We start from the raw sequence: 68,633 nt of genomic DNA, 5'->3' as shown, positions 1-68,633 counted from the left end.
CCTCACTGCAGATTATTTTGTATTTCATATGAGGCAGAATGGGAGTGTCATTCCTCTTCTTCCCTACCTTTTTCCCTCCTTGCCCTATTCTACCCTTTCCCACACTTCTTACAGGGAAGGTTTTTTTGGTTTTTGTCTTTTGTGCTTTTCTTTCTTTAAGAGTGAGGATATAGAGATTTTGCCAATGAAGTATACTGTTTTGACTAAATACTGCCATGTTTCTTTCCTTACATCTTTGCCAGCACTTGGTATTATCTGTTTTATTTATTTTTAATTATTTTATCTATTTTATTTTTTGAGAGAGAGAGGGAGAGAGAGAGTGTGCGTGTGCGTGTGTGTGCAAGCAAGGGAAAAGGAGCAGAGGGAGAGAGAGAGAGAGAGAGACAGAGAGAGAGAGAGAGTCTTAAGCAGGCACCATGCTCAGTGTGGAGCCTGACATAGGGCTCAATTCCATGACCTGAGCTGAAATCAAGAGTTGGATGTTCAACCAACTGAGCCACCCAGGCACCTCTGGTTTTTAATTTTATTTTTAATTTTGCTAATCTGGATGGTGTAAAGGGATATCTCATAGTTTTATTTTTGAATTATCTAATTGCTAGGGAGTTTAAGATTTCTCTATATACTTATTAAACATTTAGATTTCCCTTATATGGATTGCCTATTATGGCTATCTCCATTTCTCTATAAATTCTCTATTTTTCTTCTTGATTTGCAAAATTTCCTTGTATATGCTGAATTAGGATTTTTAAAAAAATTTTTTTAACGTTTATTTATTTTTGAGACAGGGAGAGACAGAGCATGAACAGGGGAGGGTCAGAGAGAGAGGGAGACACAGAATCCTAAACAGGCTCCAGGCTATGAGCTGTCAGCACAGAGCCCGACATGGGGCTCGAACTCATGGACCGTGAGATCATGACCTGAGCCGAGGTCAGATGCTTAACCGACTGAGCCACCCAGGCACCCCACAAACATTTTCTTCCAATTTATCACTCATCTAGTACTGTCTTTGATGTTGTTTATTGAGCTGAGATCTTTACTTTTTATGTAGTCAAACCCACTTTTTCAACTATAATCTGTGCTTTTAAAATCTTTATTCCCTCAAGGTAAAAAAGATGCCCTCCCACATGCTTATCGCTCAGCTTTATAGTTTAACTTTGTATATTTAGATATCTACTCCATTATGTAGGTGGTGTGAGGTAGGGATCAAACCTTGCTTGGTCCATCTGGTTTACCAGTTTTATGTTCTAAGCATAGCTAGCACAGAAGCTAGGCTGCCAAGGAGTGGGAGAGGGGCACAAGGATCAGGGGACCCACGAGTGGGAGAGAGGAGCAGAGAAGGACCCATTATGGTGGTTTTCTCCAGCAGCAGTTAGCTACCAAAGCTGAGAGCTGGACTGAGCCATTAGGTTTTTTTCCCAGGCATCAGGTTTGGAAGGACAAAAAAGGAAGGGAGTTCAGGACTTGGCAGGGGGCAGGAAGAGTAGATACAGTAAGCCAGGAAGTGCTGTGGACAGAAGCAAGTGTCTTTGGTTCTTGTGGGTAGGTGCTTAAGACATGGGGACATGCTTAGGTTATAATAAATGAAAAAACGACCAGGAAGCCAAATGTGTGGTCAGTAACAGTGCCCAAATGTGATAGGAGGGGTTTCCTCCACCCCCTCCACTCTTGTTGGAGTTTGCACAGACCAGGGTAGACTGATGGCGGCAGTCAGAGTTAGGGCCGGTGACAGCTGCCCTTCCATGTGGGGCTGTTTCCAAGGTGCTGGCCCTCAGGCCAGATAGGAGAGAACCCCTCACTGTCGAGGATCCCCAGGAGGAGGGTGAACAGGATGTACATGACTAATCGTCTGAAGGCTAAGGAGAAGCTCAGGCCCCAGACGGTGGTGGGTGACAGGAAGCAGAGGGGTTTAATAGATGCGACATGGGAGCTGGGGGGCGGAGGGGCAGGGCCGCAGAGAGTGGGTTTGTCCCAGCAGAAACAAACGTGGGGCTTTCCAGCCAAGGCAGACTGCCGCGCGAAGCCGGAGAGCTGGGTTACGGTACACTGCTGCCCTACCATGCCTACCACTGGACACGTTAACAAAGGTTCGGGGCTGGCTCACAGACCTCCCTCGTGTTGTTGCACTGCCCGCAGAACAGGACGCCCTCCCCGTCGGAAAGCCGGAGGGAGAGCGCAAGACTGGAAAAGCCCACAGGCCTTTTCAGCGCCCCAGGCCGGAAGTGACATTTCATTGGCTGGAGTGGGTCACGTGGCTCTGCCCTGCTGCCGGATGGCTGAGAAGGGCGGGACTCCGTGCATCGGGTAGGGGAGGTCTGGAGACCAGCCACCACCGGTCGGTCGTGTCCACCATAGGGTGTGTGATGCTGTGTTCCCGGTCAGGACTGGCCTCCTCCTCCGCCTGCCTGGCTTCCAGCCCCACTGCTGGACTTGCCCCGGAAGGGGAGATGTTGATGAAAGGGGAGGCTACAGGGGTCCTTGGAGGGCTGCCCGGCTGGTGGGACCAGTGGGTGAGGAGGATGGGGGCGGGGGGTGAGGGGCAGGGTCTCTCTGTGCTGCCAGAGGAGGGGCAGTCTGTCTGGGGCTCCCTGCCAGGCCTTGTGGGGCTAACGGCCTTGCTTTCAGTAATGAACTTCCCTCCCTGCCCTTTCTCACCAAGTGCAAAGGTCTCACACCTAGGGAGCCAGTGACTCCAAAAATGAACCAAGGTGGGTTATGGCCAATGCTTCACGGTCTTCTCCTTTCTTTTCCGTTTGTTCTCAGTTTTCTATAGTGGGGTAGATTTCTGGGACAACTAGGGAACATAGCAACTGTTGTGTGGTAACTGAGTGCAGGGTGGGGTGTGGCAGATGAGGCGCCTGTCCTGGGGGAGGTAGGACTTGGGGTCTCAATGGCATGCGGTGGGTGTCTTTGTTGCTGGCTTTCACCGGTGAGGCCACCCGCTTTGGATTCCCATTTGGTAGCCAAGGAAACTGAGGCTCAGGTCATTTAAGGATCTCGCCCAAGGTTATGTAGTGTGTTGGTGAGAGAAACAGGCTTGGAGCCCAGCTTCCTGACCCTGCCTGACCTGACCTGACCTGACCTGACCCTTGCTCCTTCCCCTCCACCTTGGTGCTGTTCTAAGCTGAGCCTGCCCCATGAGACATTTGACACGTTAAGACTGTTCCTTCAGGAGGGCGAAATCAAGTGCAAATTCCTTCAAGCCCCCAGGTGTTGAAAGCAAGAGGCTTGTGCTCCTAGAACACCCAGGAAAGGCCGTGTGAAAACCCAGCAGGCGGGGGTGGGGGCCCAAGGCTTGGGGCCCAGGGTGTCAGAGGGGTGGAAACAGGATGTGAGCAGAGAGGGGCTGGGCCGTGAGAAGCAAGGTGGCTCCCAGCAAAGGCAGCCACCTGGTGCGCTGTGTTCTGAGCCACGGAAAAAGACCCTGGGCTGCGTGGGAGTCGTCACATCCTGCTCCCTGACAGGCCCTCCCCCCCCCCCCCCCCCCCCCGCCTGGCTCCCAGCCAGGGCAGAAGCGGACCCCTGGGTGAGAGTTCAGGAACAGTGCCTTCTGGAGAGATGGGGATTAAATCTCCCCAGCTACCCCAGGGAGGCCTGGTATCCAAGGGCGAAACCAAACCTGAAGGAAGAACAGGGCAAAAATGTCACTTGTCCATCCTGTAGACCCCGATGGAGGACCTGCTCAGGCCAGGCCTGAGCTAAGAGCGGGCAACGTGAAACTGCCAAGGCCCATTCCCTGACATCAGGGAGGCCTGAGTATTGGGAGGGGTGGAGTGCAGTGGTGAGCCTGGGCTCTGGGAGACCCTCGGAGAGGCCCTTGGTTCAGCCTGAGGATCTGGGAAGGCTTCCTGGAGGAAGTGAGGCGTAAGGGAACTCTTGAAGGAGAGGCCTGTGAGGGGTGGGTAAAGGCATCCCAGACGGGGTCAGCCAGCACAGGGTGCTGGGGCACACCTGGCCTAAGGTGTGTGCGTCAGTGTCACGGGGGGCCTCTCTTTGCGCATCCGGCCAGAGCCGACCCACTTGGCCTGCTCAGGGCCTTCAGTCTCCCCTCCGGCCTGGCCTCCCACCAACACTAACACTGGCACTCTCTTTCCTTGTCAGAGCAACCCCTGCCACACGCCCCCGCAGCGGACCTCAGGGCCCCTTCCCCTGACAGTTCACTTGTGGGAGAATCCTAGACATTCGCTTCCTGGCCTGGCCCAGCCACGGTGTGGCCCCTGCAGCTCTTGCCACACCAGCAGCCACCTCTGGGTGCTTCAGTGCTTGTCCTTGGTTTGTAACCAGACTTTTTCTCCTAAAGCGTCTTCAAAAAACTTTCTTTGTTTTAATGTTCTAATTTATTTTTGAGAGAGAGAGAGGCAGAGCATGGCAGGGGAGGGGCAGAGAGAGAGGGAGACACAGAATCAGAAACAGGCTTTAAGCTCTGAGCTGTCCGCACAGAGCCCCATGTGGGGCTCGAACCCATGAACTGCGAGATCATGACCTGAGCGGAAGTTGACGCTTAACGACTCAGCCACCCAGGTGCCCCCCTCCTAGAGTATCTTGATACATATTTACGTTTATATAGAATACAGAGCTTTCTCTTTTTTATAAAAATAGTATCATACCATACGACCTTATGGGCAGCTCCCCTTTTTCATATTCTCTTGCAGCTTGTTCTAGATCAGTGCGTGTAGATTTGCGTCATGATTCTTTTACAGGTGTTTGGTAGAACTGTAAAAATTGTGTATTCCATTTCCCCCCGATACAGACAATGCTGCATCAGAAATCTTTGTACAATTCTCTTTCCAGAGTGATACCCACAAGAGGGGTTGTGGGGTCAAAGGGCATGTGCTTTCAACATTTGGATAGGCCTTGCTGAATTGCACGTACCACCCCCGCCAATGATACCAATTTATACTTCCACCAAAGGGGCGTGGGGTTACTCATTTACCTGACCCTCCCAGTACTGAGCAAATAACCCCATCACATTGTTCCTGGGGGCAGAGTATGTTTGTTGGACATTTGCATTTAAAACAAAATTTTTTTAAACGTTTATTCATTTTTTGAGCGACAGAGAGAGACAGGGCATGAGCAGGAAAGGGGCAGAGAGAGGGAGACACAGAATCTGAAGCAGGCTCCAGGCTCCGAGCTGTCCGCACAGAGCCCAACGTGGGGCTTGAACTCACGAACCGCAAGATCATGACCTGAGCCGAAGTCGGACGCTCCACCGACTGAGCCACCCAGGCGCCCCGGACATTTGCATGTCTTGACCTGTGAATTCTACGTTGCTCTTCTTTGCCCCTTTTTCTGTTGTGTTCTTTGACTTTTTTTTTTATTCTTGCTTTCCTTCCCCACACTCCCTTTCTCCTCCCTGTTTATTTTTTTCTCTGACCGCCACCTGACACCCAATTTACAGGAGTTCAAATGTATCAATTCTTCCACATGTGGCTTTGTGTTGTGCATTTTGCTTATGGCTTTTTAACCCCAAAGCTTCCAACGTATTCTGGTGGATATTTTCTCTAATACTTGCATATTTTGGTCTTATTTTAAGTGATTTATTCTCCATGCAACATGTTTTTGTGAATTTGAGATATGGATCAAAAATTTTGAAGGAGTGGATAGCCAGCTGTCCTATTGCTGTATGTGGAAGGGTCCAATCTTTGCTCTGTTGGTTTGAAATAACGCCTGTGTCACTAAGTGGGCTTTTGGACCTTCTAAATCAGTTCCATTGTTCCATCTGCCTATTTCTGGGACAGAGCCACACTTGAAAAATGACCAGACTTTTGGGGCACCTGGGTGGCTCAGTTGGTTAAGCGTCTGACTTTGGCTCAGGTCATGATCTCAGTCCGTGAGTTCAAGCCCCGCACGGGGCTCTGTGCTGACAGCTCAGAGCCTGAGCCTGCTTCCGATTCTGTGTCTCCTTCTCTCTCTGCCCCTCCCCGGCTCGTGCTCTCTCTCTCTCAAAAATAAATAATCATTAAAAACATTTTTTGAATGGTTTATAAAAAAAATCACTAGAGTTTTGTGGCTTATTCTTTTAAAGTTCATTTATTTTGAGAGAGAGAGAGAGAGAGAGAGAGAGAGAGAACATGAACAGGAGAGGGGCAGAGAAAGAGAGGGAGAAAGAGAGAATACCAAGCAGGTTTCCACGCCGTCCACACAGAGCCCGACTCAGAGCTCGAATTCACGAACTGTGAGATCAGGACCTGAGCTAAAATCAGCAGTCGGACACTTAACTGACGGAGCCAGCAGTTTATTTTTAGTTTATATTTAAGTGGGACAAGTCCTCCCTGTGTGTTCTTAATTTTCAAAAATTCCTTTGCTGTTTTTGTAATATTTTCTCTTTTCACATGAATGTAAAAAAAGTTTTGTCAGATCTCATTAGAACATCTCACTGTTTGGGGCGCCCGGGTGGCTCAGTTGGTTGAGTGTCCGAGTTCGGCTCAGGTCATGATCTCGCGGTCTGTGAGTTCGAGCCCCTCATCGGGCTCTGTGCTGACAGCTCAGAGCCTGGAGCCTGCTTTGGGTTCTGTGTCTCCCTCTCTCTCTGGCCCTCCCCCACTCATGCTCTGTCTCTCTCTCTCTCTCTCTCTCTCTCTCTCTGTCAAAAATAAATAAACATTTAAAAAAAAAAGAACATCTCACGATTGGGTTGTAATGCATTTATAGATCAAGCCAGGTAGGACCGCACATCTTCATGTGAAATATTCTTATTATGGGGCCTGATATAGTTCTCTGTATACTTAGCTTTACCACGTCCTTTCAACCAAATTTTACAGCTGTCTTCACACGGGTCTTGCACCTTCCTGTTAGGCTTGTTTCTTGGTTATCTTATAGTTTTTGTTAATATTTTGAACGGCAACATTTTATTATAATTTCCCATTGGGGTGTGTGTATGTGTGTGTGTGTGTGTGTGTGTGTGTGTGTGTGTAGGGAAGCAAGGATTATTGTATGATGATCTTGTATCTGGTTACCTTGCTGATTTCCCTTCATAGTGCTAATATTTGTCAGATGATTCTCTTAGATTCTTCTGACAGGGAGTCATATTTCCTACAAATAACAATGGTTTATGTTCTCCTCCTACATCTCTTTCTTGTCCCGTTGAAAGACCAGGACCCACAGGCCTCTGTCCGGCAGCTGTTCTAGTGGGCTAGCTTGTCTTGTTCTTCCTCCTAGGAGAATGATCCGGAAGCTTCGCTATTAAGTATGATGTTCGCTGGACTTAAGAAGGCTTCTATTTTTTTCTATTCCTCGTCTGCTAAGAATGCCGCTTTTTCGTTATCTTGAATGAGCGTTAAACGGGATCTGTTTTTTGACAAGCTTGCTTGGCGTGGCGGAGCCTGGGATTTTAGCTGGGGACGTGGCTGCCGAGGATAATGGGTCTTCCTTGCAGTTAGGTGTGGGCCCAGGCCTGGCCCCTGGGTCACGAGCCTATTGTTCCATAATCCTTTACATTATTTACACATGCACAGCCCTTCATAGTTTCCAAAATGCCTTTCCGGAAGGCGGCTGATTCAGTTCCCACAACAAGCCAGGCAGGCAGGCAAGGTGGCGCTGCTCTGGGCCCTTCCTCGGGAGGCGTCTGAGGCTGACTCACCAGCCACAGCACAGCACGAGGGGGCTGCCCAGCAGGGCTCACTGGGAAGGGGAAGGTGCCTCCTTGTTGGTATGCAAGCAGTTTCTGTTTCCCTTATTTGACTGGGGCTGTGGGGTCTCTTCCCCCGCGCCCCCGTCGAGATCGGTCACGGCATAGCACCAGTCTGGGGGAGCTGCCCTGGCCACCTGCGGGGTGGGGGCATGGGGGAGCCCAGCCTGGCCTCGCCTCAAAGATTTCAGGCTGCTGGACACTGCCTTGCCCCCTGTCCCCCAGACCCACGTGGCCACCCCACGGCTCCAGAGTCTCCAGCAACTTATTCCCTCCCTGGCCAGGATGCAGTGAACTTCTCTTCCAGCCCTGAGGCTCTGGATGGGGAAATGGGAGACCACCGAGGACAAGCCCAGTGGCTCCTCTGTGACCTGCCCCTGACCCTTCCCCCACAGGAACCGCGGCTGTCAGCTGCCCACGGCCTCCTTGCTCAGCGTGGCTCTGGCACAGGGCCTCTTGTGACAGTCGGGCAACTGCGGTTGGCCCAGGGGCAGGAGAGTTCTGTAAAGGGGTGGAAGGAAGGGGGTGCGTCTCTAGGAGCTTAGACGGGACAGGTCCTCCCCTCCACCAGCCCCCTGCTCTGGACCTGGCCTCGCAGGTCTCACTTCCAGGTCCTCTCTGGACCTCTTTTGTCACCTGTAGATTAGGGCTAATGAAATTCCCCGGGGTGAGGCCTGGGTGAGGCAAAGCAGGGAAAGGAAGAAAGGATGCACGAGAGCGCTCTGCACCCACCTCCTTGACTCCAGTCCTTTGCTTGGCACCGAGGACAGAGAGACAGAGTGGCATCTGAGAGGGGCAGGCGGCAGCTGAGTGCACAGAGGCTCCGGTACAGCCGCAAGCTCCTGAGGGCTCAACAGTGCTGTGGTGCTCCCGAGAGAGAGTCGAGAGACAGTCGACGCTCCATCAGGGCCGCCAGGGAGGCTTCCTGGAGGTGGAGGCAAAGCGAGCTTATCTCTCAGTCAAGGTGGTGAGGTTCCCTAGCCCCTGGAAGATGGGATCCAGTCCCTCTAATTTGTAGCTACTGTGGGTGGGTGGGGGGTTTGGGGCCCAGGTCCACCTTAGACTTGCTTCCTGTCGTTGGAGAGGCAGGAGCAATGCACCAAGCACAGGGACCTCACGGGGAACGGAAGGGTTGACATCACAGCTCAACCTTGAACACACTAGGGAAAATCTCTGAACCTCAGTTTTTTCATCTGCAAAGTGGGGAGAAAAAGTAATTCCTGTCAAAGTTAAGGGAATTCCTATCTTTTTTTTTTTTTTAAAGAGAGAGAGAGGGTGCAAGTGAGCAAGGGGCAGAGAGAGAGAGAGAGAATCCCACAAGGGGCTGAGAGAGAGAGAAGTGGGGCTCACCCAGGACTTGTGCTCAGCCGAAGCAGGGCTCCAGCTCACGAACTGTGAGATCATTACCTAAGGTGAAGTCAGATGCGTAACGACTAAGCCACCCAGGCACCCCAGTAATTCCTATCTCTTCAAGTGACATAAAGCGAAGAATGAGAAATGCCATAGAGTGTACCTAACATCTGGTAGGTCCACAAAAAGTGTGAGTTTGAAAACATTGCTGAGTGTTTCTTGCTCTCAGCCAGTGTGAGGCACCACCCAGATGCCTGGGGCTCCTGGAACAGAGCTGAGCAAGCCCGCAGGGTCTGGGGTCTCCAGTGGGGCAGCAGAAGGCAGGCCCCGGCCCCCAGGAGCTGGGGAAGGTTGGCGGCATGTGGGGAGACCCATGCCCAGGCCCCTTAGCCATAGACTTTCTGGGCTAGAGTCTGCGGCCTGGGCAGAGGGGCCTGGTGGGGGAAGGGTGCAGGGAACTGAAATTCTGGTGTGTGGGGAAGCAACCAAAAATCTTGTTCTACCTGGTGAGCATCCTGTGCTGGAAGGAGCTGTCTAGTTCACGTCTGCCACCCCCCTGCCTCGGCAGGGGCTTCAGTCCCCAGATGGGAAGATGTCCCCAGGCTCTGGGGCACCTGCTCTATTGGGGGGGCGGGCAGTTCTGCAATTCTGACCTCAGAGTGCCGGCTTCCTCTCACTCCTTTGGCCTTGATGGACAAGAGCCTCAGGCTGGGGACGGAACTGACCCTCAGGTGGGGACAGTCCACCGCTCTGGCACCGTGCAGGGGAGCTGCTGCACAGGGGAGCAGCAGCTGTGCCGGGCCTGGGATGGTGTGGGGCTTCAGGGCAGGATGGAGGAGACACTGGCCCCTGAGGGGAAATCTGCGGGGCTGCACTAGGGCCCAGGAAGTTTTCCTGGAGACGGTGGCTTCAGCAATGGCGGGGGGCTGGGGGCAGGTGGCCCAGATGTAGGTCTTTCCAGCTGCTGCACCAGACACACCTCCCAGGGCACTGCTCTCCTGCCCTCCCGTGGGTCCTCCTATGGGTTCTGGGCAAGGACAGCACACCCTCTGGCCCTCCTGTGTCTCTGGTGTCCCTTCCTCACCCTTAGTACCCAGACCAGCAGTGGGGAGGTCTAACGGCCTGGATTTCTAGCCTAATGACTCTTGTCTTCGGGGCTGCACCCTGGGGCCCATGGCCTCGTTCCAACCTCCTGCTCTTTTGCGCTCAGGCCAGCGTGATCTTGCAGCCTCAGCCACCCAGCCCCATGATGGCAGGAACACTGGGCATCTGTGCCTACCTGGCCACTGCAGGCTCCAGGAAGGTGGGCCTGCGAAACTACCGGTGGCCCGCCTGGCCTAGCCCCCAGGGCCCTTTCCTGTGTCAGACTAAATCGGAGGCCTGCCCCTGCCCCTGGGGAAACTGAGGCCGGCACTCCTTGCCCAGTCCTTGCTATGCATGAGTCAGGCTGGGGAGATGGGACAGCAGCTTCCCCCCGGGAAGAAGCAGGGCACCTTGGTTGGGATGCTCAAAAAGGACCTGCCGAGAATACAGCCAGGCCTGGCTCCTTGGACATTTCTGCCTGTATCGCCCTCTCCCTGACTTGGGGTAGTGGATGGGCTATAAGGAATTGTGTCACTGGAGATGACAGCAAAGCCCAGCTCATAGTGAAGTGTCCCTGGGGCACCCAGCACAGGGCCGGACACCCAGGGGAGTCTTTGCCAGTGTATTTGCAGAGTCCAACACTAATGCGGGCCATCTTGTTTAGCCTCGCGATCTCCCAGGGTGATCTCCCCTCCAAAGAACATGTGCGCATGTGATTGTGCATGCACGTGTGTGTGGGTGTGTGCACGTGCACGCACGTGCGCCTGGCCCTCTCTAGAGGTCCAGGGGCGACTCCATGAACAGTGAGGGCTTCAGCTTTTCTTCAAGGGCAGCATAATCCGATCTGTGGCCCTGATCCGCCTAATCCTCTCCAGACACTTCCTCTCTCAACCCCCAAGCCATCTGTGCTGCTACAGCCAGCCTCAGAGCCAGGGCACTCCTGGGCACCCTGTGTCCTCCAGCCCCCCAGCTCCTCTCTGGCTGTGGCATAGGTGGCCTCCCTTCTCTGCCCTTCTTCACACGTGCTGAGTAAGCGGCCCTCTTCCAGACTGTAAAACCGAGTCCCGGGACGTGGTGAGCACACACAGCAGCTGGCGTCCCCTGGCTGGCTTCTGGGTCCCCTGGCTGGGGGAGCAGGTGCCCAGGCAGAGCTCGGGGTCGGGAAGGAGGAGAGGAAGGCCTGGCCTCATCCTTCCCTTAGACAGCTGTCCAGCCCTCTGCTCAGCCCAAACCCGGGAGCCCTCCTCCAGTGGCTCTGTCCACAGTCCCTGCTCGTTCTCCCCACACCTGATCTGGACACATTCTCCATCTTCTTTACCACCCCAGGTCCAACCAGTTCCCCTGAGCCACTGCAGCGGCCCCCGACGGCTCCCTGCACGGGTTCCGAGGACTTCTCTACTCATATGCCGGCCTGTTTCCTCTCCGGAACCATTCCCCGCGGTGGGGACCTGAGGGCTCCTCTTCTGCTCTGGAGCCGGGAGAAGGTCAGAGTGAGGGGCCTAGCGGGCCCCATCCTGACACTGACCTCTGTTCAACAGTGTGGATTTTCGACTTCCTATGTAATCAACTTCCCGTTTGAGGGCTAGCACAGAGACATGTTAACATATCTACAGAGGTGCGTTGGGCTGTGGCCGTGAGCTGAGCATCGGGCTGTCCGGGGCCCTGTGCACCCCGCATCCTCAAGGGCTTTGTGGCCGAGCCAGGAGATAGCATTGATGCCCTACAAATAGCAAGGTCCTCCTGGATGGCCGCCTGTGTGCCCAGAGCCCAGCCGAGAGAAGGGCTTTGGGCAAGAGTAGGAGCAGATAAGAGGAGCCTGGGTGGGTGGGGTGGGGATCTGGATTCCGAGGGCTGGAGGGAGGGACACAAAATTGTGAGCTCAAACTCTGGCTCTACGATCTACCAAGCTACGACAGCTTGGGTAACTTAGTTAGCCTCTTGGTGCCTGGGTTCCCCCATTTGTATTTGAAGTACCAGTCGTTCCTACCTCTTAGGCCTGTCTGAGGTTTGAATGTGACCATTCCCGTACAGGTTTTAGGACAGAGCCAGGCTTCCCAGTTTTCGCACTTACGGGCCGTGTGGCCTTGGTTCCACCACCTGACCCCTTTGGGCCTGGGTTTCCCTGCCTGCAAAGCCTGGGTAATGAGGTCGGCCCCCAAGCCCTGAAGCTTAGATGCAGGAATGCCTAGGAGACCCCCAACGCAGTGCTAGTAACTGCTCTTGTTTCATGAGGGCACAGAGAGGTTAAGTGACTTGTCCGAGGCCACACGGCAAGGAAGCAGCCCAGCTGTGTTTGAGCCAAGGCAATGTGGCTCCAGAGCCCCCACGGCTCACTGATACACGCTGGGGCCATTGCCCTGCTGCTGGTGGCATCACTCGTCTTCAGGGGAGTGGACCAGCCTGGTCTTTGGTGGTGGTAAAGGTGTCAGGGGTGACAGGTGGGAAGGAACAGTCTCTGGCTCCTCTGGGCCTCCAAGCCCCCTTGCCACCCCTCACACTGCCCCCAGCCCTGGCCGTGAGGCCGCCCTGGGAGTCCTCTTATCACAGAGCCACGCACCCTGAGACCGCAGTGTGGTCACATTTCTGAGAATCCCTCACCTCTTGCCTAACCGTTCCCACTGGTGACTGAGCTCTTCCTTAGCAACCTCTTCTTCCCTTCTCGGCCACTTCATCCTAAGCCAGGGGCACATCTGGCCGACAGGGTGGGTAGGGACCGTTTCACGGCTGCAAGAGGCAAGTGCTGGGGGCCCAGCCTGTGCTGGGGGTGGGTGCCTGCCAAGGGAAGAGTGCCTCCCCTAGCCTCAAGCCCGGGCACATCCAGGGGTGCAGCCCGGGTCCTTTTGATGGATACGCCCGTGGAGCATGGCTCTCGCCCAGGGGAGCTGGCTCTGGCTTTGGCAATGGGACCGGGTCTCCCAGATGCCCTTCGTCATGGCTGTGGCCTGCTCTCGCCTCCGTCCTCCATGCCTCATGCTCCTCTCTTGATGGGGGACCATGGCAGGAGGGAGAACCAGACCCTGGAACCACACAGAAGCTGGAAGGGGCTGTGGGGATTCTCTCCTGGACAGTGAGTCCTGACTCTCCCACCTGTGTCACACTCTTTAACATCTTTGGGTCCCATCTGTACCATCCAACTATATCATTACTCTAGGTGGATAACTAGTCTCACTTGCCATGAATACGACATAATCACAAAAACAAATATTATTGAAACAATGAGGTCAGCACCCTGAGGGCAGTGGTTTGTGATTTACTGCTGTATTCCCAGCACCCAGAAAAGTACCTGACACATCACAGGTCCTCAAAATACATTTTTTTGAGTGAGGGGCCGGTAAATGAGCAAATGCACAGAGGAAAGAGTGATCTGGATACGGACGCTTGGGGAAGGCGCTAATGTTCGAGAGGTGTCAAAGCCACACCGGCTTCAAGTGGAGACTTTCTTCTCGACATGTCTATTGTGGGGAGGAGAGCTTTCCCAGCAGACCGCCTGACTGTGCTCCTGCCCACGAATACATGTGACAATGTGCGTGGGGACAGACGCCGGCCCCTTCGGCCACAGGAGGACCCTCTTCCGGGTCGGGCTTTCTGACCCCTGGATGCTCCCCGTGGTGCTGGACAGGGCCATCTTCGAAGGGCATGCAGTCACCATGCCCGCCCGGCAGGAGCCTGTGGGGGTGGCCGCCGTGCCTCCTAGGCAGAGGCCTGGCACAGGAAACCTGACGTCACCCTGACTCACTCCTCAGATGAGGCTGAGGGTGCCCATCACTCGTCACTCTCACCTTCGTGCCTCCCTGGCATAGAGGATGGTAACCATGCCATTCATTTCTTCCTTCCTCCCTGGGGCACAGGCTTGGGGTGCAGGTTTGGAAGGAGGAGGAAGGAATACGACACACAAGCCCACATCAGCACAGAGCTTCGAGCTTCGCGATTGTAGAAGGGAAACCACTTGGCGTGGGGGCTGGGTAGATGTGCTGGGGGGGGGGGGGCAGGGAAAGACCAGGAATCCCAAAGGCAGGAGGTGAATGACACTTCACTGTCCGAGCAGGTGGTTACAAAGAATAACACGGCATCATCATTTGTTCCAATTAGATATTTTAATTAAAAAGAAAAAAAATGAAGGTGGGTCCCAAACCTACTTCACAGTGCCCGCTCTGTAACTGAGTATGGCACGCCCCTGCTGTTGTCCCTTACGGTCTAGTGACGAGCGGGGTCCGCCCTCCAGAACCTGCAGCCTGGGGGGCATCCAGTCGAACTGAGACCCCTCCTCACTCTGTCTTCACCCGTGTGTGCCCGGAGCCCTGCCTCCCCTCTGCCAGGGGGGGACGGTGTTCCTTCAGGAGGTGGCAGAGGAGGGAAGACATCCCCTGCCATGACTCACCAAAGGTCTGGGCTCTTTAGTCAGAGCAGAAGTGGGGGTGGGACGTGGGTTTGCGTCTTCTTCTCCCTTTCTTCTTACCCCGGCCTTGGCTTTCACCCTGTTGTTGGGGGTGGGGGTTACCCCAGTTTGGGAAGAAGGGGAAGGAGGCAAAAGAGAAGCTCCTCTTTCAGTGGTAAGTCAGGCCTCCTCGAGTCTGTGTTCCAGAGCTGCAAAAGGGACAGCCCCACAGCAGGTGGCTTCGAGGGGGGTGACAACACGTATGCAGCCACCTCAGGCAGAGCGCTGGGCAGGGCCCCGGGGACTGTGTCACCAGAGCAAACCTTTGATAATGTACTCCCACTCCCGAGTGGAACTTCGAGTCCGTTTTTCCCAAGGAGGGCAACAGCCCAGCATGGGAGTCCGCGATCTGCAGCCCCTACCATCGAGCTGATTTTCACTCCTGAGCCAGGATCTCAGCGGGCCAGTTCTCTCTCCTCCTCCCCAAGGAGCTGGAAGGCCGTGGCTCCCAGCATGGCAGGTGACGCCAGCCCCACGGGTTAGCAAGACTGGACCTGACTATTCTTTTGCATGCTCTGTAATTTGCCCCTGGAATCAGCCATTAAGTCATTTGCCAGGCTGATGCCAAGGATAAGGGCCCCATATCAGCCTCTGGGATCTGTGGCCCAGACACCCCGGCTCTGTTGTGGGCTTTGCCGCCTCAGCCTCCAGACTGGCCTGTAGGGAGGGACAGGACACTGCAGGGGCCCAGGCGGTGGTGTCACCTCATAGCCTTGGAACCGGTGTGGGTGAACAGCTGGTGAACTATGAGCTGCCGTCTTACAGATGGGGACACTGAGGCATGAGAGAGTGACTTGGCCCCAAGAATCTCTGGAGTCCGTGGGGCTTCTGATCCCTGGATCCTCTCTTCCCCACAGCACACATAAGCTACAGACGGTCTCAAACACTGTGCATACAGACCATGCTCCGACATCTATAGACACGTAGACCCACCATCTTGAGGAGTTTAGAGTTTATAAGCCAAGTAGAGGGCTTGGGGGTTGACACGGGTCCTAGCTGCAGCCCTCCAAGACAGTCTGGACACAGGGAACAGCAAGGGAGCTGGAAGGATCTTACACAGGGCACTGAGTAGTGGGGGCCTAAGGGTTGGGATCTGAAATCCCACACAGCTAGGGGCAGGAATGGGGGCAGCTCCTAAACATCTCTGCTTTGGAGTTCAGCGGCCAAAATTTCTTGCCCCCAACCCAGGGGCCCAGATCCTCCCCCCACCACCCCACACCTGGGCCTCACCACATCCGGTCCCTGGGCTTGTGGCTGGGGTGGGGGCGGGCAGAGGGATGTAGGTTGCTGAGCTCCCCATTCTCAATGCTCGCTGTCTTGCTCTGGTGCCAGTCCAAGGTCCCTGCTGTCCAGGGGGCCTGCTACAGCCTAGGAAGGGTTGACAGGGGGCGTGGTAAGGGGGTGGAGGAGGCAGATTCTGGTAGTTCTTCTCCCTCTTCCCCTCGGTGAGGCTCTTGAAATTCCCACAAGGCCCCAGGGAGAGCCCAGCAACGTCAGCCAGAGTTCCCCTTCCGAGTAGGCCTGTGACTTGGGGAAGTGCTTCGCCCTGGGCCCCTGGGGTTTCCCTGGGCCCCAGGGGAAGCCTTGCCCCACTCATAACTGGAAACTCATCATAGGCCCCCTGCCTTTCCCCTGGAAGGTCCAGGGGTCCTTCTCATGCCAATGTCCAGGGTCTTGGGCCCAGAGGATAATGGTCCGGGCTAGCCTGGCCACTAACCGGGCTAGCTGTAAGACCCAGAGTGCTGATCTCAGCCATGCAGTGCGGGAGAGGAGGGAGAAGGGGAAATAAAGGTTCTCCTGTGCGAGATTTCTAACTAGCTCCCCAGTCTGTGTTCCCAGTCTTCAGTGTAAAAATCATCACAGTGTCAATTTTTTTTTGGTAACAAATTCCTAGAGGGAAGATCCTGGAAGAGAAAGGCAGAAGGCAGAGGAAGCTTGGCAAGGGGCACCGCTGGCGCCGAAGTCTCCGGGCACGGGGATGTGCACCTGAGAAGCCAGTCCCCAAGCACTGAGCAGCGTGGAGCAGCTCAAGGGGTGGGAGCGTTCTTCCAGGCTAGGGCGCAGAAGTGGCGGGTGGCATTCGCGCCCCACTGATCCTGGCAAACGCCTTCCCTCCCCAGCTGGTCCCGGCTTCCTCCCCCACCCTCCGCCCGCCCCGTCCCCGGGCCCGCCCAGCTCGCGCCAGCTGCGGGCCGCGGGGGCGGGCGCCGGCGCCTTCCTGCTGCCCTTGTATGGTGACCCGGGAGGCCGGCCCAGGGGTACTTAAGCCGGGGCGCCGCCCAGGGCGCCCAGAACCCTCCTTTCGGGCAGCGCGGAGGCCGTGAGAGTCCGGGAGCGCTCCGGGTTACAAGAAGAGGAAGCGCGGTTAGAGGGGCCCGAAGAGCCACGGCCGTCGCTATGGGGCTGGAGGCGGCGCGCGAGCTGGACTGCGCGGCGCTGGGCGCGCTGCTGCGGGAGCCGCGGGAGGCCGAGCGCACGCTGCTGCTCGACTGCCGCCCCTTCCTGGCCTTCTGTCGGCACCACGTGCGCCACGCGCGGCCCGTGCCCTGGAACGCGCTGCTGCGGCGCCGAGCGCGGGGCCCGCCCGCCGCCGCCCTCGCCTGCCTGCTGCCCGACCGTGCGCTGCGGGCGCGCCTGGCCCGCGGGGAGCTGGCGCGGGCCGTGGTGCTGGACGAGGGCAGCGCCTCGGTGGCCGCGCTCCCGCCCGACGGCCCGGCGCACGCGCTGCTCTCCGCGCTGCTGCCCGAGACCCGCGCGGGGCCCACGGCCGTCTGCTTCCTGCGAGGTGAGCGCCGCCCGCGCCGGCCCCCTCCCGGCCCACGCTCCCAGCCCGCCGCCCCCGCCGGGCCCACCCCGCTAACCGGCCCTCTCCCTCCCTGCAGGCGGCTTCGACGGCTTCCAGGCCTGCTGCCCCGATCTGTGCTCCGAGTCCCCCGCCCCGGCCATGTCGCCTGTTGGGGCCGAGAACAGCCGTCCTGACGCCAGGGCTCCCTTTTACGACCAGGTGAGTTGAGATCAGGGCTCCGTGCACTGCTCTCCCCGCTACCTCCGTATTTGCCCGATAGACACCTCTGGGGAAAGAGGCCGCCACTCGTGGATGCCAGGAGTCTCTCCATGTCCGCATTCGTGTGTGTGTGTGTGTGTGTGTGTGTGTGTGTGTGTGTGTGTGTGTGTATGTGTCCGCAGCAAACGGGAGCACATCTATGTGTGTATGATATGGGTTGCTCACGTGAATCTGTGTGCCTGAAGTGTATTTGGGGCCTTGATGGGGGAGGTGTGTGTTTGTGTGTGTCCCCTTGTGTCCTCGTATTCTTGAGTGTGATCCTGGTCAGGATAGGCTGAGGGCTCCTCTTGTCCAGGCCAGCCTGCCCTGTCTTCCCTCACTGGTGTTCAGGCTCTCCAGGCCTGGGCCGGGAAGACCTCACCATCACCCCCTTCCTCCTCCCCATGCAGGGCGGCCCCGTGGAGATCTTACCCTACCTGTTCCTGGGCAGCTGCAGCCACTCCTCCGACCTGCAGGGGCTGCAGGCTTGTGGCATCACAGCTGTCCTCAACGTCTCCGCCAGCTGCCCCAACCACTTTGAGGGCCTTTTCCGCTACAAGAGCATCCCGGTGGAGGACAACCAGATGGTGGAGATCAGTGCCTGGTTCCAGGAGGCCATAAGCTTCATTGGTAAGAGGGGGGCCCTCGGCCCAGGGATCTGAAGGGGCACCTGTCAGCTCCCCTGCCTGCCTTCTTGTCTGACCCTCCTCCCCTTCCCCACCTCCTTTGCAGACTCGGTGAAGAACGCTGGAGGCCGGGTACTCGTACACTGCCAGGCGGGCATCTCACGCTCCGCCACCATCTGCCTGGCTTACCTGATCCAGAGCCGCCGCGTGAGGCTGGACGAGGCCTTCGACTTTGTTAAGCAACGCCGGGGAGTCATCTCCCCCAACTTCAGTTTCATGGGGCAGCTGCTACAGTTTGAGACGCAGGTGCTGTGTCACTGAGGCAGGGCCGCACCTTGCTGGCTCCCCCAGGGCCACCGGGTCCCTCCGTTCAGGGCAAGCTGCCCCTTCCCTGGAATTCGAAAAGCCCCTAGCTGGTGGTGCTGGGAGTGTGGGAATGCTGGACTTTCTCACCTGGTGCTCTTCTGCTAGGTTTGAGGGCTGGCCCTCATCCCGGGGGACCAGAATGGAGGGCGTGTCTGCTTCCCCTCGCCCCTCTGTCTCCTGGCAGAAACTGACTGGACTCTACACCCATGGGTTCCCACTGGTCCCACCACCGTGTTGAAGCCCTTGGCAGCCCGAGAGCTCTAAGGGAACAAGCTGTGACAATCAGGAGCCCCGCCTGCAGGGGCGGGGAGGGGGGGAGTTCCACTACAGGCCTGGAGTCTGAGCCCTGAGCTCCTGGGGAGCTGGGTGTCAGGGAAGTGACGCGTCTGTGGCGTCGGGACCTCTGTGCTTGCGTGTGCGCACGTGTGTATGTGTGTGAGTGTTTCACGCCTGTGTTGGCCAGGCGCTGGAAAGTTATTTGTGTTCAGCTGACATTTAACACTCCCTCCCCCACTTCCTCCCGGCCCTGTGGGCGGGGGTTGGAAACTTAGCACTTTATATTTATACAGAACATTGAGGATGCGTCAATAAAATATTGTTTTGTTTAAAAAACAACTTCTCAAGCGTCGGTCTCAAGTCAGTGCCTGGGAAAATGCTCGAACGCTGTTTCATCAGACCTCGCCTTTCCTCGTGCCGGCAGTATCCAAGAAGTGGAAGGAAGAAGGTGCTGGTGGGGGGGGCCTCACCTGCAGGAGGAGCCCCTCGGCCCTGCCCCCCCCACCTCCGCCCCCTCCCGTGTGGGTGTCCTGGCCCAGCTCTGTCTGTCTCCAGAGCTGAAGGAGGCAGTTTCAGGGAGGCTGTCTCCAACCTTATTCCTGTTACTGGCTTATGGACCCTGTGGGGAAAAGGCCATGTGTCCATGGCTCGGGCCCCACTTCCTTTTTGGAACGTGGGTGCATATGTACGTGTGCGGGTCTATGTATGTGGCTGCTGCCACGGGTGTGGGTGTCTGTGCTCGGCTCGCACACACCTGCATGCTGTGTGTACTTGAACGTATCTGTGTGTGTGCCCACGCGTGTGGCTCTTCCCGTGGCCGTACGCACGTGTGTGTGCTAGGCCGGGCCCCCTTTTCCCTACAGGAGGGCAGCACAGCCTCTCTCACCTCTTCTCGCACACACCCGGGCCGGGCCCCCAAGCCTCGGAATGCCCGTTTGTGCCGGGGCTCCCGGAAGCCCCTGTTCCAGAGTTCCTTCTTGTCCCCAGGAGTCATGTGGCCCCGGGTCTGATGTGGAGAGCACGTCACCAGGCATGGGCTTGGTTGTTCTTACCACCCACTCAAGTAGCATGCCTTGACCGAATATTGGTTACTTGCCTGGTTTGAGACTACGCTGTCTGGGGAGGCATGAGTCGTGGGCCCAGGCCAAGCCAGAAGTGGAGGGGTGCATGCTGGGGCGGCCGGAAACAGGTACTGTGATTTGCCAGAGGGCAGGGGTGCTGAGGCCCTTGAGGACAGCTCTGGGACAGCTCACCCTGTGTCATTCAGCCTCCGCTCTGATGCTCCTGGCCGCTTGGAGTGTCATCTAACTCTGTCTTTCCAAACTCAGCTCAAGGGTCATCCCCGCGGAGTGCTGGCTCTTCCTTAGGAAATTCTGAGCGCCTGGCAGGGTGCACCTGAGGGGTGTAGTTTGACGGTTAGGGAGCCAGCTTTGCTCGCTGTATGTCAGTTCCCTTATCTGTAAAGTGGGGTTTTATTATGAGCCCCTGGCAGTTGGGGTGGTCTTGAGAATGACACAAGTCAATCCGTTTAAGGGGCTTAGCCCAGCACCTGCACATAGTAGGTGCTCAGGACATGTTAGCGGATGGTCGGTGAAGGTTTTCAGGCGTGCGGGTGTGAAGGTATGCGTCTCCGCTGGGCTGGATACTCATGAGGGCAGGGCCTGTGGTCTGCTCTGCCCTCTGTGCCCGGGGTCTGGCACAGGTGGGCACTCGTTCCACAAGGCCGGGTGAAGGACGAACAGCCCGCCCCCAGCGCCTTGCTCCCTCGGCCGTCTAGGGGTGGGTGAGAGCTGGGCAGAGCCGGGCTTACTATCCGGGCTTCCTTAGGTCCTGAGTGGGGCTTCCGTTTGGACCTGCCACCAGCCGCTCAGCTTGGGGTTGGGGGGCGGGGAGAGGAAGGGGGGCCCTGAGTCACGGGAGCCTTCCCACCACACGGTCACATCTCACAAACAGCAGGACTGGTGGCTGCCCACCCCACCCTCACTGCTACCCCATCCCTTCCATCTACCCTCCCCATCCAGCCTCCCTTGCCTGTGTTTTTGTTTTCCAAACAAACGGCATTTCTGTCTCTCCCCTCCTTCCTTCTTATTTATTTTTTTAAATATATATATTTTTTTTCTTTGAGAGAGAGAGAGAGAGAACATGAGCAGGGGAGATGGGCAGAGGGAGGGAGGCGGGGAGGGGGAAGAGAGAGAGAGAGAGAGAGAGAGAAAGAATCTTAAGCAGGTTTCACGCTCAGCGCATAGCCTGATGCGGGGCGGGGGGGGGGGGAGGGGGGCTCAGTCCCACAAACCTGGAACATGACCTGAGCTGAAATCAAGAGTCGGATGCTTAATCGACAGAACCACCCAGGCACCCCTCCCTTCCTTCCTTCCTTCCTTCCTTCCTTCCTTCCTTCCTTCCTTCTTTCTTTCTTTCTTTCAAACTTTTAAATTGTGGTTAAAAATATACCGGGGGAGGAGGGGGCGCCTTGGCTCTGTTGGTTAAGCACCCAACTTCAGCTCAGGTCATGATCTCACGGCCTGTGGGTTCAAGCCCCGCATCGGACTCCGTGCTGATGCCTCAGATCCAGGAGCCTGCTTCAGATTTTGTGTCTCCTCCCCACCCCTCGACCACCTCTCAAAGATAAGTGTAAAAACAAAACAAAACAAAACACTGCAGATATACAGTCGTCCCTCCTCATCCGAGGTTTTGCTTTCTGTGGTTTTAGTTGCCTCTGGTCAACCGCAATCTGGAAGCAGGCGATCCTCTCCCTGACCTCTCACTGGAAGGTCAATACTACCTAACACTGTGTCACAGCGCCGACACCGTGCGCCTCACCTCATCTCACCACGCAGGCGTTTTATCTCCCATCGGCACAAGGAAGGGCAAATGCAGTGCAGCATGACATTTTGAGAGAGACCAAATTCACATAGCTTTAATTACAGCCTCAATTAGTTGTTGGGGCGCCTGGGCGGCTCAGTCAGTTAGGCGTGCGACTCTTGATTTTGTTGTGATCTCACAGTTCATGAGTTCGAGCCCCATGTCGGGCTTTGCGATCACGGTGTGGAGCCTGCTTGGGATTCTCTCTCTCCCTCTCTCTCTCTGCTCCTTCCTCACTCTCTCTCTCTAAAATAAATAAATAGACTTAAAAAATAATTACAGTGTTTATTAGTTGTTGTTAATCTCTTACTGTGCCTAACTTGTTTCCTTCCTTCCTTCCTTCCTTCCTTCCTTCCTTCCTTTCTCTCTTCCTTCCATCCTTCCTTCCTTCCTTCCTTCCCTCCTTCCTTCCTTCCTTCCTTCCTTCCTTCCTTCCTTCCTAGGCACTATATCCAGCATGGCGCCCAACACAGGGCCTGAAACGACCCTGAGATCAAGACCCGAGCTGAGGTCAAGAGTCGGACGCTTAACCAACTGAGCCACCCAGGTGCCCCTACTATGCCTAATTTGTAATTTAAGTGTTTATCATAGGTATGTTTGTATAGGAAAAAATACTATGTATAGGGGTTTGTATTATCCACAATTTCAGGCACCCACTGGGGGTCTTGGAATGTATCCCCTGCAGAGACATTATACATTCACGTATAACATAAAATGTATCATCTTTACTATTTAAAAAAATTTTTTTTTAACGTTTATTTATTTTTGAGACAGAGAGAGACAGAGCATGAACGAGGGAGGGTCAGAAAGAGGGAGACACAGAATCTGAAACAGGCTCCAGGCTCTGAGCTGTCAGCACAGAGCCCGACGCAGGGCTCGAACTCACGGACCGCGAGATCATGACCCGAGCCGAAGTCGGCCACTTAACCGACTGAGCTACCCAGGCGCCCCTCATCTTTACTATTTTTAAGTGTACGGTAATGTTGAGCATATTCAAGGTCTCCAGAACTTTCCCATCTTGCAAAGCTGAAAGTCTGTACCCATTAAACAACCACTCCCCATTTTCTCTTTTCCCCCAGGCCCTGGCAGCCACCATTCTTTCTGTCTCTGAACCTGACTGTATACTTCATAAGCGGAATCATACCATATTTTCCCTGCGGTGAATGGCTTATTTTGCTTAGCGTAATGTCCTCAAGTCAAACTGTATCTCTCACCTGAGAATCTGTCGCTCTACCCAAGCAGGGCGATTATTATTACGATTATTTTACAAAGCACTCATCCGAAGCGGCCAGCTCATTGCATTTTTACACACATTAATACTGTGTCCGGGCACCAGGGGCAACTGTCTGTTCTCCCTGTGATTCTGACTCCTGTCTTTTGAGAAATGCTGGATTCTAGGCACGGCAGGATGCGGAGAGGCACTTGTGGACGGCAGCTGGTGACCTTGCCTCGTCTCTGTTGCTTCTTTTCACTGGGCACTGGCTGGGGAGGTCCCCAAATCCCTCACCTCCAGGATTTAAATCCAGGTGGGGGGGCGCCTGGGTGGCACAGTCGGTTAAGCGTCCGACTTCAGCCAGGTCACGATCTCACAGTCCGTGAGTTCGAGCCCCGCGTCAGGCTCTGGGCTGATGGCTCAGAGCCTGGAGCCTGTTTCCGATTCTGTGTCTCCCTCTCTCTCTGCCCCTCCCCCGTTCATGCTCTGTCTCTCTCTGTCCCAAAAATAAAAATAAACGTTGAAAAAAAAAAAAAATCCAGGTGGGACCCTTGGCGACCAAGCTCTGAGAATGGGCTTCTTCAGAGGCCAAGGAGCAGAGAGGAGGAGGGAGATGGGTAAGGAGCCTTAGTTTCTGGATCTGTGAAATGGGGATAAATGCCAGTCTTGCAAGGCTGTTGTGGGGGATGACAGGGGTAGTGTCCCTGCGAGGGTCCAGGTATGCAAGAGATCCCCCTTTCCACATGGCAGGCTTCTCTGGGGTGCTGGTTACGCCGGGCGTTCAGCGTCAAACTTTTCCTGATCCCTACGCTTGTGATTGTCCGCTTATAAAAATTAGTGCCCTTTCCCTCCTCCCACAGATAGACTGTGGTGCCTCAGGGTCTCAGGCAGCTTTCCCATGTCTGCGCACAGGGCGGGGGCAGGAACGGGTCTCCACATATTGGAGGATGAGGTCCACGCCAGGGCGCCCACCTCAGCACACTTCTGTGGTGTTCCTCTGCCCCCTGGTGGTGGGAGGGGACCTCAGAAGAGGCACACTCCCAAGTGGGACCCTCCCTCCCTGCAGGGCGCTTTGTGCCTGGATTCTTGCCTTCTTGCCCACTTCAGCCAGGCTGGGAAGGGTTGACTAGGGTCCAGAAGGCTCGGCCTGGGCTGGGGGTGGGGAACACACGTAGGGGTGGGTAGGGCTGGGGGTGGGGAACACAGGTAGGAGTGGGTAAGGCAGCAGGTGGAGTTGGTTGGGGCAAGGCTGCAGGTGGGGGCTGGAGACGCTGCTATTTAAGCGTGGGAGTGGGGGTGGGAGTGGCTGGCTTGTCCCTGCCTGGGAGTCGTGCTCCCGCTTGCCGCAGGGCTCGCGGGGGGCCACCATAGCATGAATATGGGAGGCCTCTGGCCTTGGGTGCTGGGTCTGGTCTCTTTGCCAGGTAAGTGGGCTGCCAGCCCGCAGAGTGCTGAGTAGAGGCGAGAAGGGTGTGGCTGGAGCCTGCAGGGATCTGAACGGCGCAGAAAATGGGCTCTCCAGGGATGTTCCCAGAAATCAGTTCCCAGGGGGCACCAAGGGGAGGCATCCTGAAGATCCTGAAAGCAGAGGGCCTGCCTGGCAGGAGGTAGCAGGTGTGGCCCTCAGGCATCCTTGTTTTGCTGGTCATGCCAGGCTTGCTCGATCTGAGTCTGATTTCCAGAGGCCTGGGCTGAGAAGGGAGGCATGGATGGGGCCGGGGCAGCTAGCCCGGGCTCACCCTCAGTGTTAGAGCCTGAGGTCTGGTCCCGCCTCTCTCTTTTGCTTCCTCCCCTATCTCATATACACAGCTATTCAGAGCCTGGGGCTGCTTTTTGGAACCCAGTGTTGGTCCCCTTAAAGGAGCTTCTTCCTCCAAGTTGTCTAGGCCTTGCCATCGGCTTGGACTGAGGGGAGGCCAGGCAGTCTCCCAGGACTACTTTCTGGGGGTCTGCCTTCGCGAAGGGCCTGGCTGTTGTGGTCTGATACTACCCAGCCCCCACCCCCCGGGCCCTGTTGTCCTCTCTCGCCAATGAGGGCACTTCGGGCATCATGGGTATGTGCCCGTCTGGGCCAGGTTTGATCCTAGGAGCACCCTCAGCCTCCAGCTGCTCAGAAGCCTGTGGAACCAGCTTCTCGGAGGGCCTCAACCCCGAGGGGACCCAGACATCCTGGGACAAGGACATCCCTGCGATTAACCAAGGTGAGGGCGCTGTGTCTTCTTGTGGGGTGGAGGGGCTACGAAATTGTCCACGTAGTGTGGTGAAAACCACGCAGAACATGCGGATAAACAGAACGAGCTGGAACTGTGCCAGATTACTGGGCTCTGGGTGAGTAGCAGTTCCTCAGTCTATGGGCAACTCTTGAAAAGTCTGTATTTCTGTATCTTTTCCATGAGATCGTTGCTTTTATAAGAAGGGAGGAAAGCCTACGTTTTTTTTTGTTTGTTTGTTTTTTATTTTAAAAAAAAAATTTTTTTTAATGTTTATTTATTTTTGAGACAGAGAGAGACAGAGCATGAATGGGGGAGGGTCAGAGAGAGAGGGAGACACAGAATCCGAAACAGGCTCCAGGCTCTGAGCAGTCAGCACAGAGCCTGATGCGGGGCTTGAACTCACGGACCGCGAGATCATGACCTGAGCCGAAGTCGGACGCTTAACCGACTGAGCCACCCAGGCGCTCCAAGCCTACGTTTTTAAAAATGGCCTGATAAAAACATGGGTCTTCAGATGCTCCGGCTGGTGTTAAACTAAGTCATCAGCGGATGTTCGAAAAGATGTCAGCCACCTGGTGCAGGATAGGCTGCAGGTGTGAGGGTATGAGCTGGGCTATAGACACAAAGAGGCATGAGGCCCATGGCCTTCCTGTCTGGGGATCCCCGCTGAAGAAAGGGAACGTCTAGGGGCGCCTGGGTAGCTCAGTTGGTTAAGCATCCGACTTCAGCTCAGGTCATGATCTCGTGGTTCGTGAGTTCGAGCCCCGTGTCAGCACGGAGCCTGCCTCAGGTTCTGTGTCTCCCTCTTTCTCTGACTGTCCCCCACTTGCACTCTGTATGTCTGTGTGTCTCTCTCAAAAACAAATGAACATTTAAAAAAAAAAAAATTAAAGAGAATGTATAGATAACCTGGAATGAAGCTGCGGGGGTGGGGGGAATACTGGAATTCGAGTGTTGGAGCCGAAGTGTCGGGGGGACGGGGGGTGACTTTGGAGGGATGGGGATCGCCCGAACGTGGCGGCTACCCTGTGGTCTGAACCGACTTGGAGCCCCGGAGCTACGGAGCCTCAGGGCAGTGCGCGACCTTTTGGTAACCGTGACCGGTCTGGAGGTAGCCAGAACCCATCTGAGGCTTCCCTGGCATTGATTTTGAGCTGCCATGGATCCTCTCAGCTCGGGCTGCTGGAGCCCAACTGCTATCCGAGAGGCCCTTTACCGGGAAGCACACCCCAGCCCCAGCTGCCGGGAATGTGGGCCGCTAAGGCCTCGCAGCTGAAGGCCCTCTGCCAGGGATGCTTGGGAAGCCGCTCCCTCCCCTGCCCAAGGCGGCCCGCCGTGACTCCTGGGGGCCACGGGTCAGTCCCCTGCCTCAAAGTGGAACAAATCTGTGGTGCCATTTGGGGTCCAGAGCTCCTGGGGGATCAGACTGGGGCTGCAGCCCGGCGGAGTCGGGGTGTTCCCCAGCACCCCTCAGTAAATCGCTTGCAAGGTGCCTCCCCAGCCCAGGCTCTGCTTCTAGGGAACCCCACCTAATGTACCGCCAGGGTGCCAGACCCTCCTCTAAGACTCCTCACGGGGCTGTGGCAGAAACGGAGGCTGGAGACAGAAGCAGAGACTAGCTGAGATGGGGGGGGGCGGGGGGAGACAGACTCAACCGGATCCAGACTTCCCTCCCTCCTGTGGTGGCGTGAGCTGGAATTTCACTTGTCCCCCCAAGGGTCCTGAATATCCTACCAATCGGCGGGCATTAGAGGGGGGACGAGGTAGGACAGGGGGGTCCAGGGCATGTTCCTAGAGTATGGCCTGTGCTGGAGAGGGGGGTGAAGGAGACAGCTGGAGAAAAAGTCTGCTTCTGATTAGCAGAGAGGTTCAAACGCAGAGGGAGGCGTGTGGGTGGCAGGCGCTCTGGGCCGTGTTTGAGCAAGGGAGAGATGTGACTGGGCCGAGGGGCCATATGTATTATGTAGAGGGGAGACTCAGAGGGGCCGTGTGACTAGCCTGAGGCCACACAGCCTCGGGGGCCCAGGGAAGTTCCAGCTTCAGAGTCAGGAAGGACAGACTTTGGGGTTGCTTCTGGGGCCTGTCCTTAGAGTCTGGATTCTGGGGGGCATGGGCTCACACACTCCTTCCCTTCCTTCCCAGGGCTCATCCCAGAGGAAACCCCAGAGAGCAGCTTCCTCCTCGAGGGGGACATCCTCCGGCCGGTGAGCAAGCATACACATTGGTGTAAATAACTTCACGATGTTGTTGGAGGCCTTTGAGCCCAGCCTCTGGTGTCATGGGGGTGTGACGTGTGAAGGACCTGTCTCTGTCGCTCATAGCTTGATAGACCACCCCCTCCCCCCGCCCCCCTTCTTGCTAAAGTCACAGTGAATGTTCCACAATTAGCCAGACTGAAGGGAAAAGGAGGGAGGGTAACTTCTACAGTGGTAACAGCAATCAGCCTTGGAGGGAGGGCTTCCTGAAGGAGGGCATTTGAGCCCTCAAGATCCAGCTTGGTACTGTGCCCAGGGGAGGTGCTCAGAAAGTACCTGAAGGAAGTACCTGAATGAAGGAAGAGATGAGCACAGATCGGCAGAGGGGCTGGTGGGGCTGTAGGGCGGTGGTGGTCGTGCACACCGGGGTGGTGGCCACGGTTTGGGGAGGTAAGGCAGGGACCCCATCCCCGTGGGAGGTGAGGGGTGGAGTCAGAAAGAGAGAAGGCTGGGTGGGAACTGGGATGACTTTGCCAGGGAGCCGAGAATGCACGGTGTTCAGGGGAACAGAGCCATGTTTTAGGAGACTGGGAGGCAGAGTGCCCAGACCAGAACCGCGACCTGGTGACAGCAAGACCGTTCTGGGGTTTGGTGGCCACCCACTGAGGGCACAGCGTGACGCTGGGCTGCAGAGTCAAAGGCTGGGGCTGGGCGGGAGCCCTGGGGGTGGGGTGAGGCCCCTGTTTCCGGTTAGGGGCAGGACCTGCTGGGCTTCCCTGAAGCCCGTGCCTCCAACGGTTTTGGTTGCTGGAAGAGTGGAAAGAGGAGCTGCTGAGGCCAGGGGTGTTGCCTTAGCATGAGCCCTAACATTCAGGGACGTCCGGCTGACCGCTGTGTTTCTGGAAGGATGGGGCTGCTGGTGGGCCCTTGAGCTCTTTGGAACTAGGCCCCCCTGGGGAGCTGGGACGCCTCGTCAGCCTCGTTGGGAACAAGTAGTTTTGTTTTTCTGTTGGATACAATCGGTAACAAGTTCTGTTGTGTGGAACAAAGGGTGGTGGTGGTCACCACGGCTCACCTAGCAGGCCCCCACATCTCCCACCGCTCTGTCCTGTTTCTGATGTCCTCCTCACCCTCCTGGATCTGTGTCCTGCTTCTCACATCTTTAGGGTTCTTATGGCCTGAGATTTGGCACCATTGGGGGCAAGACGCTAGGCTAGTCCTATCCCAGGGGCCTAGTCCTATCCCAGGGGCCTAGTCCTATCCCAGGGGCCTAGTCCTATCCCAGGGGCCTAGTCCTATCCCAGGGGCCTAGTCCTATCCCAGGGGTCTAGTCCTATCCCAGGGGTCTAGTCCTACCCCAGGACTCCCCAGGGGTCCCTGAAGTGCCCTCTCTCTTCAGAGTCCCTTGCGGCTGTTCTCAACTACCAGCAACAAGTGGCCCAAGAATGGGGAGGTCGTGGAGGTCCCCTTCCTGATCTCCAGCAGATACGGTGAGTAAGCACGCGCTCTGGGTCCTGGGAGCCGTGGGCCTCCCTCCGGCCCCGGCCCCTTCCTCCCCGTGCAGCCTGGGCTCCTCTCTGGGTTTCTTCCCTCTGCCTCTCCTCACGGATACCACCAAAGAGCCTTTCCACAAGAAGCCCTTTTATTCCCGAGAGCCATCTGACCCATTTCAAGACCAGTCCAGAGGACAGGGACCTACCTAAGGTCACAGAGCTGGGGCCTGTCTAGCACCCAGCTTTCTCTACCTCCTCCCTGAGCCCCAGGCTACCCCCTTTTTTTTCTTAATTTTTATTTTTGAGAAAACATAAATTTATGTTTTGAGAAAACATAAATTTATGCAGGGGAGGGGCAGAGAGAGAGAGCGAGAGGGGGGAGACAGAATCCGAAGCAGGCTCCAGGCTCTGAGCTGTCGGCACAGAGCCCGACGCAGGGCTCAAACTTGCAAACTGAGAGATCATGACCTGAGCCGAAGTCGGACGCTTAACCGACTGAGCCACCCAGGCACCCCTACCCTTTCCTGACCTTCCATTTTGGAAGAGGGATTTGAAGCTCTGTGCTCACCCTGCAGGCGGACTCCCAACGGGTCACAGGGGCTCTGGGGTCTTGGTGGGAGGTTCAGCCGGGGTGTTGCCTCCCCAGATAAAGCCAGCCGCGACATCTTCCTAAAGGCATTTGCCGAGTTTGAACGCTTCACATGCATCAGGTTTGTTGCCTACCAGGGCCAAAGAGACTTCATTTCCATCGTCCCCATGTCTGGGTAAGTACACCTGGGGGCGTGCGTATCCACGCATAAGCGCGCTGTGCAGGGGAAGTTCCTCAGCTTTCTTCTGCCTTCAGCCTGGCTTTAACTAGGCCATTCTCTAAAACCTATTTGGGGGCCTGTCTTCCCAGATCCAAAGCCCACCCCCCCCCCCTTGAGTGGTTTGCCCTATGGGAGTTAGACCTACAAATACCCAAGGCAGAAGGTGGAGAAGGAGGGGAATTAGGTGCTTGATGTCCCTTACAAAACCCTCCTCTGGGGAGACTTCATGGTCTGGTGAATGGGGACAGCTTTCATGGGAGACACCTGGCCTTGGATCTGGGTTTCAGAGTGTAGGAACCACCCAACACCAGGCAAGTGCCTTATCTTGCGAGGCTCTCCTGCCTTCTCTGTGGAAGCAGGGATAACGGCAATACCCATTTCCTAGCTTGTTAGAGACCTAAGATCATGTGTGAAAACTTTGACCTGGGGACCCTGGATGGGGATGCTCATTCAATGAGCCGCTTCCGGTATCTGTGCTCCTATTCATGTCTACATCTTCCTTGTACCTCGGGTTGGTAATGGGTTCCAGTGTACCCATTTCACGGATGCCCAAGTGGTGGAGGGACTTGGGAATTGCAAACCTGGGACTAGAATCCAGGATGGAGACTACCCGCTGATGGTCTTTCATCCCAGGACATGGGAGGAGGGTGAAGGGGCCTGGGTCTGCTCTGGATCTCTGGGCTGGTGTCTACCCAGTGTCCTCTCCTGGCCCTGCAGGTGTTTCTCCAGCGTGGGACGCAGCGGAGGGATGCAGGTGGTATCCCTGGCACCTACATGTCTCCAGAAGGGCCCAGGCATTGTCCTGCATGAGCTCATGCACGTACTGGGCTTCTGGCATGAGCACTCACGGGCTGACCGGGACCACTATATCCGTGTCAACTGGAATGAGATCCTTCCAGGTAAGCCAAATCGTGCAGAACCCACGCTGGACCTGGGGGTCTTGGGGCGAGAGGGCAGCAGGCACTGGCCAGGGCCTGAAGAGTTGCCTGCCACTTTAGAAGAGGTTATCCATCTTTCCTATCACCTGCTTGTCCACCATTGGGAAGGTGGGGCTCCTGCTTCTCTTTGAGACCTGGAGGTGGTCCAGCTACTGCTGCTTCGGGCCCCGAGCCTTCCATCCGCCCACCCAGAGTCATGCCTGAGTTAGGGAATCACTATGTTTGTGTCTCATTTTTTTTTTTTCTCATGAACACAACCTGGTACCTGGGGATGGAGTTGGTGGTATCCTTTGACCCTTGTTCATGGTGCACTCAACTAGCAGTCCTTCATGTGCCAGATGCTGCTGTGTGGGGCGGGGGCAGGGCTTGTGTGCCCGCTGCAGGGGCTGAGCCGAGACCGAAGGGCTGGAAGAAGTGGACTGTGTGTGCCAAGTCCCAGACGCAGGAGGCTCCGCCCTTGTGAGATGGGCACCAATGGGCCTGCGCGATAGAGGAAGCACAGGGGGGGCCATGTCCTGACAGGTGGCAGGGGCAAAGCCGAGGCTGGTCTGGGAGTGGGCCACTGACTGTGTCGGATGCTGGTGAGCAGGAGCTGTGTGCTGGCCGTGGTGCTGAGTGCTGGGCATCTGACCCCCGTGATGGTGGGATCCCACCCTTGTTGGGGGGACAGACTGATTCAGGGAACGAGAAGAGTAGAGACAATCCCTTCATGAAAGAGGGAAGCAGAGGAGATACATGATAAGGGGTTTGGTCTAGAGGAATGGGTATAAAAGGGGAAGGGTTCAAAGGCTTCCTGTAAGTGGAGAACTTGTGGCATGAGCACTTCCGCTGTTGTGGAGGGAACCAGGTGAAGTAGGCAGGGGGCTGCTGCTCAAGAGATCCGCATTCACGGAGCCCCAGAGAAAGGGTATTCTGGGGGAGACTTGGGTAGCACCTGATAATGAGAGGAGGGATGAAGCTTGAGATCAGAGCTTAGTCTAAGGAAGGGGGTGATGATAGTGACTGTACCCTGAAAACAGAGACTATAATCCTCCCAAGTGCTCATGGAATACTTGCAAAAACTTACCGTATGATAGAAAAATATCAAATTTGAAAAAGTTAATTCGAGTGTTTTGTTGGTGATGTAAAATGCAAAGTAGAAAATAACAAATCAAAACTGAAAACTTCTTATACTTGGAAGTTCAAGTCTAAAAAAACAACAATAATCCTTTTAGTTCCAAGGTTAAATTGCAGGAGTTCTTAAAAAAAAAAAAATCGTAACACATTAGAACTAATCATTCACAGCTAAAGCAATGTTCAGGGAAATTGTGTAGACTTAAATTCTTACCAATAAAAATAGAAAAAAATTTTAAATAGAAAAAATTAAGCATTTAAATCCAATTTAAAAAATAAAGGAAAGCAGGAAGGAATGAAATTAAAGACAGAAGTTAATGAATTAGAAAACCAACGACACTCAAACTCAACAGTGGTTTTCTTAACCATAAAACAGGTTAAAACACCAGGTACTCTAGTGGGGAAAAATTGTTTAAGAATGAAGAGAAATGAGGGGTGCCTGGGTAGCTCAGTCAGTTGAGCATTCGACTCTTGATTTCAGCTCAGGTCATGATCCCAGGGTTGTAAGATTGTGCCCCATATAGGACTCCGTGTTGAGCGTGGAGCCTGGTTAAGATTCCCCTCTCGCCCCCCTCTCACCCCCCCAAATAATAAAAAAAAATTCTAAAGGATGAAGAAAAATGAGAATACGTTTGTATTAATTGATATGTGTAGAACAAACTAAGATATACAAACTAATAACTGTAATTGGGGGTGGGGGAGCTGGGAACTTGGAAGGAAGATAGAGGGGGAGGTTTATCACATAGCTCAACATTTTTTTTGACTTTTATTTTTTTAATCCATTTTTTTATAATTTACATCCAAGTTAGCACATGGTGCAAAAATGATTTCAGGAGTAGATTCCTTAGTGCCCCTTACCCATTCAGCCCATCCCCCCTCCCAAAACCCCTCCAGCAACCCTCAGTTTGTTCTCCATATTTATGAGTCTCTTCTGTTTTGTCCTCCTCCCTCTTTTTATATTTTTGCTTCCCTTCCCTTATGTCCGTCTGTTTTGTATCTTAGAGTCCTCATATGAGTGAAGTATTATGATATTTGTCTTTCTCTAATTTTGCTTAGCATAATACCCTCCAGTTCCATTCATGTAGCTGCAAATGTCAAGATTTCCTTCTTTGTGATTGCTGAGTAATACTCCATTGTATATATACACCACATCTTTATCCATTCATCCATCGATGGACATTTGGCTCTTTCCATACTTTGGCTATTGTTGATAGTGCTGCTATAGACATTGGGGTGCATATGTCCCTTCAAAACAGCACACCTGTATCCCTTGGATAAATACCTAGTAGTGTAATTGCTGGGTTGTAGGGTAGTTCTTTTTAATTTTTTGAGGAATCACCATAGAGTTTTCCAGAGTGGCTGCATCAGCTTGCATTTCCACCAACAATGCAAAAGAGATCCTCTTTCTCTGCATCCTCGCCAACATCTGTTGTCACCCGAGTTGTTAATGTTAGCCATTCTCACAGGTGTGAAGTGGTAGCTCATTGGGGTTTTGATTTGTATTTCCCTGATGATGAGTGATGTTGAGCATTTTTTCATGTGTCGAACATCTGGATGTCTTCTTTGGAGAAGTGTCTATTCATGTCTTTTGCCCATTTCTTCACTGGATTATCTGTTTTTTTAGGGTGTTTGATAAGTTCTCTGTAGATTTTGGATACTAACCCTTTATCTGATATGTCGTTTGCAAATATGTTCTACCATTCCATTAGTTACCTTTTAGTTTTGCTGATTGTTTCCTTTGCTGTGCAGAAGCTTTTTATTTTGACAAGGTCCCAACAGTTCATTTTTGTTTGTGTTTCCTTTGCCTCCGGAGACGTGTTGAGTAAGAAGTTGCTGCGGCTGAGGTCAAAGGGGTTTTTGCCTGCTTTCTCCTCGAGGATTTTGATGGCTTCCTGTCTTACATTGAGGTCTTTCATCCATTTTCAGTTTATTTTTGTGTATGGTGTAAGAAAGTGGTTCAGGTTCATTCTTCTGCACGTCGCTGTCCAGTTTTCCCAGCACCACTTGTTGAAGAGACTGTCTTCATTCCATTAGATATTCTTTCCTGCTTTGTCAAAGATGAGTTGGCCATATGTTTGTGGGTGCATTTCTGGGTTCTCTCTTCTGTTCCATTGATCTGAGTATCTGTTTTTGTGTCACTTCTGTTTTTTTGACTTTTACACCAGATGAATATATTGCCAGTTCAAAACTGTTTAATATCTTAAGGGTTTTTAAAAGGAAGAGGTGAGTGTACCCTAGAGGCTGGTATGGCAGGTTGTGGAAGAGGCTGGCGGGGCCTGGGGGGTGTTGGGAGAGCAAATACCCAGGGTATGGCTGTTTTTTCAGAGGCTCACTGTGAAGGGCAGGACAGCGGCTGGGGGAGGGAATCTTGTCTCTCTCAGGCCTGGGGGACCCAACTGATGGGGGAAATGGTGCTCTAGCCAGTGGGGGAGTGTTTCACTTGAACCTGGGGGATGGGTGCTGCTAGCCTGAGGCAGGAAGAACAAGGTGACCTGCTGGGGAGTGGGAGCCCAACAGCAGGTGATGGGCGAGCGGGTCTCTAAAGCTGGCTTGAAGGGTAGGTACTCTATCTCGCGGGTAGGGGGCGTCAGAGACCCTGCGTAGCATTTGACTTAGTGGAAGCTGTTCTGTAAAGGTAGATGCACATTGGTGAGCTTGACAGGGGACAGAAGCAGAGTGAGCTCTAGGAAGCTGAGGTCCCTGTGCTTCCACATCAGCTAGTGCTGGTCTGGACCCATCGCGGGGAGGACAGGAGTTGGCAGTGAAAGCACCAAGGAGATGGGGACCAGGGACTGGTTGGTACTGGGAGGGGGGCACATCTGGCTGTAGTTTTAGATCTGTCAGCTCAGGTAGGGTACAAGTACCTCGAAGGCCCCTATCACCCCACCCCTCCCTTCCCTGCCTTCTTCCCTTATCACCAAGTTTTGTTGGTTTTGGCTTCTGTTTTTCCCAGGCTTTGAAATCAACTTCATCAAGTCTCGGAGCAGCAACATGCTGGTGCCCTATGACTACTCATCAGTGATGCACTATGGGAGGTGAGGACCCCCTTTCCTTTTCTTCGTTCCTTCCTTCTACACTGCCCAGCCAGCCCCCGCTGTGATCTGGATTCAGGTCCCCACCTACTGGGTTTCAGGCTTGCCTTCAGCCGGCGTGGGCTGCCCACCATCACACCGCTCTGGGCTCCCAGTGTCCACATTGGTCAGCGATGGAACCTGAGCACCTCGGACATCACACGGGTCCTCAGGCTTTATGACTGCAGCCCAAGTGGCCAAAGTCCCCGTGGGAGAGGTGAGTGACTTGAGAAATTGGAAGGATCCTATATTGAGGTGGTGTCAATGAGGGTGAAGTGGGGGACTGAGGCTGCAGGACAAAATCACTGGGGTTACCACAAGACATGTAAAACAAAATATGTGAAAATGATCACGTAGGATTAAGAACCCTTAGGAATAGAGGTCCCTTTCTTAACCCTAACATGAGTATCTTCCAAAAACCCGGAGCAAAAATCATTTTTAATGTTAAAGCACTAAACTCAGGACCAAAACAGGTTTTTTTCCACTGTTGTCCCATCTATTCAATACTGTAGTGAAGGTCTTAGCCATTGTAGTATGGCAAGAAAAAAAATTAAAAATCTGAGTATTGGGAAGGAGGCAAAACTGTCACTATTCACAGACGATGATTCTCTACATTGAAAGCAACCAAACCTATTAAATTATTGGAAGCAAAAGGATGTTAAAAGGTAGATGTATAGAAACAGAATTTCTTTCTTTTTTTTAATGTTTATTTTTGAGACAGCCAGTGCAAGTGGGGGAGGGACAGAGAGAGAGGGAGACACAGAATCCGAAGCAGGCTCCAGGCTCTGAGCTGTCAGCACAGAGCCTGACGTGGGGCTCGAACTCACGAACCGTGAGATCATGACCTGAGTCGAAGTTGGACGCTTACCTGACTGAGCCCCCCAGGCTCTTAAATGAGACACAAAGCAAGCCATAAAACTGCAAAGATTCATAAATCCAACTACATTAGTAACTACTCTAATATACTATATAACTACTACTTCTGTAATGACATAATAACTACTTATCAAGACAAAGTGAAAATACAAGTTATAAATCAGAACTCTTGCAACTCATAACTATCTAAGATACATGATATATATTACATATTAATATATAATCATATAGATAAACACATGCTGAGCAAAAGAAGGAAATACAAAGCAGGAAAAAGGGCAAGAGACCTAACGGGGGAAAAAAACCAAATGGGAAATAAACACAAGACCATCAACCTTATTCATAATTGAGGAAATGGCAAGCGAAGACCACAATGTTACCACTTTTTTACCCCTTAAATTGGCAGAAATCTAAAAACATGATAATACCCGATACTAATAAGAAAATGGAGTAATGTCCTGTCCATACCCTGTGGACAGGAGTATAAATTGCTACAGCCACTATGGTAAACAGTTTGACTTCTTTTTTTTTTTTAATTCTTTTTTTATTTGTTAGAGGGTTTAATTGACTTGGCCAATGTCCCATAACCAGTAAGTGGCACGTGAGCACCCCCCCGAGGTAACCATGGCTCTATGCTCTCTCTAGGGTTGCCTAGTCTGGAAATTTTACGTAAATGGAATTCTAGGATACGTGATCTTTTGTGACTGGCTTCTTTTACTTCATGTTTTCAAAGCTCATCCATATTGCAACCTATAGAAGCACTTCATTATTGTCAAATGATACTCCAACTTGGATGGATGAGCTACGTTTTGTCCGTTCATCAGTTGAAGGACGTTTGGGTTACTTCAACTTTCTGGCTATTATGATTCACGTTACCACGAATGTTTGTTCACAGGAACTTATGTGAACCTATGTCTTTTCCTTTGGATATATGCTTACGAGTAGATTGCTGGGTCCTAGGGTAACTCCAGATTGAATTGCTAAATTGTTTTCCGAATTGGTTGTATCATTTTTCACTCTCACAAGCAGCGTACGAAGGTCCCAACTTCTCCATGCCCTTGCCAACACTAGCTATTATCTATCCTTTTATTTCTATCCTCAGTGGGTACGAAATGGCAGCTCATTGGCATTTTGATTTGCACTGCATACAGATGATTGGCCATCTGTATATCTTCAAAGAAGTGGGTTTTGATCCTTTTACCTGTTTTTCATCTGAGTTATCTTTCTATTGCTGAGTTGGAAGTGTTCTTTGTGCATTCTAGATACACGTCCCTTATCAGACCTATCATTTGCAAATATTTTCTCACATTCTCTAGGTTGATGGTGTCCTTTGAATGCAAACATTTTTAATTTTGATGGGGTCCGATTTACCTGTTCTTTTACCGTGGTTTTGGTGTCCTCTCTGAGTAGCCTTTGCCTAAGCCAAGTTCATAAAGATTTAATCCTAAATCTTTTGCATGTGACTTTTGCTACCCAGTTCTAGCACTATTTTTTTTTTTTTTTGTCGTTTAGTTTTTAGAGAGCACGCACAAGTCGGGGGGGGTGGGGGAGAGAGGGAGACAGAAGTAGGCTCTGTGCTGAGAGTGGAGAGTCCAATGTGGGACTCAGACTCACAAATCATGAGATCATGACCTGAGCTGAAGTTGGATGCTTAACCAACTGAGCCACCCCGGTGCCCCTCTAGCACCATTTCTTAGACTATTCTTTCCCATACATAATATTAAATATTACATACTTTTTTTTTTTAATTTTTTTTTCAACGTTTATTTATTTTTGGGACAGAGAGAGACAGAGCATGAACGGGGGAGGGGCAGAGAGAGAGGGAGACACAGAATCGGAAACAGGCTCCAGGCTCTGAGCCATCAGCCCAGAGCCTGACGCGGGGCTCGAACTCCCGGACCGCGAGATCGTGACCTGGCTGAAGTCGGACGCTCAACCGACCGCGCCACCCAGGCGCCCCTGTACTTTTTGAAGTTAATAAGTACAATGTGGCGAGAGCTTTGTGGGTAACTATTGTTGAGGTTGGACTATTAGGAGAAATGAAATTGGGAAGTGGCTGGAAGGGGCTGTGGGTCTAGGGAAGGTTTACCATGATGGTAGACATTCAAGCATGCTTGGATGCTGAAATAACCCAATGGAGAAAGAGAAAGGTTGGATTCAGAGGGCAGAAGGATGCATATCTAGAACATTTGGGTAGGAGATGCCCTTGGTGGATAGGTCTCCAAGGATATGTCTGAGCTTCGTTGGTCCTAATGAGAAGGAAGACAGGTGCAGACCTAAATTTGCATGTGGGTCTTGAGGTGCAGATTCATGCACTTCTGAGGGCTTTGGTCACAGAGAATGACATGAAGTCACCAGCCTCGAGGCTGGGGAGAAGGGGATGGATGTGAAGGGAAAGGGTGCGATGTTGCCGACTGGGCTGCGGGAGAAGAAACCAGCTAGAGATACCCTGCAGGGCTGTGAGTGGTGCTGGGGCAGCCAGGTGGAGGCATGGCATAGGTTGGTGACTTGGTTCTCCAGGACTGGGGTTTTGTGGGCAGGTGTGACAGAGGGGGCGGTGCTTGAGGCATAATTGCAGTGAAGCGTGTGGAGCCCAAGTCAGAGGAGGAGAACGGTCTGGAAGTGAGGAGCTTGTAAGCAGGAAGACCTCGGAGTCCCTGCGCTCGAGGGGCTAGATTGTTGTGATATTTAAACAAGCGAGCTGGAAATATAGGCGTGGGCTGCCAGGAACCGAGACTTCTGCAGTGGTGGTTTCTGGTACTGACCAGGTCTGATGGGGAACAGGGAATGAACTGTGAGATCAATGGGACCACGGGGGAGAAGAGTCGCCGTTTGAAGCCGATCGGCTCTGATTTGGTCAGTATCTGGTTTTTTTTTTTAATTTTTTTTTAACATTTATTTATTTTTGAGAGACCGAGCATGGGCGGGGGAGGGGCAGAGAGAGAGAGAGAGAGAAGGAGACACAGAATCTGAAGCAGGCTGCAGGCTCTGAGCAAGCTGTCAGCACAGAGCCTGATGTGGGGCTCGAACCCACAGACTGTGAGATCATGACCTGGGCCGAGGTCGGATGCTCAACCGACTGAGCCACCCAGGCGCCACCCCCCCCCCCCCCCACGGTCAGGGTCTGTTGATGGAAGGGTGGGCTCATCATGAAGCCTTCAGCGCCTGGGCAGGGGTGATGGGTGAGAGGCAGCACTGAGAGGGTGGAGGGGCCTGGCCAGATAACTTGGGCTTAAGATGAAGAGGTTTACAAAGCAGTGGGTGGCAGCGGTGGCCCAGGAGAGGCAGGGAAGAGCAAGGAGGGCCTGTCTCACTAAGGACATGGGCCCGACAGGGCTCAGTAATGTCGTCCTGATGCTCTGGGTTTGGCAGGTGGTTGCAAGTGCAGGAAAAGTTCTGTAGGAGGCTTCAGACATGGGGTGGTGAGAGCAGGGTGTCCCTCAGTACAGAGGACCCCAGGAGGTGTCGGAATGGAGAGGGCTGCAGTGCTTTCCGCCCTCAGCTATCTGGGGGCTTGACCATCAGCAGCTCGGGGGTATGAGTGGGAGACCATGGAAGAGAGCCCGAGGGCCTTTGTGGTGGTGACTGAGGAGTTCTGTGGTCCTTGTCTTTAAGTGTGGGTTGAGAATTTGGGTCTTGAAAGCGTTAAGCAGGGGCGAGGCAGGTTATCTCCGATGAGCTGAGCTATCCGTATGAACGCAACTGAAGGTCACTCTGGCTCTCTACAGCTGGGCCACACGTTTTCCTGCTGTGTTTCTGGGCCATAACCTCCTGTCTTTCCTGCTTCAGGGTTCCAGCCCCACAGCGATGGTAGGAGCCCTACTCCTGCCTCTAGACCATACCTGCAGCAGCTTCTGAAGGCGTTGTCGGCAGAATCTGGGCGCCCCGACCCCAGTGGCTCCAAGGCTGGAGCCCAGCGCATTGTTGCAGGGCCTGGAGAGAGCCCACGTAGCTGGAAGCTCCCTGTGCTGAGAAAGTTGGGTGTGGGGGCCTCTGCAAGGCTGCTTCAGAGCCCAGCTTCCTCCCTAAACTCCAGGCCTGGAACAGGCGTTCCTGGTTTGGCTCTAGAGAGGTCCTGGCTGGCCCAAGTGCCCTCTGTACCACTCACTGCTTCTCCGGAAGCAGAAGACCAGCCAGGACCCATCCAGGAGGCTTTGGGGAGCAGCTCTCCCAGGAGCACATGTACCTGAAAGTCCTCTCAGGGGGATGTGCAGAAGTCGAGCCTGTGGCTTCTGTCCCCAAGTGCGAAGGGCATCTCCGTCTAGAGTAGCCCCTGGCCCCCTCCGGGCAGTACCCTGTCTTCCAGCCCCAATCTGGCTACCCTGTGTGAGGCCTGGGACTCTCCCTCTGCCTCTTTCTTCTCCATATGTTCTCCTAAGGGCTTCTAGGGACTAGGGGCTTCTAAGGGACTTCTAGGTTGATCCGGGGGAGGCAGGCCAGTCAAGAGCTGCCTGGTTCTGCCTGCTTTCAACTTCTGCCCTAGTCCCAGAGGCTGCTGGGAAGGGGAGGTGACATTCTCTAGGGCTCCAGGGCCAGGGGTCTGGAAAGGGGGGCAGAGGCAGGTTCCAGCCCTGAAGTCCCCTGGGAATCATTCTGTAGGTGAGTCACAGCCTTCCCAGCATGCTAAGGTACTGCCTCTGTCTCTCCCTCGGGCCAGGACTTGCAGGGGAGCCCATGGCTCGTGGGAGAAGTCTCCCATCCCTGATGTCTGGGTGCTAGGAGTGTTGTCCTGCGGCTGTAACCTGCAGCCCTATTCCCCAGGGGGCTTTCAGCTTGCTCCCCTGCAGTGCAGGAAGGTTCTAGAGGCAGGGATGCCACATGGGGCGACGAGGAGGGGTTGGAGGCACCCTCTAACACTGCACAATGGGGAAACTCAGCAAGAATGTGAGGCCCCTGAACATAGGACTCAAAGCTCCTTCCCAGCCTGCTCTGCTTTCCAAGAACCCTTCCCTTCCACACAGGGACTTGGCCAGAGGAGGCCCTGGAAGGTGTGAAGGGGCTGTAGGGGAGGGGGCTGGTCACCCTGCTTATCTTCCTTCAGCAAAGCCCTATTCCTGGCTCCTGCTTCCTGTGTGAGGGCTGTTCCAGGAATGAATAAGGTCTCCACATGGGCTGACAGGCCAGGAGCACCCCCCCCACCCCCAGAGCTGGAGTGGCACCATACTTATGAACTGTCAGAAGCCCCAGGAAGCCCTGCCTGGAGGGAAGTAGGGGCCTGTGCCCTGGCCCCGTGGGGCCAAGTTCCTCACATGTTTTGGGGGAAGGCAAAAATAAAATTGGGTACTTGCTCCAGGAGCTAGGTACTGGGCTGTGCCTGAGTGCATTTAACCTTGCCGACTGACCTGGGAGGGGCCCTCAGGTGGTTACACCCAGTTTCTTGGGGTGGACAGCGGGGAAGCAGAGGGTCAGCAGCTTAGGGCTGAGGCTTGCTGTGCTTGAGTTTGGGGGAGAGCGTGGCCTTTGCCAGCCTCCTGGGCCGAGTCGGGGTAGGGGGGCATCCTTGCAGGAGCCTGGAGCCTCTGCCCTCAGTCTCTCTGGGGTTTCAGTCTTGAGTTCAAGGGATTTTCTCAGACTGAACAGGGGCCTGGTCTCAGGGATTAGCCTTAGGGAAGGACCGTCGGGTGGGGGAAACGCTGTCCCTCTGCTTGCCCCCCGGACACGAGGGGAGGAGTGTCTGAGTTTAAAGTGGGTGACGTGCTCCTCGCAGGGTGACAGCTCCCCTGGGAGATTCCCAAGCAAAGATCGAGAATGTAATGTAGTGCCCCAGCCTACCAGAGAAATGAGTGTGGCCGCCTTAGCATCTCTGGGTCTAAGTAGTGGAGCCAGGCCTCTGGTTCTGGGCTGGGGGTTCTCGGTGGTCACCCTACGTCAGAGCAGGTGAAGTGCTTGGTGGCCACGAGGAGGCCCTCCCCGTTCTTAGAGGCTGCCCGTGATGAGCCTCCATTAGGATATGGCTTTCGGTCTCAGAATTTGGGCTCTCCAGAGGGTGGGGCTGGCTGAGCCCGGCGGCTCAAGGGCAAGAGTGTTTTGCCCTCTTCTTTGGGGGTGATCAGGGATGAGGCTGCCCTTGTCGTTCCCCCATGGAGCCACCTATCACTACAGCTCCCCTTCTCCACGCCTGTTCCACAGGCGCCACCCTGCCCCTGGGGTCCAGCCCCTGGAGCCCTGGCATGAGGGGCGTGCTGTGGCTGGGGCCCTGGGCTGTTACCCTGGTCTGTGGCCTATTCCCCAATCCCCAGGCACATAACTATGTGGGCTCACTCATCAATTTGTTCACTCATTGGACAGAATCGGTTGTATTACGTGCCAGGCTGGCTTGGCTATAGGCACCAGGAGTAACATGGTGGGCAAGGCAGGGTTTCTATTCTTGTGGAGGTTATTTGGGGGGTGGGAGAGGGATGGGCCGTGATTAGATAAATAAGGACAGTGATTAAGTAAGATTGGTAAATGATTGGGGGGGCATTCCTTTAGGTTGGTATTTCAACTGGGACCCAAATGATAGGAGGGACTATCTTGTAAAAAAAAAAATCCAAAGAAATGGCCAGTGCAAAGGCCCTGAGGCACGAAGAAGGAAGGTGTGATGGGAGGGGTGAAATGAGGTGGGATGGGGGATGTTGGCAGAGCAAGGTGAGTGAGGGATGGTTTTATTCCAGGAGCAACGGGGAGCAGCCACTGGAGGGTTCTAAGTAGGGGAGGGGCAAGATCCAAGATTTAAAAAAAAAAAAAAAAAAAAATCACTCGGGATGCTCCGTGGAAAATAGACCGGAAGCAGGGAGAACAGTTGGAAGCCACTAACTACGGTTGTACAAACCAGAGTGATGGGGACTGTGGAAATGGGCAGACGTGGATGCTTCTGGAGTATGTTTTGGAGGTTGAGGCAACCACACTTGTGACTGACGCAGGCGTGAGGGCCCCACATACAGCACTGAGACCTCAGGAGAGGGGAGAGTGTGGGACCGAATGAGCCTGGAGTTCAGGGCTGGAGATGTAGTTTGGGGAGTCCTCAGCCTCTAGGTGGGAGCTGTGGAGCTAGAGGAAACTGCCAAGAGGAGTTTGGGGCCAGAAGAAAAGGGACCCCAGGACTGAAAGGCGGTGCTGCGACATTTAGGCCAGGGTCTCTCCGTCTCCGCGTTACTAGTGTTTTGTGTCATAGTTGTCGTGGGGGCCGTCCTGTACGTTGTTAGGTGTTTAGCAGGGCCCTTGGTCACTACCCACGAGATGCCAGTAGCGCCCCCTTCCTCTTGTGACAATCGAGAAATCTCTTCAAGTGCCAGATTGCCAAATGGCCCTGGAGGAGAAGGGGCAAAAACCACTCTCCGTGAGGATCGGTGATTGGGAGTTTTGGGGGAGAAGAGGGGGCTGAGAAGGAAGGGGTGACCCGTGAGGAGGGAGTCATGCCTGCAGTGTCCCCAGGGTGGGCAAGAGTCTGTCGTCTAAAATGTTGCTGAGAAAATTAAGAGGACACACTCGGGCATGAGTCCCGAATGACTCACCAGCAGTAGATTCAGCCGAGGACAGGGTGCAGGTGCCCCATGGAGGGTCAAGGAGAGAATGTGAGGGGTTAGAGACCGTGCAGCAAAGAGTTTGAGAAGCCAGCAGCTACGGAGGACATAGAGGGCTTTCCAGGGCAGGGCCTGGCCCTGTAGCAGGGGAGGAGTGACCGTGGAGGGTGATAATTGCAGGAGCAGAGTCCTGGGAGTTAGGAGAGGGTTCGGGACACACACGCAGGACTTGCCCTCAGAGCAGAGATGGAGCTCGGATGCAGGCGCTTGTGGGGGTGACTTCCTGCCTAATGGCTTTCATCTTCTAAGTCCGAGGCAAAGTCACAGCTTGGAGTGGGGGAGGGCGTGCGGGGCGAGGAGGAGGAGAGGGATGTGGATTCTGAAGAGTGGGAAAGGTGAGCACACTAGGGAAGTCTGGAGATCTGTGGTCCTGACTTTAAAGCGAGGCCAGTGGATGCAATGAATGTTTTGCACCGGAAAGAGCAGCTTTTTGGGTAAAAGCTGGGTGGGGGGGGTGATTTAGGTCTGACCAGGGTTGGGGTTTTGTCGGGTGAGGTGTGATGGAGGAGAGGGTGGTGGCCTTACATTATAGAGGGCGTGGCTCAAGGGCCTGGGAAGGTCAAGGGGTTGGGTCACACAGGGTGGGGGTTCGGGGGATTTGAAAGGCTGCGGCTGCTGGATAAAGCTGGGGTGCGAAGCCCAGTTGGGCGTCGTCCCTGTGGAACCCTGGCACAGGAGAATCTGGGGCTGGTGTCCTCTCTCGGACCCGGAGAAGTGGCTCCAGCGCGATCAACTAAGGTGGCACGTCTCTTGCTGTGCTCTCACAGTTAGGGATGGGACAGCTGTCCCTCTTTTCTTTGAAAAAGATGGTGCGAGGTCAACTTCCCCCCCCCACCCCCGGCCCCTCTTCCCAAGGGCACCCCTCGGGGACGCCTTCATTTGGCCCTACCTGAGAAAGGCTCCTGTGGAGGTCATCCGTGGACGCCAGGCTGCCACTCCCCCTCGTCATTCAGCAATCTTGGCCGGGTACTGGGGACAGAGAAGGGATGTGTGCTCCAGCGGACGGTGGGGGAGGGGTGTATGATGCAGCAAACCCATCCACGCCCACCTCAGTACCTCTCTGAGCGTGAAAGCGGTACTGTGTAGCATCAAAGAACTTGGAAAGCAGGGTGTCTCTTTCTCTCTGCGAGGGCAGTGGGTGAAAGATGAGTAAACCTTGGAGAGTCGGCGGGGGGGGGGGGGGGAGGTGGTGCCAGCCCCTGGGAAGGACTGGAGATGTGGGAGCTCAGGGCTTGCCCAGGGACCAACAGTTAGCCTGGTGGGGCCAGGAGGGCAGGCCAGTGCCCATCACGGCCTTCCTCTCCCACCCCAGGTGGCTGGGTGCTCCTGGCTGGGTCCGGGATTGAGTCCTGCCAGCCCTGGTGGAAGTGGTCAGATCCAGTTGGGGAAGAGCTGAAGGAAAGCCCCACTAAGGCCCCGAGGCTCTGATTCATGCGGGGCTGGGCGGAGCAGGCAGTACTGGAAGGTGCATGCGGGGGGACGTGGAAGCTGCAGAGAAGAGGGGGAATCAAGTCATGGGATGGTCTCCACTGCCCCAGGAGCCAGCTGCACATCTGGGAGGTGGCAGCAGGTGACACAGACCCTGGGGCTGTGTCTCAAGATGCCTGTAGACTCTCCCTGGCTCCCTCCCCCCTCCCCTGCTCCCCGCCCCAGGCTTGTGCCCATTCAGTGAAGCTGCCCCTTCAGTGAAGACCCAGTGGGGGGGGGGAAGGAGCAGGGGAGAGAGTCTGAGCAGCCCTGGCCTCAGCTCCTTCGGGGTCCTGGCAGCCTCACCTTTCAAGGAAAACTTGGGCCAGGAGACAAAGGGCTGATGCTGACTGCAGTGTTGGGAGATACCCTGTGCCCCCCACCCCCAGTCTGAGTATGGTTGGAGAGAATGAAAAAGTGGTCCCTCTTTTTTTTTTTTAATTTTTTTTTCAACGTTTATTTATTTTTGGGACAGAGAGAGACAGAGCATGAACGGGGGAGGGGCAGAGAGAGAGGGAGACACAGAATCGGAAACAGGCTCTAGGCTCCGAGCCATCAGCCCAGAGCCCGACGCGGGGCTAGAACTCCCGGACCTTGAGATGGTGACCTGGCTGAAGTCGGACGCTCAACCGACTGCGCCACCCAGGCGCCCCAAAAGTGGTCCCTCTTAATGTCCCTATGGGCCACCAGAACGCTCAGACTCCTCAGCCCCCTCCGCCCCTGGGACAGGGAGTCTCGGAGACAAGGCAGGAAACTACCTAAGTGGCTGCTTTCCAAGTTCCGGTGGCCACCCCTCCGTCCTCCCTCAGGGAAGGGGCTACCGAGACTTCTCCATCCCTGGCAACCTCAGGGCCCAGGCCTATCAGCCCAGCCCAGCCGGTGGGAGGGATGTGTCCATAAAAACCTGTCTCTGGAGGAGGTGAGACAGGCTGGCTGCCCTCTCCCACCATCAGGCTGTCGGGCGATCCACCTAAGAAAACAGCTGAGTAGAATGGCAGGAGGCAGGGGCGGACTTGTACGGAGGAACCCCTCCACCCCCTGCCGTGTGAGCCTAGGTAGGGGTGAGATATTGTCTGTGGGCCCTGAGCGGTCATTCTCTGGTCCCGTGAAGATGGAACAGTCAGGAAGGGAGGTGCAGTATGCGTGCTGTCTCAAGGCCTGGTCCTCTGGAGGAGGCCTACTTTCAGCAGTGGCTCGATGCTTATTTATACAGAGGATGTCATGCAGAGCTGTGGGCTATAAATATGGGGCCTGGCTCTAGCCTGGGGTTATAGCGTCAGGGGCTCCAGAAGCGGTGAAAAAATGTGCCCTTGAGGCTGCCCGGCCTGACGCTGGTGGCAGCGGCCACAGGGAGAGTGAGTAGGGTGAGGGTGCCAGACGGGGCTCCTTCCACAGCCACTCCAAGAGGGTGTGCAGCAGATATGTGGGGGGTGCAGGAATGCAGGGGGGTGGTGTCAAAACACAAAGGGATGTTTCTCCCTTCATAGCTTCCCCTGACACCTACTTTTTCTCCAAGCTGTGTTAAGAAGACCCCACCCTTGCCTGAGTCTCCATTGCTGCTGCTGAGAGTGGAGTCCAAGCCAGTTTTCCTCTTACCTCTTTGCCCTTAGTGGAGGAAACCGAGGCAGCTGCGGGGAAACAGAAACACTGAAGTCCTAAATCTTGGAGCACTGGCTTGCCCCACCGACCTTGGGAGCCTTTTCCGTGCGCCCCCCAGAACGCGGCGAGGACGCGGGTCTCCCGGCTGGCCGCGGACTACCGCCACACGCGGGCGGCGGCAGGGGGCGCTCGCAACCTGCCACGCGCGCCTCCCTGGGCTCCGCAAGCCCGACGGAATCCGCTCCGGGAGAGAGAGCATTGGGGAAGGGGTTCCAGGGCAGTCTTCCCGCTCCCCCAACTCCTACTCGGCTTCCTTCGCGGGCGCCGGGTAGGAGGGGGTGGTTCACTATGTTCCGGTGGCCCCAATCCACCCACCCACCCTCTCCTTGGGGCTCCTGGGCGGCGCGGGGAGAGATCAGCTGGCGCCCACCGTCCTAGATCCTGGTGCTCGGACCCGGTCTGCAGGAAGAGAGGTCCCTCCCGGGTCCCAGCGCCCCGTGCGCACCCATCCTTCCACTTCTGCAAACGTCCTTCCCGGAGTCCCGAAGACCCCAGACGCGGATCTCTGGCCTTCCGTGGCGCGGAGGCCAGGAGGAAAAGGGGTAGGAGCGCCAGGGCGGAGGCCCTCGAGGAGGGCAGGCTGCTGCCGGCCGGTCCTCCCGCTAGGCGCACCTTCCACCCACCCGTGGTCCGCCGCCCGCCCCGCCTCCCTCCCCTCCTCCTACTCCCGCCTCCCGTCTCCTCCCTCCTCCGGCGCGCTCGCTCTCCTCCCATTCCCCTGCCGCGGCGGACTGCTTGCAGGCGCGGCTCCCGGCCAGAGCCAGCGAGCGGAGCGGGCGCCTCGGCTGCTGCGCCTCCTCCGAGAACCGGTGGCGCGCCCCCCTTCCCCCCAACGCCGGGCCTGCCGGGTCCCGGGTCCCAGCGTGCGTCCAGCAGCTTCGTAGCGGGAGGGCGCAACTTTCCCCCGGTCCCGGGCGGGGCGGGGACGGCAGCGGGACAACTTGGAAAACTTCTCCGGAGAGGACGGCAGGGACGCCGGGTGTCGGTGGAAGAGGATGTAGGAGGGCGGTGGCTGGCCCCAGGCATCCCTCCATCTCCTTGGCCGGGTTCGGCCTGGCCATGGGGCTCCAGCGCCTTGTGCGCCGCCAGGGGGTCGATCCCCCCTTCTAGACTAGCTGCGTAGGACAGTACCGTCTCCGGCTGAGCACGCTCTGGGCGAGCAGCGACCCCTCTGGCCGCGTCCCGCCCCGTCATGGAACACCAGGAGCCCTACTCGGTGCAGGCCACCGCTGCCATCGCGGCGGTCATCACGTTCCTCATCCTTTTCACCATCTTTGGCAACGCGCTGGTCATCTTGGCTGTGTTGACGAGTCGCTCGCTGCGCGCCCCGCAGAACCTGTTCCTAGTGTCGCTGGCCGCCGCCGACATCCTGGTGGCCACGCTCATCATCCCTTTCTCGCTGGCCAACGAGCTGCTGGGCTACTGGTACTTCCGGCGCACGTGGTGTGAGGTGTACTTGGCGCTCGACGTGCTCTTCTGTACCTCGTCCATCGTGCACCTGTGCGCCATCAGCCTGGACAGGTACTGGGCCGTGAGTCGGGCGCTGGAGTACAATTCCAAGCGCACCCCACGCCGCATCAAGTGCATCATCCTCACCGTGTGGCTCATCGCAGCTGTCATCTCCCTGCCGCCGCTTATCTACAAGGGCGACCAGGGGCCCCAGCCTCGTGGGCGCCCGCAGTGCAAACTTAACCAAGAGGCCTGGTACATCCTGGCCTCTAGCATCGGATCTTTCTTTGCACCCTGCCTCATCATGATCCTGGTCTACCTGCGCATCTACCTGATCGCCAAGCGCAGCCACCGCAGAGGTCCCAGGGCCAAGGGCCGCCCTAGGGAGGGTGAGTCTAAGCAGCCCCGCCCCGTCCCTACTGGAACTTCAACCAAAATGCCAACCCTGGCCTCTCTGGCTGCTTCTGGAGAGGCCAATGGTCACTCCAAGCCCACTGGGGAGAAGGAGGAGGGGGAGACCCCTGAAGATCCTGCGACCCCTGCCTTGCCACCCAGCTGGTCGGCCCTTCCCAACTCAGGCCAGGGTCGGAAGGAAGGTGTTTGTGGGGCATCTCCAGAGGAAGAAGCTGAGGAGGAGGAGGAAGAGTGTGAGCCTCAGGCCTTGCCAGCATCTCCTGCCTCCGCCTGTAGCCCACCCCTGCAGCAGCCACAGGGGTCCCGGGTGCTGGCAACACTACGTGGCCAGGTGCTCCTGGGCAGGGGCGTGGGCACCTCGAGTGGGCAGTGGTGGCGGCGGCGGGCACAGCTGACTCGGGAGAAGCGGTTCACCTTTGTGCTGGCCGTGGTCATCGGCGTTTTTGTGCTCTGCTGGTTCCCCTTCTTCTTCAGCTACAGCCTGGGTGCCATCTGCCCACAGCACTGCAAGGTGCCCCATGGCCTCTTCCAGTTCTTCTTCTGGATCGGCTACTGCAACAGCTCGCTGAACCCCGTCATCTATACCATCTTTAACCAGGACTTTCGCCGTGCCTTCCGAAGGATCCTTTGCCGCCAGTGGACCCAGACGGCATGGTGAGCCACCTGCCCGCCACCCGTGTGGGGTTGGTGCCAGGCGGCACCAGGGCCACTCTGATTCTTGCCCTATTTTATGTGGCCACCTCCCTGGGGCTTTCTGGTCCCTGCCTGGGTCCTGCAGGCTTCATCTTGGGAGCCCCCTGGGAGGGGCAGGGGCCGGGGTGCTGTTCACAGGGGTCCAGCTGAGGCCTCCGATTGCTGGCTTGGCTGTGGGGGGACATCTTCTCTACCCCCGTGAACACAGGCCCACGGATGAGGCTTGGACCTTCCTGAACATAGCCAAGGCTGGGCCAGATAGAGCACTTCTCTCCCAATGCCCCAGACCCCTGCAAGCCCATGGGTGGGCTTTCCTTCCTTAAGGACCCTTTGTTCCCTGGCTGGTCACTTGCTTGTGGCGTTTTTGTTTCTCATCTTCCCCGGGTAAAGAGCAGGAAGCCAGCCTTCCACTTTTCCCAGGAGGACCCGCTGCTGAGGAGGAAGAGGCAGAAACGAGGGATCCACGTTGGGCGCCCATGGTCCCCATCAGGCACTGGGTGGGGAGTTAACGGCCTGGCACTGTTTCTGGTCCTTCTTCCCTTTCCCCCTACCTTTAGATTTGTAGCTCCTTTAAAGGCCAGAACCTTCTCTGGAATCGTTTTCCTTACCTGGCACCCCTCTGGCAGGCGGGTGTGTGCCAGCAGAGGCCTCGCCTTGGTGGGGTGGTCTGGAGGTCTGGCCTCCGCCTCGACGGGAGATCCCTGATCACTAGCATTCACCCCCTGCAAAAACCTGGCGACAATGGCTTGCCGCCTACTTGCTGCAGGGAGATGAAAGGCTTTGCGGAAAGCTTTGAGCTCCGTGGGGGAACGCACTAGAGAACCAGAAAATATGATTATTTGGAGATATAAAAATCCCCTTTCTCTGTGTTTACCACCACCTGTCTTCCTGTAGACTTTTTGTTCTGCGCCTGGGGTGCGGGAATTCTTACCCCAACCTGGAAGTGGGGAATGGTAGAGAGAACCAACTACTTCAGTTAAAGGATTTCTTCGAGAACACGTTCTTGTGCCTGCAAGGGTTTAGTTATTATGCTGCATGACAGCTCCTCGACATTTCACCCGCGACACCGAGAGGGTTTTCGGTGGCCTGGGCACCCCCCCCCCCAACGGGGGACAAGTCTTTTGTCATCAGGCAGGCAAATTGTTTCCCCAAGATGGCTAAAAATACCCACCCCATCAGAACAATCTGAGATGAGAGTCTGTGGTGGGTGACAGGGCCCCCAGGCAGGCGCTGGGGCTGGAACGGGTGAGTGAGGGCCCTGTGGACTCCTTCAGGAGCCTTCCACCAGAGCGCCCAGGCGGTTCTCCAAGCCCCACGTGGGTCCCTGTGATGTGTAACTGATCCTACCTTGGGTGGGGGCCAGCTGGCCATCTCTGACCCAGCCATGTTGCTTCACCCCACTGATGAGGCTCCAGGGGCCTCTCCTCTCTTGGTTCTCTCCCCAACCCCAGGACCTAGCACCCAGAAGACTTGGGAGCATTGGAAGGATGTTTCCCAGTCTTCTCCAAGGAGCTCCTGGGTTCAGCATTAAGCCAGCGGGCATCTAGCATGGGGGGTAGGGGTGAGCAGCCAAGGCACTGTTGGCACTCTGAGGGGCCCGGCCGGATTTGGAGAGCTTTCTGGGGTGGAGAGAATGGAGGAGACCAAAGAGAGTCCTTTCTGGGGAGAGGGGCTGTCTAGCTCCTTCTTACAGTCTCATTGTGAGGCCAGGGCATTGCCTTGGGGGGAGGCTGGGGAGGCTGGGCCCAGGGGAGTGGCTGACTTGTGACATCTGCTGACTGGTCTTGCGTGTGTCCTGGGAGACTCCTGCAATTATTGCCTGTGGCCCCCTTGTTGTGATATGCAGGTATTTTTTTTTTTAAGTCTGAGCTATTTTATCAATAAAGGATATTTTGTAATAAGCAAGCTGTGTCCTTTTGTAATAAGCAAGCTGTTGCCCAAGGGCTGCCAGGAGTAATTATTTCTCAGCTACTTGAATAGCATCTGTAAGCATGGGCTCCCTCCCAGGGCCAGTTGCCCTTTCCTCCCCTAGGTACCTGGTACCTATCCACCTGCCTGTCTGCTTTGTCCATTCCGCGTCCCTTATCATTGCCAGTCAGTGGGACGAGAGTGGCCAGAGAAGCCTGAGACTGGCTGCCTGGCAAGGGAAGAAAAGGAGGGCTTCCCGGAGGAGGGGGCCTTGCGGCTGGGTCTTGGGGGAAGAGCAAGGGTACACCAAGAAACAAGACAGGAAAGGTGTTTCGGGCAGAGGACAGCACGCGCCAAGGGTGCGTTTGGGGGATTTGTGACAGTTTGAGAGTCAGTCTAAAGCCAGCCCCGCCTTGCGGTCAGGTGCAACAGCTGGGGGCCAGAGGAGATAGTTGGACAGCACCCACGGGGGGCGGGAGGAACACGGGGAGGAAGGCAGGACGGTCACTCTGCAGAATGTTTTCAGCTGCTGTCTTCGGCGAGGGCAAGAGTAGAATAGAACCGCTCTGCTCCAGGCTCTTTGACGCTAAGATTCAGTTACGAATATCAGAGCTGGAGGACCTGTGGACGTCACTGCTATCAATCTCATTTCCCAGAGGAGGCCTCTGAGGCCCCAGAGCCACCATATGAGTTGGGTAAGGAGTTGAGTCGGGGATCCCATCCCACCTCCGTGAGGGCAGCCTCTGGGGCCCGTATCAGGTTGGCCCGGTTCTGAGGGCCAGGGAGGCCAGCAGGCTGGGGGCAGGGGCAGGACCCAGGGAGGCGCGAGGGCTGGGAGGGAAGGGCAGAGGGAGGAGCAGTGAGGCCCCAGGGTCTGGTGGTGGGTGGCCATCTCCCATAAACAGGATTCACACTTTCCTGGGGCCATGGCTTCCACCATGGGCAACGGATGGAGACTCCTACGTATCTACCACCACTGGTGAACGTGGGGGAGGGACAGTGGGCTTCATCGAGGACTTGGTAAGAAAGCCACACTCGGTGGGGCGCGTGGGTGGCTCAGTCGGTTAAGCGTCGACTTCGGCTCAGGTCATGATCTCGCGGTTTGTGGGTTCGAGCCGCGCGTCGGGCTCCGTGCGGACAGCTCAGAGCCTGGAGCCTGCTTCCGATTCTGTGTCTCCCCTCTCTCTGCCCCTCCCCTGCTCATGCTCTGTCCCTCTCTCTCAATAATAAATAAACATTAAAAATAAACAAACAAACAAATAAGCCACACTCGCCCGGGAGGAGCTCCCAGCAATTCCTACCCGTCTGCGTTTCCAGCGCCAAAGCCGGGAGGCTTGATGGGGTTAGATTAAAGAAGTTCATTTGTTTCCATTGACCGAGCCAATCAGTCTTCTGGCACTTCGTCCGATTACCTTGTTTAATCCTTATGCCCACTGTGTAAAAGAAGGATCTGCCCATTTTACTCAGGGGAAACAGAGGCTCAGAAAGCTGTGACAGCTTGACAGAGGTCACCAGTTGCAAGCTCTTTCCACTGGGCCACACTGTTTTACCTGAGGGTCTGTGGGAGGCAGGCCCCTGTGGCTGGGGGAAGAGCTCCCTGCCCAGTCTCTGGCGCTGGTGGCAGAAAATGAGCCCTTCTGGAGCTGGACTTCTGGCAGTCCAGTTTGAACACGTTATCTTAATTCTCCCAACCTTGCTGGGTGTGGCCGTTTTTACCAAGGAGGAAACTGAGGCCCCAGGTCACCCGGCTGGGCCCCCCGAACCACAAAGCGTTAAAATGCAGGTGCGGAAGAGTTGTGGTTCCAGCTCTCTCTCGGTGGCGCTGGCCGTTCGGGGATTCCGCAACTGCACCTGGCTGGAATCGGCAGGCGGCCGTGCTGCGATGGGCCGCTCATGCCTGTCACTGCTGCGGACTATGTGAGTGATGGTATGTGTTTCACAGGTTTTCCATTCCTGACAGCTCAGTCTAAACCCCGAATTTTAGTAAAGAAATGACTGAGGCCCAGGGAGCGATGGCTTGCCTTGGACCCCCACCCCCACAGCCACGTGGCGGCAGACGTGGCTGCCCTGTCACCGTGCCTGCCGTTCCAAGCCTTCATACTGAAGGGATAGCATCTAGACTCAAGGAATGACAGCACGGGTTCAGGAAACGTCCCCTGACAGCCGGCTGCGTGCCAGGGCCAGGGCTAGGCTGATCCCCGTCGTGCTACTTTATGCAGTTCTCAGATCCTCAGAGTCTGAGGATCAGAGTCCTGGGTCGCACGGTTAACAGGTGGTGCAGCTGGAGCTCAATCCCAGGACCCCCGGCTCACCGCCGCCCCTCCCCCCCATTCCTGCTGTTCTGTGTGAACAGCACCTACGTTTGATTTCACCCTGAGCCCATCTGAGGGGTAGTTTGTTGAGGAGGTGGGCTCAGAGCAGCAGAGATGGGGGCGGGGGCGGTATAGCATGCCTCCGCCCAGGAATAATCCCCCAAACACCTTGGAGGTGAGGGTGGGGGGACAGAAGGCAGCAGGGAGGCTTGGCAGTTCACCAGGTGGATGTGAGCTGTCTCGCCAGGGCGCGTCTACCTTCTGCGGACCTTTCTAGCTTCTGTCTTAGGATGACCTTGACAAAGGGAGGGACCAACCGAGAAGGCCGTTAAAGAAGCGGCGGAAGACATCTCCCCTCCAGTTTCACTCAGCGTGTAAGAATCTGGGTCCCTGGATCGCAGGGGATACCCTTGAAAGGGAGTTCAATCTCAGCCTCTGCCTCGGGGCCAGCTGCTGAGAAATTCAGGGCCGCTGGAAATTCCTCTTTGGAACATTGCTGCGGGAGGGACACCCCCAATCCGCCTGCTCAAAAGGCACCTGTGCCCCTAGGGCCCACTGATCTGCCTCCAAGACTCAAGGTGGAGCTCAAGGGGGAGGGAGTTTGTGAGGTCATTAGGCCCCTGCAACTCCCATCCTCCGCGTGACCTCCCTTTTCTGTGTGTGGGGGGCGGTGCCGAGAACGGGATGTGAGACCTCGCTCAGCTACCGCCTGCGGATGGGGTTGCTGCTGGCTGGGCCCGAAGAGCCCTCTGTCCAGGTGAAGCTGGTACTGGGCGATCTTCTCCTTCTCCGCTGCCGGCCAGGCGTTCTGCCTGGAGGGCCTGGTTGCTGTGCGCGGCAGGGCTGCTGTGGGACTTCGTGCCCGTGAAAATCGCACTGGGTGGGGGGGTGCTGGGGAGGCCGGGGTCATGCTCTGCCTTTGTCTGCCTTTGTCTGCATTTGTCGGGCTGCCCAAGCAGGGCTTGGTTCTTCTTGGGGCTTCAGTGTCCCTGCCTGCCCACGAGGGGTTGACTCCATGGTCAACCATGGGTTGACCTAGCTGGAGGCTCCATCTCTGCCCTGCCCCCAGCTTTCTGGAAAACCCACATTCCAAGGGTGGGGAAGCAGGCCTCGGGCCTTCCCAGCCCGGCAGAGCCCCTGCCCTGTGCTGGCTGGAGGATCTCCCCCCAGCAGAGACCTCACGGCTTTGTGGGGGGTGATCTCCCTGCCTGCGGGTACCTCCGTGAGAGCGGGAGCTGGGCAGGGGTGGGAAGCTCTGCTCACGGTTGTTAGCAGGAGAGGCGGGAGCACTCAGCTAAAATTAGATTCTGGGATTCTTCGTGCTCCTGCATCCGTCCGTCCTTCCGTCCGGCGTGGGGACGGCTGCTGTCAGCACGCCAGGGCTGGAAGGAGCCTGGATGTCAGCTTGCACCCTCCCCAGGGCTTGCCGGCTCTGATCTTCTCACACCCTCGCCTGGCCTTTGGCCAAAGGCTCCTGCCCTTGGCGTGGCCTTGTGGCCATCTATCGATTAGCAGTGATTTAAAAGGAAGAGTGCCCTCCCCCCTTAATACCCACCGCCTCCCTCTGGGATTTTACCCCCCCTTCCTTCCTCTCTCCCCTCCTCTCCTGGCCCTTCCCACTTCCGGGTCCTCAGAGGCTTCTCCCCCTTCCCTGAGTGTCCCCTCTGCCTCCTGCTGAACCTCTGACTTCTGCCTCCCCCTTGGGGACGGTCCTGGCTCTTCATGGGACCTGCAGGCTCCATGGACCATTGTGGTTGCAAGGGGACCAGAACATACTAGAGACTAAAAAAGAGCCTCCCTCCCTGGCAGTTTGGGGCTATTTCTGGCCCCGCTGTAGCCCTCTGGGGTCCCTGGCGCTCTGGTGGCTGGGGGGGAGGTGCTGGGCCCCAGCCCCAGGATGCAATGGTCTTAATCTTTGATTTCCCTGGGGAGGGGGCAGGCCCCTTCTGGAGCTGGGGGTGGGCCCTCCAACCTGAGGGCAGCCAAGGCTCAGATGGAATGCCACTACCTCTGCTCCTGTGGGGCCCTGGGCTGCTTTAGGAGGGAAGAGGGCCGGACCATGGTAGTGTGGGTGGCAGTGTGGAGTCCCGGTGTCCCTGTCATCCCCGTTCCCACCCCAGGCTGGCTGTAGCTGGGAGACAGGGAGCGTGGGAGGCTGTCTGAGCCTGCTGCTGGGGTCCCTGGACACTAAAGTGGGGGGGGGGCAAGGGTTAAATCCAGCCCTCCCTCCCAGGCTCCACTAGGTCCCCGGTGCCCTTGGTCAGGTGTCGCTGTGACACTGCTGTCCTGGCTACAAATTTGGACAGGCTATGGCCTCTCCATCCCATGCTGGCCTGGCAGCTGGAGTTATGGTGGGTGCAAGACTGGTGACTGCCGGAAGGATTCCCTCAGCTGTTTCCGAAGCATTGGCCAGGGTCCAGCGGCTTGGGTCATGGTCCCAGTAGGGCCATCAAATTGCTCGGTGACCTTGGGCAAATCCCTTCCCTTCTCTGGGCTTCAAATTCCTCGTTGTCAGATAAAGGAGTCAGATTGGAGCATGTTCAAGTCATGTCCTGGGTTCTGCCCTAAGAACCGCGGAGCAGGGGCAGGGAGAGAAAGGGGCCCAGTCAGTGGCTTCCTGTCCCCACTTCACCCCTGCTTTTTTCTACCTATCCATTTTTAGGAAGCAACTCCCCCTTCCCACCCACCAGGCGCCCACCCGCCTCCTCTGGGGGCGCCTATGACCTCTATCCCCTTCCTACCCCAGGCTCACGTAACACACGTCAGCCACCTCGCTGTTCTGCCCTTGACACCTATGTCCCAGCAAAATCTCACCGGCGTGAACTTCAGAAGGGCCGCCTCGGAAGACATTCCTCCATGGCAGGCTGGGGGCTGGTGGCACGGGGGTGGACACGCGCCTGTGGCGTGGCAGAGGGCAGCCCTTGTTTTATGTTGGGTCTAAAGAAACGCAGGGAGGGGCACCTGGGTGGCCCAGTCGGTTGAGTGTCTGACTTCGGCTCAGGTCATGGTCTCACCATTCAGTTCATGGATTGAGCCCCGGGTTGGGCTCTGTGCCGACAGCGTGGAGGCTGCTTGGGATTCTCTCTCTCTTCCTCTCTCTCTCTCTCTCTCTCTCTGTGTCTCTGTCTCTGCCCCTCCCCCAGTTCTCCCTTTCTCTCCAAAATAAATAAACATTAAAAAAAAAGGTGGGGGGGGGGCGCCTGGGTGGCGCAGTCGGTTAAGCGTCCGACTTCAGCCAGGTCACGATCTCGCGGTCCGTGAGTTCGAGCCCCGCGTCGGGCTCTGGGCTGATGGCTCAGAGCCTGGAGCCTGTTTCCGGTCCTGTGTCTCCCTCTCTCTCTGCCCCTCCCCCGTTCATGCTCTGTCTCTCTCTGTCCCAAAAATAAATAAACGTTGAAAAAAAAAATTAAAAAAAAAAAATAAAAAATAAAAAAAAGGTGGGGAAGGGGAAGGGACGTGGGTGAGGTCCCCTGGGAGAAGGGCTCCTGGAGAAACCATGCTGCCATAGGGTCAGGGCCAGAATGACACAGAGAGAGGAAGCCCACGTTAACCCCAGCTGCGGTGCGTGTGCCTTCCGCCTTCGGACGACGGAAGCTGAGGGCAGAGGGGGTGCCTGTGCTCCCCTCACAGCCCGGCACAGAGCGCACCAGGCAACATTGCTGATTGCGTGCGTTTTCCCAGGAAACTGGGGCAGCGTTGGCCTTAGTCACCTAAGGCTGGGGCCCCTGCACTCTGGGAATGAATCTCTGATGTGGGGGCTTAATCGTTCTGTTGTGTTTTGTTTTCCAGAGTTTCCTAGAGAAATTCTGTTGGAAGGTTCCATGCTGGTCTTGGCTGAGCTAGGCGCAGGAGAACTGTCCTGCAGTGTGGGCGAAGCACCAGGACATCCCAGGAGGTGGTGGCAGGGACCTGTCCAGGAGTGTGGGAGCCTAGATGCGACCGGTCAGAGAGAGGACAGGTAGAGAGAGAGCACACCGGTTGGATCATCCCACTGGCAGCGTGAAAAGGGTACTGACTTTGTCGTCAAACCTGGCTTTGTTGCCTGTGGGCCACGTGGCCTCAGGCAAACCGCCAAACCTCTCTGAGCCTCAGTTTCCCCCCATTTCAAATGGTAGGTTAACTACATTAGGATTGGAGAGGTGTGCTGAGAGGTAGACGTGTGTAGAAAAGGTCCTGAAAGAGTGCCCGGGAGTGGCAGGGCCAGTCTGATTGTTCCTCTCAAAGTCCAGGTCCTTTTCAAGGTAAGCTAGTAGAACCCCCCTGGTCCCCGGTGCCCCCTGAGTCACCGCTCAGCAGCCTGATGGAAGGAGGGTGGGCTCTGTGCCCTGGAAGATGGCCCCCTCTGGCATAGGGAGTCTGCTCTTTCCACCTTCCCTCACCCCTTCCTTCCCTGGGCTCCAAAAGCCTCTCCCACCAAGAGCTTCTGCCAAGCTCTTTCCAGGGTGTAGCTGGAAAGGGAAGGTTCTCAGGTGAACGTGTTAAATGTAGCATGTGTATACCTACCCCTCTACTGCTGTGTGCATGGCAGACGTCAGCTTTGGAACCCAGAACTCCCTATGCACTGAGACAAGCCCACAGGCAGTGCCAGCCAGGCATCCTCCAACAGCAGCAGCTGCTGTGCAAGATGAAACCCGTTTGCCCCTCAGGGTGGGGAGAACCCTTGTTCTGGGCGGGCGTGGGGGAAAGGGCTGCCCGGCCTGATGGCAGGGGAGCCATTGAGGGCGGGAAGGAGGGCCGTTTCTGGAGACCTCTAGGATTTCTGCAGCCGCCGCAGCAGCAGGACCCAGGGGTCGAACGTCCGGGCCCGGGAGAACCCCAGAGACTGAGAAGATCGCACGTGGAAACACAGTTGCCAGCAGAGGGAATGGGGCCAGGCAACATGGCAGAGGTTGGGTGAGAGTGGGGGCTTCTTGGGCCAGCACACCTTGGCCTGGGCCAGAGATGGGCAGGAAGAGTGGGAAAGGGGTGCAGGGGCACTAGGAGGTCTTATTCTCTCGAGAGTGTGTAAAGGAAGGCAAGGATGGTTCAAGAGTCACCCAGCCCATGCAGTTGAATGGCCTATTCTGCTGCTTGTGAGTCCAATCACCTGGTTGGAGCGGATGGTGTTGCTCCCTGTGTTCCAGACTTTGGGCCCGATTTCCTCTACCTGCAGAGCACGAGGCCACCCTGCAGCCCCCATCCCCCAGTGTGCATCCGTGTGGCCGTGTGCTGAGCCTTCCCCGGCCCCTCCTAACATGTATCCCCCTTTCCTGCTGGAAGTTTCCTCAGCACTTATGACCAGCTAGCATCCTGGATATTTCACTTACCTGTCTGCTCCTTGTCATTGTCCCCTACGGGAATGTAAGCTCCCTGTGGGCTGCGATGGTTAACTCTCCCGTCCGCCGTGTACCCTAGGCCTGACTGTGCCCGACAAACAGTGAAAATGTAAGGACTGGCCTGGTTGGCCAGTTGCCCTTAACGCAGTCTCCAGGGTTATTAAAATATCCTTGGAAATGTGGTGAGGGGAAGAAAACCATATTTATGAGAATTCCTTCCAGGGAGGGAGGAAGAGTGGGCAGGAGGGTGGGAGGTGAGAGCCTCAAGGGATGGTCTCGAACAGTAACGGGTGTTGGTTGTTGGCTGAGCCACTTTTGGGGCCCGGGGGGGCCGTGAGTCCCCCCACAGCATAGCTTTGGTTTGGCTGGGTGGATTGAACAAGTCTGGGGCCCGGGGGGAACTTCTGGGGCCTGTGGAGGTGGGTAGAGGCTGCCCCCGGTGATGCCCTCCACCCCCCACCCTCTGCCCTATGCCCATCTTGGCTGTAGTCACAGGCTGGACAGCTGGTCCAGGATGAGTAATTTCGAGGACCTGTGTCTAAGAGAGAGACAACACCACACTGCACCCTAGGGGTGAGGTGGGGGCTCCTGGGGGGACCCAGTGGGCAAGGAAGAGGCCCCCGGCACCAAGGTTACAGAGCACAGAGGGAGGCAGTACAGAAGAGGACACTCAGTATTCTAGGAGGGAAGGCGGGGCGGGGGACCTTGGTGAGGGCAGGAAGCCAGGAAGGAGGCCTGCGGGAGGGCTGCGCTCTGCTGAGGACTGATGGCTGGCGTCTCAGGCAGGAGGGGGACGGAAGGGGGAACAGGGGGGCAGAATACTGTCCCCGCTATGGCTTGGGTGTGGGTTTGCTCACGATCTGAGGTGCCTTCTGGCCCTAGGATGCACCCCAGGGCCAGGGGACAGGGCGGGGTGAGGCCCAGGGCCAGCAGCCCTGCTCCAGAGGCAGCTGACTAAAAATAAGTCGGGATGTCAGGGTCTCCTGGCTCCAGGAAGCGGGGAAGAATGATGAGTGTCAGGAGGAGGAGGAGGCAAAGGGGAGGAGACAGTCACAGCTGAAGGCGGCCAACAAACTTGTTTGTTTATTTTCTTCTCTCTGGCCTGAAGTCTCTCAGCTGGCTGTTCCCTGGGTTTGGGTGAGGGGCACTGGCCTCCATGGACCTGCGGGCCTCCCCAGACTCCTGGCTACATGCAGAGGACCCCGTTTCCCATGCATTCCTTTGAGTGCATCAAACCCTGTGCATCCAATTTCATTTCTACCCTTTCATTCTGCAGATGCAGACACCAGGCCCAGGTAGCTCAGGCTCTTGTCTCAGTCACTTGGGTGGCTTTGCCTGGAGCCACAGCCGAGCCCAGGTCTCCTTGCGGCGGGGTGGGGAGGGGGGAGGGCTTCTGCAGGGGGCTTCAGCCCAGATAGGGCACCAACACCCACACGGCTCTTAGAATGAGGGGCGATGTGAGGGTCTGCGATGAAAACAGGCCTGTGGGTATGACACCGGCCGCCCCACAATTCTTCAGGGTTTACACGGCCCCCACCTTAGCCCCCCTGCCAGGCTTGCTGACACCTTGGGGGCATGGCGTGTCTTCCCCTCCACCCTGCACTCCAGGGGCTGGGAGGGCTTTTCAGATGCCAGGGTAAATGTGGAGGGCCCTCTCCCCTCCTTCCTCTCCTCACGCCAAAGAGCCCCTGTTGCGGCGAACCCTGACCACCCGGAGGTCATGGTCCCCTTGGCTGTCCTTGAGCCTCCGTGCAGGGCCACTCTTGCTCTGCCGAATGCCTGTTGCTTCACCTGTGCCCCTGTGGTCACGGTCGGCCCGGGCAGCGTGAGAGGGCAGCGAGGTCCTCAGGAGGGGGCTGGGCTCAGGTCCCGTGCCACCTGCGGCTGCAGGGACAGGCCTGCATCCCGGGGCTGTTGGAAAGGGTCCAGGGTTGCCAAGCAGCTTGCAGGAGGGACCCCTGTGCAAGGCTGTCAGCCCCCTTTATTCCCTCGCCTTCATTTCTCCTCCTCCTCTTCTTCCTTTGTTTCTCCAGGTCTGTTCATACATTCTCTAGAAGGGCTCAGAAGCCTCAGTCTTGCCTCACCGACCACAGCTCCATCCCATGAGCGCCCCCCTTCCCCTCTCTCACTCACGTGCACGTGCAAGCACACCCTCCTTCCCCCTCAACAGCCCCACTCCCTAGTGGCAGGCAGCCCAGAGCCTCTGGAACCCTAACCCCTTGGCCCTCTCCCCTCCCATCTGGGTCATGCTCCAGTCCTGGCTAGCCTTTCTAGATGCTGGGGGTTATTTTAGGGAAGCCCTGATCTGGGTCTCATCCTTGAGGAGGCTCCCTTGGGATGGGCCTGGGGGTGTTAAGAGGGCCCCTGCTGTCACCCTGCCACCAGCCAGGGAGGGCTCTGGGCCCACCGCATGGAGCCCTGAAGGCATGTGAAAGGCCAGAGCCTCATCCTCCCAGAGACTGGGATCACTAACAAACATGCCCTCCTGCCGAGGCCAAGCATGCGCTTCCTGCTGCCCTACGATTGCCTGGCTAGGGCCAGGCCACTCCCTCCCCTGCTCTGGGAGCTGGGATGTCCCCCCCCCCCACCCCCCTCAGCCTGGTAGCCCTGAGGTAGACATCTGTCTGGAGGCTCTCTGGACGTGAGGCTAATGGCCCAGAGGACGCGAACAGAAAGTGCAGCTGTGGACATCACGGCTTCCTGGTGGGGGCTGCTGTGGGCCGCAGGGAGCCTCCTGGGAGCCTTGGCCTCTGAGCTTCCCCAAGCCCCCAGGCTCAGGAGCACGACACACAGAGCCCAGGCCCTGCACTCGCCGTGCAAGCAAGCTCCCGAAATTCTCGCAATCCTGGGGTATCCAGCTTGATCAGGACTGGAGCAGCCCCGGAGCGGATAGCTGCTCGTTAACAGGTCATCTGTTCCCGACCAAAAGGGGTTCTTGGGCGAGTCCCTTCTCTGTGAGCCTGTGTTCTCAGCTACAAGATAGAAGGATCTCAAGACAAAACGGAATGTCTGTAGAGAGCATTTTCTGAACATTTTCTGTAATGCCCCCTCCCCGTCTCGCCCACAAACGCTATCTCTGACCCTTTCCGGCAGATGCCCGAGGGTGAGATGCTCTGGAATAGCCTGTCTCTAGGCCGACCTAGGACCGGCCTTGGTCCCAGGAATCATCTGGGGAGCGGCTGCGCGGAGGAGCAACGCTGCATTCCGATCCTGGCTTATTTGCTATGTGACCTCATAAAAGTTTCTCAACTTGTCCGAGTCTTGTGTTGTCATCTGCAATATGGCGTCCCTGCTGTACCTCACCCAGAGGGTCGTGGGGAAAGTTACGTTGAAATGCTTGCCACAGAGACGGTGCCTGTGTTTGCCGGGAGGACTAGGTAACCTGGGGACGTGGGTGTCGTTCAGAAGGTCAGCTCCGGGGCAGACTTTTGGACTGGAAAGTTCCCGGCTAGGCCAAGAGGTAAGGGTGTGGGCTGGGGCAGGGGCAGATGGGGGCCCAGGGCTGCCTCCAAGACCACCCCCTCCCTCTCTGGGCTGCTGCACCAGCTAGGACTGCTACCTCTTCTCTGTTATTCACCAGTAATTACCCTAAATGCTACATCTGTTGTCATGACAACATATTACCCATCCTTAGGTAAAAGCCCTATTTGCAGGGGAGTCAGGCTATCTCCAGCTCCCTGGGCTCCATCATCGTCCCTGCAGCCCCCCCCAACCCACCCACCTCAGGGTTCCCCAGCTGTCCCCCTCTCTCCCTCCCTCCCATTTTGTCCTTTCAGAGAGGTCACTCCTGTTTTCAAAATTTCCAGAATTTTCCCGTTACTTTTGTTTTTGGTCTCACTTTGTGACTGTGGGTCTCATCTCTCCTTCCTTCTCCCCTTCTCTTTCCTTTTCCCGGATCCTGAGACTCTTCTTGGTTTCCGTCTGTCTGCCTCTCTCTGCTTGTCTGTGTGTCTCTCTCCCTCCTTCTCCTCCCCACCCTTGAGTGCAGCAGGGATAGCATGAAGAGGGGGACAGGGGGCCTGCTGGATGGGTCTGCAGGGGCCTCAGGAAGCCTATGGGGCTGTGTGGCCTGGGCATAGGTGAGCCCAGGTTAGGCATGCCCCAAGAACCCCCCAGCCTATAAGGTGTGTGGCCAGAAGGCTTCCAGCTACTTCTGGAAAAGTGTGGGCCAAAGGGGCTGCCCTTACTCCTCCCTGACCTCCACCAACCCCTGCCTTTGGACTGTCCCTCTCTGGAACCCCAGTTCAAATGCTCTCCTGACTGGGGACTTGCACACTTACTGAGTGCCCCCTACACGCTCAGCACCATTGGAAGAGTGTCTGTATAAGAAACCTTGCAACAGCTCCAGGAGGTAAGTGGTACTATTCTGTTGTACAGGCCGGGAAGTGAAAGATCAGAGGAGTCAAGGAAGTTGCTCAAGGCCGCACAGCCGGCCAATGGAGGAGGCTAGACTTGAAATTCCTTTCCATAGCAGTGCTCTTCACCATGGTGCTCCAGTAACACTATTTATGTTCACTACATGTCAGGTGCTGTGCATTTAGTAACATGTGGAACACATTTAGCCCTCACGGCAACCCTGTAAGTTGGGACCGTGAGCGTCTATTTTACCAATGAGGGAATCAGGGCCCAGAGAGGTTAAGTAACTTTCTCAAGGTCACTCTGTAGTCAGAGGTGTGCCGGCACTTGAACCCAGGTCTTTGTGCCGAGCCTGGGCTCTTAACCCCAAGCGCTGTTGCTACCCTCTTCCTCTCCTATGGGGAGGGGGCCGCAGAGGAGCAGGACAAGGACATGGGCTTCACATGCATACAAGTCCCTCCTCTCCCCCTCCCCCTGAGCCCCTGTAAAGTTCCCTCCGGGCCCAGCCAGGGATGTTTTGGGGAAGCAGAGGAGGAAGCCGTGTAGGAAGAGGCATCACCCTCTTTTTTGCTGGGTTCCATGCAAGGGCGGGAGGGAGTTCTAGATGACCAGGAGAGGCCCACAAATCCTATAGGTCCCGTGGGCCTCCCAGGTGACCACAGCACCCCACAGGCACCCCCGGGGCTCTCCCCACTGGACCCAATACCCCAGGACCTTGAGGCGCAGGAAGACTGATGTGGCCGGGAGCCTGAATCAGGCCTGTGAGGCGCCGGCGTCTGCACGCTCTCCTGGCCTGGGCACAGCCCTTCTTGCCCTGTTGTTCCGGTCCCTAGAGAGCGTCTTGGGCCTTGGAACATGCTGTCCCAGAGTGCGGCTGTCGGGATGATGGAAAGGCAGGTTATTTTTAACAGCGGAGACTCACTCCCGGACAGAGCCTCTTCCTCATGGGGGGGGAAGAGACCTCGAGGGAGGGTGGGGACCAAAACGCCAGGTGCTTCTGCCTTCTCCCGGCCCTCCCTTCTCTTTCCTCTCACTCCCCAGCCTGCGAGTCTCTGGCTGCCAACCATGAGGGAGGGCCTGGTGGCAGTGGGGCCTCAGAGGTGCCCCCCCCCCCCCGCCACCGCTGGAAGCCACAGGTCTGGGAGCTGGTCGGAACTGGTGCTAAGCCGGCACTACCCAGAGGCCAGGCCTGCTTCATCCCAGCAGTCCCGGACCCCCTGTCTTTCTGTGTCCCCAAGGGACTTAGCTCATTCTCAAAGTCCCCCAGCTTTCCTCAGCTTGAGCTGGAACCCCTCTATGATGGAGTGTGGGCCCCACGGCGTCCCCGACTTCTTCAGACATCTCAGAGCTCACTCCTACCGGTCCTGACACCCCGTTCATTGGGTCCTACACTGAGCCAGGCGTGTGTTGAACACCTGACCTGGGTTCCTTCTCCCCTGCGAACCATTCATCCGGCTGAGGATGGGTGGAAATGCCTTACTCACTCCCATCTGGCTGCTGAACTTTTCAGTTCTTAGGATGACCCTCTCCCGCCCTCCTGTGTCCCTACTTCGAGGTGTCCTTTTAGGACTTTCAAAGGACATGCCATTACTTCTCACAGAGCATCATATGAGAGCAGCTTGCTGCCTGGAGTGAGTGAGCACCAGGCCAGGGGGCCAGGACTTGGCTTCTGCCCCGCTCTGCCACCACTCCTGTCGGGCGGAATGAGTCCCTCCTCCTGTCTCGGCCTGAGTCTTGTCACTTAGGCCAGGGTGGCGTGGGAGAAAACCTCCTCAAGACCCTCCTTACCTGACGCCCAGACTGAGTCCACCCTGAGTTCAGGCCCGACCAGCCAGGTCAAGGAGATGCTTGCTGGGCGACTGTGACAGTCACAGCACGACCCCCACTGCCGGCCTAGCCCCCTGCAAACCCCTCTCCACTCTGCACTCAGAAGGACCATGGGTACAGCTCAAGGGCCCTTTCTGTGTATGTACATACCACCCAGAGCAAGGTACAGAGCATTCCCTTTACCCCAGAAAGTCTCTTGTCCCCCCTTCCCAGTCAGCGGTCCCCAGGAGAGAACATCATTCTGCCACCAGAGATGAGTTTTGCCTCCTGGAACTTTCATAGACATGTAACCAAAACACGTATTCTTTTGTGTCCGGCTTCTCTTGATCAGTATAACATCTGGGCGGGCTGTCCAGGCTGTCTCAATGTTGGTCTAATACTACAGTTTATTGACTCATTCCCTGCCGCTGGACATGTGGATGGTTCCCAGTTTTGGGCGACTATGAACAAAGCCAATATAGATGCTCACGGACATGTTTTTGGTGGACACAAAAGACACATTTCTTTTGGGTGAACACCTAAGAGTAGAACTACTGGGTCATAAGATAGGTGAGGATTTAGCGTTAGTGGGTATACCAATTCCACTTCTCTCAGCCGCGGAAGAGAGTTTCTGCTGCCCCGCGTCCTCGCCAGCGCGTTTGGCCAGTCTGTTGGGTGTGTAGTAGTATCTCCTTGTGGTTTTAATTTGCATTTTCCTATTGACTAATGATGTTGAGCATCTTTTCAGGTGCTTGTTGGCTACTTGGATATCTTCTTTTGTTTAAAAAAAATTTTTTTTAACATTTATTTATTTTTGAGAGACAGAGGATGAGCAGGGGAGCGGGAGAAAGAGAGAGAGAGAGAGAGAGATACAGAATCCGAAGCAGGCTCCAGGCTCTGAGCTGTCAGCACTGAGCTCAATGCGGGGCTCGAACTCCCGAACTGCAAGACCATGACCTGAGCTGAAGTCAGACGCTCAACCGACTGAGCCACCCAGGTGCCCCTGGATATCTTCTTTGGTGAAGAGTGTGTTCAAGTCTTTTTGCTCATTTAAAAAACTGGGTTGTCTTTTTCTTATCAATTTATAAGGGTTCTTTATGTACTCTGTAAGGATTTTGTCAGAAAATGTATTTTTTTATTGAGATAAAACTCACATAAGATTAACCATCTGAAAGTGTACGATTTAGTGGCGTTAAATACATTGGCAGTGTTGTGTGACCATGCCTCCTGCCACCCCTAGCAACCATGGGTCTACTTTCTGTCTCCATGGATTTACCTATTCTGGATATTTCTTGTATAGGGAATTGTTCTATGTGACCCTTTGCATCCGGCATCTTTCGCTTAGCGTGTTTTTTCCAGGTTCATCCTTAACTGTAACAGGTATCAGAACTCATTCCTTTTCATGGCTGATTGTTATCCCATTGAATGGATATACTCCCTTTTTTCCTTTTTTTAAAATTAAAATTTTAGTTACCACACGGTGCAATATTGGTTTCAGGAGCAGAATTCAGTGATTCATCACTTACCTACAACCCCCAATGCTCATCACAAGTGCCCTCCTTAGTACCCATCACCCATCTAGCCCATCTCCCACCCACGTCCCTCTGTCAACCCACAGTTTGTTCTCTATCGTTAAGAGTCTCTTGGATTTTTTTTTTCCCTCTCTTCTCTTGCCTCCTTCCTTCCCATGGGTTCATCTGCTTTGTTTCTTAAATTCCACATATGAGCGAAGTCATATGGCATTTGTCTTTCTCTGATTGACTTAATTCGCTTAGCATAATGCATTCCAGCTCCACTACCCTCATTGGAAATGGCAAGATTTCATTCTTTCTGATGGCTGAGTAATATTCCATCGTGTACACACCCACCCACACACCACATCTTCTTTATTCAGTCACCAGTCGATGGACCTTTGGGCTCTCTACATAGTTTGACTATTGTTGACAATGCTGCTATAAACATTGGGGTGCATGTACCCCTTTGAACCTGTATTTTTGTATCTTTTGGGTAAATAGCTCATAATGCGACTGCTGGATCGTAGGGTAGTTCTATTTTTAGTTTCTTGAGGAACCTCCATACTCTACTCCAGAGCGACTGTACCAGTTTGCGTTCCCACCAGCCGTGCAAGAGGGTTCCCCTTTCTCCACATCCTCGCCCACATCTTTTGTTTCTTGTGTTGTTAATTTTTGCCACTCTGACAGGTGTGAGGTGGTATCTCATCATGATTTTGACTTGTATTTCCCTGACAAAGAATGGTGTGGAGCATATCACATTTTTTAATCACTTGGCAGGCGATAGACTTTTGGGTTGTTTCCACCTTTAGACTGTTGTGAATAGTACTCTTATGAACACTTGTGTACCTGTTTTCAGTTCTTCTGGGTATATATCTAGGAGTGGAATTGCTGATTCGTATGGTAATTCTATGTTTCTATTTTTGAGGGACTGCCCAACTGTTCTCTAAAGCAGCTTCCCCATGCTACATTCCTACCGGCAGTGTATGAGAGTTCCGGTTCCTCCATATCCTCAACAAGACATTTACTGTTTGTTTTAAAAATTCTGACCACTGTAATGGGTGTAAAGTGGTATCTCGTTGTGGTTTTGATTTGCATTTCCCCGATGATTAGGGACGCTGAAAATCTTTACGTGTGCTCGTTGGTCATTTATATATCTTTTTTGGAGACATGTCTATTCAGATCTCTTGCCCGTTTTTTTAGTTGGACTATTTATCTTTGTATTATTGATTTGTATGGGCTCTTAATATATTCTGGAAACTAGATTCTTTTGAAATCTGTAAGGATCTGATTTACAGATACCATTTCTTTTCCTTTTCTTGATGCACAAAAGTTTTTAAAATTTTTTGATGAAACCCCGTTTGTCTCTACGTGTTCCTTTTGTTGCTTGTGCCTTCGGTGTCGTGTCTAAGAATTCATTGCCAAACCCAAGGTCATGAATATTTTCTTCCAAGAGTTTTATAAGGTTAGCCCTTACATTTACATATTTTGAGTTCATTTTTGTGTATGCTGTGAGGTAGGGGACCACCTTCGTTCTTTGGCAGGTGGATACCTAGTTATCCCCAGGACCATTTGTCAAAGAGATTATTCTTTTCTCATGGAACAATCTTGGCACCCTTGTTGCAGATCAATTAGCTGCAGACATATGGATTTATTTCTGGACTCTCAGTTCTACCCCATTAGTCTATGTGTCTATCCTTATGTCAGTACCACACTGTCTGGATTAGAAAAAGTATTTTTTTTAAGTTTATTTATTTATTTTGAGAGAGAAAGTGCATGCACATAAGCAAAGAGGGGGAGAGAGAGGGAATCCCAAGCAGGTTCCGCACTGCCAGTGCAGAGCCCGATGCAGGGCTCAAACCTACCAACCGTGAGATCATGACTCGAGCTGAAATTGAGAGCCAGATGCTTAATTGGCTGAGCCACCCAGGGGTCCCTGTAAAAGTACTTTTGTTCCGTCTCCCTTTCTCTCTGTCCCTTCCTCACTCATGCTCTGTCTCTCTCTGTCTCAAAAATAAACATTAAAAATATATATATATATATATAAAAGGGGGGGCACCTGGGTGGCTCAGTCGGTTGAGTGTCCGACTTCAGCTCAGGTCATGATCTCGCGTTTGAAGAGTTCGAGCCCCGTGTCGGGCTCTGTGCTGACGGCTCAGAGCCTGGAGCCTGCTTCGGATTCTGTGTCTCCCTCTCTCTCTGTCCCTTCCTCGCTCATGCTCTGTCTCTCTCTGTCTCAAAAATAAATAAACATTAAAAACAAAAGGTACTTTTGTTCGCTGAAGAAGACAGGCTTGTCTTCTTTGCACTTGCTGTTCCCTTTGCCTAGAATGTTCTTCCCTTCAGTGTTAATGTGCCTCCTTTTTATCATGAAGATCTTCTGGGAATGTTTCCTTAGAGAGGCTTCCCTTTGCCACTCTTCACCACATGCTGTGTTTTATTTTCCTCATAGTACTTAATTGTGTTTGAATTTGTAAACTCCATGAGAACAGAGTCTTCTCTCCTAGGTATGGGACATAAGGTGCCTGCACACAACAGGCACTTAAAATATTATTGAATGGACAGTTTATGTTCCCTAGCCTGGAACGCCCTTCC

At 55.2% G+C, this 68,633-nt stretch overlaps 3 protein-coding genes across 3 annotated transcripts; all 3 read left to right on the top strand.

The window, feature by feature from the left end:
• The first annotated feature begins 16,793 nt into the window (after positions 1–16,793).
• DUSP2 (dual specificity phosphatase 2) lies at positions 16,794–19,142 on the top strand. The gene is made up of 4 exons (XM_047068374.1): positions 16,794–17,277; positions 17,375–17,496; positions 17,946–18,165; positions 18,268–19,142. Exons 1-4 carry the CDS (start codon positions 16,890–16,892, stop codon positions 18,480–18,482), a joined length of 945 nt encoding a protein of 314 aa, XP_046924330.1. The 5' UTR covers positions 16,794–16,889; the 3' UTR covers positions 18,483–19,142.
• Positions 19,143–24,250: 5,108 nt separating this feature from the next.
• Positions 24,251–39,776, top strand: ASTL (astacin like metalloendopeptidase). Its single transcript, XM_047067629.1, has 9 exons — positions 24,251–24,302; positions 24,954–25,079; positions 27,234–27,295; positions 28,686–28,776; positions 29,426–29,543; positions 30,306–30,487; positions 34,593–34,674; positions 34,773–34,927; positions 39,376–39,776. Exons 1-9 carry the CDS (start codon positions 24,251–24,253, stop codon positions 39,774–39,776), a joined length of 1,269 nt encoding a protein of 422 aa, XP_046923585.1.
• Positions 39,777–47,466: 7,690 nt separating this feature from the next.
• Positions 47,467–48,795, top strand: ADRA2B (adrenoceptor alpha 2B). Its single transcript, XM_047067582.1, has one exon. It carries the CDS (start codon positions 47,467–47,469, stop codon positions 48,793–48,795), a length of 1,329 nt encoding a protein of 442 aa, XP_046923538.1.
• The last annotated feature ends 19,838 nt before the right edge of the window (positions 48,796–68,633 follow it).

The sequence above is a fragment of the Lynx rufus genome, unplaced genomic scaffold, assembly GCF_022079265.1.
Source record: "Lynx rufus isolate CCGP_SWC_20201006 ecotype Redwood Valley unplaced genomic scaffold, mLynRuf1.p SCAF_8, whole genome shotgun sequence".
NCBI lineage: Eukaryota > Metazoa > Chordata > Mammalia > Carnivora > Felidae > Lynx > Lynx rufus.
The sequence above is the reverse complement of the archived record's forward strand: the minus strand, read 5'-3'. Positions and strand labels throughout refer to the sequence as shown.

Excerpts from the sequence above, each read along its gene's own strand:
- DUSP2 (XM_047068374.1), top strand. The coding sequence starts at position 16,890 with ATGGGGCTGGAGGCGGCGCGCGAGCTGGACTGCGCGGCGCTGGGCGCG. Across the intron at positions 17,497-17,945 it reads GGGCTCCCTTTTACGACCAG|GGCGGCCCCGTGGAGATCTT; the intron begins GTGAGTTGAGAT and ends CTCCCCATGCAG. Across the intron at positions 18,166-18,267 it reads GGAGGCCATAAGCTTCATTG|ACTCGGTGAAGAACGCTGGA; the intron begins GTAAGAGGGGGG and ends CCTCCTTTGCAG.
- ASTL (XM_047067629.1), top strand. The coding sequence starts at position 24,251 with ATGAATATGGGAGGCCTCTGGCCTTGGGTGCTGGGTCTGGTCTCTTTG. Across the intron at positions 28,777-29,425 it reads CCTGATCTCCAGCAGATACG|ATAAAGCCAGCCGCGACATC; the intron begins GTGAGTAAGCAC and ends TTGCCTCCCCAG. Across the intron at positions 34,675-34,772 it reads TCAGTGATGCACTATGGGAG|GCTTGCCTTCAGCCGGCGTG; the intron begins GTGAGGACCCCC and ends ACTGGGTTTCAG.
- ADRA2B (XM_047067582.1), top strand. The coding sequence starts at position 47,467 with ATGGAACACCAGGAGCCCTACTCGGTGCAGGCCACCGCTGCCATCGCG.